At 35.8% G+C, this 50,758-nt stretch overlaps 6 protein-coding genes across 6 annotated transcripts; 3 read left to right on the top strand and 3 right to left on the bottom strand.

The window, feature by feature from the left end:
- Positions 1-17,939: 17,939 nt before the first annotated feature.
- LOC130732955 (NDR1/HIN1-like protein 2) lies at positions 17,940-19,189 on the top strand. Its single transcript, XM_057584978.1, has one exon. It carries the CDS (start codon positions 18,047-18,049, stop codon positions 18,758-18,760), a length of 714 nt encoding a protein of 237 aa, XP_057440961.1. The 5' UTR covers positions 17,940-18,046; the 3' UTR covers positions 18,761-19,189.
- Positions 19,190-23,211: 4,022 nt separating this feature from the next.
- On the top strand, positions 23,212-29,904 carry LOC130732752 (F-box protein SKIP23-like). The gene is made up of 2 exons (XM_057584744.1): positions 23,212-23,419; positions 28,716-29,904. Exons 1-2 carry the CDS (start codon positions 23,295-23,297, stop codon positions 29,902-29,904), a joined length of 1,314 nt encoding a protein of 437 aa, XP_057440727.1. The 5' UTR covers positions 23,212-23,294.
- Positions 29,905-32,578: 2,674 nt separating this feature from the next.
- LOC130732773 (F-box protein SKIP23-like) lies at positions 32,579-33,598 on the top strand. The gene has a single exon (XM_057584762.1). It carries the CDS (start codon positions 32,579-32,581, stop codon positions 33,596-33,598), a length of 1,020 nt encoding a protein of 339 aa, XP_057440745.1.
- A 1,951-nt stretch (positions 33,599-35,549) lies between these two features.
- Positions 35,550-36,662, bottom strand: LOC130732958 (putative F-box protein At4g05475). The gene is made up of 2 exons (XM_057584981.1): positions 36,197-36,662; positions 35,550-36,082 (listed from the first exon to the last, which is right to left on the bottom strand). The coding sequence occupies exons 1-2, from the start codon at positions 36,553-36,555 to the stop codon at positions 35,803-35,805; spliced, it is 639 nt and encodes a 212-aa protein (XP_057440964.1). The 5' UTR covers positions 36,556-36,662; the 3' UTR covers positions 35,550-35,802.
- A 1,215-nt stretch (positions 36,663-37,877) lies between these two features.
- LOC130732957 (fructose-bisphosphate aldolase, cytoplasmic isozyme 1) lies at positions 37,878-41,397 on the bottom strand. Its single transcript, XM_057584980.1, has 4 exons — positions 41,258-41,397; positions 40,272-40,592; positions 39,440-39,801; positions 37,878-38,365 (listed from the first exon to the last, which is right to left on the bottom strand). The coding sequence occupies exons 1-4, from the start codon at positions 41,283-41,285 to the stop codon at positions 38,003-38,005; spliced, it is 1,074 nt and encodes a 357-aa protein (XP_057440963.1). The 5' UTR covers positions 41,286-41,397; the 3' UTR covers positions 37,878-38,002.
- Positions 41,398-42,086: 689 nt separating this feature from the next.
- On the bottom strand, positions 42,087-48,554 carry LOC130732956 (uridine kinase-like protein 4). Its single transcript, XM_057584979.1, has 15 exons — positions 48,345-48,554; positions 47,763-47,900; positions 46,952-47,043; positions 46,204-46,273; positions 45,791-45,909; positions 45,080-45,176; positions 44,655-44,734; positions 44,174-44,368; positions 43,995-44,078; positions 43,841-43,901; positions 43,504-43,564; positions 43,046-43,139; positions 42,888-42,960; positions 42,712-42,794; positions 42,087-42,595 (listed from the first exon to the last, which is right to left on the bottom strand). The coding sequence occupies exons 2-15, from the start codon at positions 47,887-47,889 to the stop codon at positions 42,416-42,418; spliced, it is 1,416 nt and encodes a 471-aa protein (XP_057440962.1). The 5' UTR covers positions 47,890-47,900; positions 48,345-48,554; the 3' UTR covers positions 42,087-42,415.
- Between the last annotated feature and the right edge of the window lie 2,204 nt (positions 48,555-50,758).

Consider the following 50,758-nt stretch of genomic DNA (forward strand, 5'->3'; position numbering starts at 1 on the left):
AGCTACTTTAAATAAAACGAACACATGGCAAACAAGCCTTGTTCTATACATAAATGAATGAGATGACATATGAAAATATTCTTAGTCTGCCAACGCGTCAATGCCATTTCAAGATAAATTTGATTCACAGAATAAAAATTCACAAGCAATGCTCAATTTCAAGATTTATTTTCGTATACTTTTCTGATTGCTATGGTATAACTAATGCACATGAATAATCCAAGCCCTTTGGTCAATTTGACAGCTTCCACACATACGCACCATTTGAAAAGTCTAAACCACGGTACGTGCATAGCACGTGCATTGCACGGATAGTATGCAGAGACACTGGTTACTATCCTAGTTTAAGAAGAAGGAGAATAAATATATAGCACAGTACTTAAATTATTCATTTGATAATTTACAATTAACACTAATCATTTCTCTTAAATAGGAAGTAATTTCTTATCATCATAAAGTTAAGGAACAATTTTCAACATGTAATTTCAATAGTACCATATTGAAAACTATTATCTTGTAATTCATCTAAACAATAATTATAATAATAATACTATTAATCTATATTAGTTGTGATGGAGAATTAGTACTTCACAAGGACGGGAAAAAACAGTAGATGTATGATACCTTTTACAAATGTAAGAACATTGAGGACCTTTATTTGATTATCACCCCCGTTGGCCAGCTTCGACACCTTGATCACTGTTTTTTGCTACACCAGCAATATAAATTCAAGAAGAAGAAGATTTGTTAGTAAATTTTTTTGCTACACCAGCGACCTAGATATAAAAAAACCAAACCAAATATATGAACAATGCCTCCATATTTATAGTAAATCCTTAGAAATACACTTCAGAGGATGACACAGCTACGTTCTGGGTTGGCTTCCCCGTTTGCTTCTTTCACTATCTCTACCGTTAAGATGTTGGCATGGCCAAATGTCTTCCTCAACAACAGTGTGATGATAACGGGATCAACCTCCCCTATCACCACCACTTCATCTGAGAGGGGTAAGAACATTGCTTGTGAATTGTGATTCTGTGAATCAAATTTATCTTGAAATGGCATTGAGACGTTGGCAGACTAAGAATATTTTCGTATGTCATCTCATTCATTTATGTATAGAACAAGGCCCGTTTGCACTTTCTTCGTTTTATTTAAAGAAGCTACATTGATACGCAGTTTTATTCATCATCATTCACCACATTGAATCCACCAACTAGTAAAAAAAACAAGAGCAGGAAATTCTCTGATCAACTACAGAGAAAGCACAATCCATAAGCAACATTGTTCATCATCATGAAGGTAAGATTGATCATGAATGCTAATTGCATCAATCTACACATCTTCAAGGTTATTTAATTTGTGTCAAGTCTTGCTATCTAACAAATCTTCTTCGTCTTGAATTCCTATATTGGTGTAGCAAAAAACTGTGATCAAGGTGTCGAAGCTGGCCAATGGGGGTGATAATTAAGGAAAGGTCCTCATTGTTCTTATATCTGTAAAAGGTATTTATGTCCCTCATTTTGAATGAAAAGAACAATCTTGTGTTTTACGTTCCTTGCCATGTTTTCCCCTTGCTGTTTCTGTTTTTGTTTTTGTTTTTCTCTCTACCCTTGGTGATTCTGCCTTCGGTTGGAATCCCTTGTTTTGTCCTTTTGTATATGGATCATGTGCCTTTAGTTTCTCATGATTTCTTATTAATTCCAATAAAGTTGTTTTGGTTTCCAAAAAAGGGGAAAATGCAAATTATTTGTAACCTTTAACTTTTTGTAAGTGTGCAAAATTACTCTTTTGTTAACATTTCTATTAAATTTTAATTGAATTTATCACATGACATGAACATTACATTTTCTCTTCCCCAATTACCCCATGTTGATGAATCAGTGAAAAAACTTGCTAGAGAAAATTTCCAAATTTTTTTTCACCAATTTTATCATAGACATGTTCAATACCTTATTAGTTGCGTACTTCTTTTATTTTTCGGCATCCTTTTTTTAAATGGTTTTTCTGGTAGCTTGTAGTTAGAGAAATTTTTTTCATCATCATCATTAAGGTAAGATGATCGCGAATTAATATATGCTAGCTATTAATTAACTATATACACATCGATCTAATCAGATGGAAAAAAAAGTGGAAACTATATTCAACGCTGATGGTCAAACGTGCCTTCTATGAATTCCACTTACTTGTGATTCTGTGAATCAAATTGATCTTGAAATGGCATTACGCGTTGGTAGAAGAATATTTTCCTATGTCATCATCTCATCCAAATATGTATAGAACAAGGAGCGTTTGTTGTGTTCGTTTTATTTATATATATCTACTTTGATTCAACACCACATTGAATTAATCCACCAAAACAAAAGCAAAATATTCTATGATCAACTAAGCACTCAGAACTGAGAAAGCACAATCTAGAAGCAACATTGTTCATCATTATGAAGGTAAGATGATCACGAATTAGGAAGTTCCTTTGGGGCTTGTTGGGAAGCTTCCACCTTGTATTTCCCAGGTTTTCTTTATATTCCCTTGTATGGATCTACTAGCCATGAGTGACTAGTCTTCTCTTTGCTTTGGGTTTAAGAGATTCTATGAAACTCTAGTCTTAATTCCTATCTCTATGTCTTTGTTCTAGATTCTACCTTGAATTTCAATTCCATTTGCATGCTTAGCTTGAATGTACAACTTGCTATAGACTAAACTATAATCATATTGGAAGATTGTTGTGGTTTGGGGACATGAATTGAAATTGACTCTTCTATGCTTGCTACTAGGAATAGAGGAAGAATTGGGTTTTGTTAGCTTGAACATAAAGAACTTAGAGCCTCAAATGCATGATTAGGTATACAAAGAATTGGGCCTAACTTTCAGTATGAGGGAATTGATTGTATGAGGCATCAACAAGTAGTTAACTAGGCTAGAACAACAAGGAACGAATCTAGGTCTCAATTGCATTTGATAGGTTAGCTAGAGTGGATTAGATGATATATAACCCAAGGCACTTTTATCAATTGATTCTCTCAACTCTGAAACAATTACTTTCTTGAAAATTTGTCACAACATCAAAATCAAACAATTGAATCTTCCACTACTTTTGCAACCATAAACTTTGTGCTTAAACTCAACACTCTCACAATCCCTGTGGATTCGATATTAAAACCCGGAGATATTTGTACACTTGCAGATTGAACCAACACAAAGCTAGCCAACGAGGGTGATATTCCAAGAAAGGTCCTCAATGTTCTTACATCTGTAATAGGTATCATTTATCCACTTTTTTTTCCGTCCTTGTGAAGTACTAATTCTCTTGTCCCGCATTGCACGGATATTATGCACAGACACTGGTTACTATCCTAGTTTTAGAAGAAGGAGAATAAATATATAACACAGTACTTAAATTATTCATTTGATAATATACAATTAACACTAATCATTCCTCTTAAATAGGAAGTAATTTCTTATCATCATAAAGTTAAGGAACAATTTTCAACTTGTAATTTCAATAGTACCAGTTCTTGTAATCTATCTAAACAATAATTATGATAATAATACTATATTAGTTGTGACGAAGAATTAGTACTTCACAAGGACGGGAAGAAACAGTGGATGTATGATACCTTTTACAGATGTAAGAACATTGAGAACCTTTATTTGATTATCACCCCCGTTGGCCAGCTTCGACACCTTGATCACTATTTTTTGCTACGCCAGCAATATAAATTCAAGAAGAATAAAATTTGTTAGTAAATTTTTTTTGCTACACCAGCGACCTAGATATCAAAAAACGAAACCAATGATATGAACAATGCCTCCATAATTTATAGTAAATACTTAGAAATACACTTCAGAGGATGACACAGCTACCTTCTGGGTTGGCTTCTTCCCCGTTTGCTTCTTTCAGTATCTCCACTGTTAAGATGTTGGCATGGCCAAATGTCTTCCTCAGCAACAGTGTGATGATAACGGGATCAACCTCCCCTATAACCACCACTTCATCTGAGAGAGGTAAGAACATTGAGGGCCTTTCTTAGACTATCACCCCCATTGGCCAGCTTTGGCACCTAGATCACAGTTTTTTGCTACACCAAAAAAAATTCAAGAAAAAGAAGATTTGTTAGATAGCAAGACTAGACACAAATTAATTAACCTTGAAGATGTATAGTCGATGTAATTAGCATTCATGATCAATCTTACCTTCATGATGATGAACAATGTTGCTTCTGGATTGTGCTTTCTCTGTAGTTGATCAGAGAATTTCATGCTCTTGTTTTTTTAATAGTCGGTTGATTCAATGTGGTGAATGGTGATGAATAAAATTGCGTATCAATGTAGCTGCTTTAAATAAAACGAACACAGGGCAAACGAGCCTTGTTCTATACATAAATGAATGAGATGACATACGAAAATATTCTTAGTCTGCCAACGCGTCAATGCCATTTCAAGATAAATTTGATTCACAGAATCACAATTCACAAGCAATGCTCAATTTCAAGATTTATTTTCGTATACTTTTCTGATTGCTATGCTTTTTTTGTGCTTAAACATTCTGAGGGGCAGTTACATAGTTTGATAAAGTGAGACAACACTATGGTATAACTAATGCACATGAATAATCCAAGCCCTTTGATCAATTTGACAGCTTCCACACATACGCACCATTTGAAAAGTCTAAACCACGGTACGTGCATAGCACGTGCATTGCACGGATACTATGCACTGACACTGGTTACTATCCTAGTTTAAGAAGAAGGAGAATAAATATATAATACAGTACTTAAATTATTCATTTGATAATATACAATTAACACTAATCATTCTTCTTAAGTAGGAAGTAACTTCTTCTCATCATAAAGTTAAGGAACAATTTTCAACTTGTAATTTCCATAGTACCATATTGAAAACTATTATTTTGTAATCCATCTAAACAATAATTATAATAATAATACTATTAATTCTATATTAGTTGTGACAGAGAATTAGTACTTCACAAGGACGGGAAAAAACAGTGGATGCATGATACCTTTTACAGATGTAAGAACATTGAGGACCTTTATTATATTATCTCCCCTGTTGGCCAGCTTCGACACTTTGATCACTGTTTTTTGCTACACCAGCAATATAAATTCAAGAAGAAGAAAACTTGTTAGTAAATTTTTTTGCTACACCAGCGACCTAGACATCAAAAAACCAAACCAATTATATGAACAATGCCGCCATATTTTATAGTAAATCCTTAGAAATACACTTCAGAGGATGACACAGCTACCTTCTGGGTTGGCTTCTTCCCCGTTTGCTTCTTTCAGTATCTCCACTGTTAAGATGTTGGCATGGCCAAATGTCTTCCTCAGCAACAGTGTGATGATAACGGGATCAACCTCCCCTATCACCACCACTTCATCTGAGAAAGGTAAGAACATTTAGGACCTTTCTTGGAGTATCACCCCCATTGGCCAGCTTCGGCACCTGGATCACAGTTTTTTGCTACACAAAAAAAAATACAAGAAAAAGAAGATTTGTTAGATAGCAAGACTTGACACAAATTAATTAACCTTGAAGATGTATAGATCGATGTAATTAGCATTCATGATCAATCTTACCTTCATGATGATGAACAATGTTGCTTATGGATTGTGCTTTCTCTGTAGTTGATCAGAGAATTTCATGCTCTTGTTTTTTTCATAGTCGGTTGATTCAATGTGGTGAATGGTGATGAATAAAATTGCGTATCAATGTAGCTGCTTTAAATAAAACGAACACAGGGCAAACGAGCCTTGTTCTATACATAAATGAATGAGATGACATACGAAAATATTCTTAGTCTGCCAACGCGTCAATGCCATTTCAAGATAAATTTGATTCACAGAATCACAATTCACAAGCAATGCTCAATTTCAAGATTTATTTTCGTATACTTTTCTGATTGCTATGCTTTTTTTGTGCTTAAACATTCTGAGGGGCAGTTACATAGTTTGATAAAGTGAGACAACACTATGGTATAACTAATGCACATGAATAATCCAAGCCCTTTGATCAATTTGACAGCTTCCACACATACGCACCATTTGAAAAGTCTAAACCACGGTACGTGCATAGCACGTGCATTGCACGGATACTATGCACTGACACTGGTTACTATCCTAGTTTAAGAAGAAGGAGAATAAATATATAATACAGTACTTAAATTATTCATTTGATAATATACAATTAACACTAATCATTCTTCTTAAGTAGGAAGTAACTTCTTCTCATCATAAAGTTAAGGAACAATTTTCAACTTGTAATTTCCATAGTACCATATTGAAAACTATTATTTTGTAATCCATCTAAACAATAATTATAATAATAATACTATTAATTCTATATTAGTTGTGACAGAGAATTAGTACTTCACAAGGACGGGAAAAAACAGTGGATGCATGATACCTTTTACAAATGTAAGAGCATTGAGGACCTTTATTATATTATCTCCCCTGTTGGCCAGCTTCGACACTTTGATCACTGTTTTTTGCTACACCAGCAATATAAATTCAAGAAGAAGAAAACTTGTTAGTAAATTTTTTTGCTACACCAGCGACCTAGACATCAAAAAACCAAACCAATTATATGAACAATGCCGCCATATTTTATAGTAAATCCTTAGAAATACACTTCAGAGGATGACACAGCTACCTTCTGGGTTGGCTTCCCCGTTTGCTTCTTTCACTATCTCCACCGTTAAGATGTTGGCATGGCCAAATGTCTTCCTCAACAATAGTGTGATGATAACGGGATCAACCTCCCCTATCACCACCACTTCATCTGAGAAAGGTAAGAACATTTAGGACCTTTCTTGGAGTATCACCCCCATTGGCCAGCTTCGGCACCTGGATCACAGTTTTTTGCTACACAAAAAAAAATACAAGAAAAAGAAGATTTGTTAGATAGCAAGACTTGACACAAATTAATTAACCTTGAAGATGTATAGATCGATGTAATTAGCATTCATGATCAATCTTACCTTCATGATGATGAACAATGTTGCTTCTGGATTGTGCTTTCTCTGTAGTTGATCAGAGAATTTCATGCTCTTGTTTTTTTAATAGTCGGTTGATTCGATGTGGTGAATGGTGATGAATAAAATTGCGTATCAATGTAGTTGCTTTAAATAAAACGAACACAGGGCAAACGAGGCTTGTTCTATACATAAATGAATGAGATGAAAATACGAAAATATTCTTAGTCTGCCAACGCGTCAATGCCATTTCAAGATAAATTTGATTCACAGAATCACAATTCACAAGCAATGCTCAATTTCAAGATTTATTTTCGTATACTTTTCTGATTGCTATGCTTTTTTTGTCCTTAAACATTCTGAGGGGCAGTTACATAGTTTGATAAAGTGAGACAACACTATGGTATAACTAATGCACATGAATAATCCAAGCCCTTTGATCAATTTGACAGCTTCCACACATACGCACCATTTGAAAAGTCTAAACCACGGTACGTGCATAGCACGTGCATTGCACGGATACTATGCACTGACACTGGTTACTATCCTAGTTTAAGAAGAAGGAGAATAAATATATAATACAGTACTTAAATTATTCATTTGATAATATACAATTAACACTAATCATTCTTCTTAAGTAGGAAGTAACTTCTTCTCATCATAAAGTTAAGGAACAATTTTCAACATGTAATTTCCATAGTACCATATAGAAAACTATTATTTTGTAATCCATCTAAACAATAATTATAATAATAATACTATTAATTCTATATTAGTTGTGACAGAGAATTAGTACTTCACAAGGACGGGAAAAAACAGTGGATGCATGATACCTTTTACAGATGTAAGAACATTGAGGACCTTTATTATATTATCTCCCCTGTTGGCCAGCTTCGACACTTTGACCACTGTTTTTTGCTACACCAGCAATATAAATTCAAGAAGAAGAAAACTTGTTAGTAAATTTTTTTGCTACACCAGCGACCTAGACATCAAAAAACCAAACCAATTATATGAACAATGCCGCCATATTTTATAGTAAATCCTTAGAAATACACTTCAGAGGATGACACAGCTACCTTCTGGGTTGGCTTCCCCGTTTGCTTCTTTCACTATCTCCACCGTTAAGATGTTGGCATGGCCAAATGTCTTCCTCAACAATAGTGTGATGATAACGTGATCAACCTCCCCTATCTCCACCACTTCATCTGAGAAAGGTAAGAACATTTAGGACCTTTCTTGGAGTATCACCCCCATTGGCCAGCTTCGGCACCTGGATCACAGTTTTTTGCTACACAAAAAAAAATACAAGAAAAAGAAGATTTGTTAGATAGCAAGACTTGACACAAATTAATTAACCTTGAAGATGTATAGATCGATGTAATTAGCATTCATGATCAATCTTACCTTCATGATGATGAACAATGTTGCTTCTGGATTGTGCTTTCTCTGTAGTTGATCAGAGAATTTCATGCTCTTGTTTTTTTCATAGTCGGTTGATTCAATGTGGTGAATGGTGATGAATAAAATTGCGTATCAATGTAGCTGCTTTAAATAAAACGAACACAGGGCAAACGAGCCTTGTTCTATACATAAATGAATGAGATGACATACGAAAATATTCTTAGTCTGCCAACGCGTCAATGCCATTTCAAGATAAATTTGATTCACAGAATCACAAGTCACAAGCAATGCTCAATTTCAAGATTTATTTTCGTATACTTTTCTGATTGCTATGCTTTTTTTGTGCTTAAACATTCTGAGGGGCAGTTACATAGTTTGATAAAGTGAGACAACACTATGGTATAACTAATGCACATGAATAATCCAAGCCCTTTGATCAATTTGACAGCTTCCACACATACGCACCATTTGAAAAGTCTAAACCACGGTACGTGCATTGCACGTGCATTGCACGGATACTATGCACTGACACTGGTTACTATCCTTGTTTAAGAAGAAGGAGAATAAATATATAATACAGTACTTAAATTATTCATTTGATAATATACAATTAACACTAATCATTCTTCTTAAGTAGGAAGTAACTTCTTCTCATCATAAAGTTAAGGAACAATTTTCAACTTGTAATTTCCATAGTACCATATTGAAAACTATTATTTTGTAATCCATCTAAACAATAATTATAATAATAATACTATTAATTCTATACTAGTTAGGACAGAGAATTAGTACTTCACAAGGACGGGAAAAAACAGTGGATGCATGATACCTTTTACAGATGTAAGAGCATTGAGGACCTTTATTATATTATCTCCCTTGTTGGCCAGCTTCGACACTTTGATCACTGTTTTTTGCTACACCAGCAATATAAATTCAAGAAGAAGAAAACTTGTTAGTAAATTTTTTTGCTACACCAGCGACCTAGACATCAAAAAACCAAACCAATTATATGAACAATGCCGCCATATTTTATAGTAAATCCTTAGAAATACACTTCAGAGGATGACACAGCTACCTTCTGGGTTGGCTTCTTCCCCGTTTGCTTCTTTCAGTATCTCCACTGTTAAGATGTTGGCATGGCCAAATGTCTTCCTCAGCAACAGTGTGATGATAACGGGATCAACCTCCCCTATCACCACCACTTCATCTGAGAAAGGTAAGAACATTTAGGACCTTTCTTGGAGTATCACCCCCATTGGCCAGCTTCGGCACCTGGATCACAGTTTTTTGCTACACAAAAAAAAATACAAGAAAAAGAAGATTTGTTAGATAGCAAGACTTGACACAAATTAATTAACCTTGAAGATGTATAGATCGATGTAATTAGCATTCATGATCAATCTTACCTTCATGATGATGAACAATGTTGCTTCTGGATTGTGCTTTCTCTGTAGTTGATCAGAGAATTTCATGCTCTTGTTTTTTTCATAGTCGGTTGATTCAATGTGGTGAATGGTGATGAATAAAATTGCGTATCAATGTAGCTGCTTTAAATAAAACGAACACAGGGCAAACGAGCCTTGTTCTATACATAAATGAATGAGATGACATACGAAAATATTCTTAGTCTGCCAACGCGTCAATGCCATTTCAAGATAAATTTGATTCACAGAATCACAAGTCACAAGCAATGCTCAATTTCAAGATTTATTTTCGTATACTTTTCTGATTGCTATGCTTTTTTTGTGCTTAAACATTCTGAGGGGCAGTTACATAGTTTGATAAAGTGAGACAACACTATGGTATAACTAATGCACATGAATAATCCAAGCCCTTTGATCAATTTGACAGCTTCCACACATACGCACCATTTGAAAAGTCTAAACCACGGTACGTGCATTGCACGTGCATTGCACGGATACTATGCACTGACACTGGTTACTATCCTTGTTTAAGAAGAAGGAGAATAAATATATAATACAGTACTTAAATTATTCATTTGATAATATACAATTAACACTAATCATTCTTCTTAAGTAGGAAGTAACTTCTTCTCATCATAAAGTTAAGGAACAATTTTCAACTTGTAATTTCCATAGTACCATATTGAAAACTATTATTTTGTAATCCATCTAAACAATAATTATAATAATAATACTATTAATTCTATACTAGTTAGGACAGAGAATTAGTACTTCACAAGGACGGGAAAAAACAGTGGATGCATGATACCTTTTACAGATGTAAGAGCATTGAGGACCTTTATTATATTATCTCCCTTGTTGGCCAGCTTCGACACTTTGATCACTGTTTTTTGCTACACCAGCAATATAAATTCAAGAAGAAGAAAACTTGTTAGTAAATTTTTTTGCTACACCAGCGACCTAGACATCAAAAAACCAAACCAATTATATGAACAATGCCGCCATATTTTATAGTAAATCCTTAGAAATACACTTCAGAGGATGACACAGCTACCTTCTGGGTTGGCTTCTTCCCCGTTTGCTTCTTTCAGTATCTCCACTGTTAAGATGTTGGCATGGCCAAATGTCTTCCTCAGCAACAGTGTGATGATAACGGGATCAACCTCCCCTATCACCACCACTTCATCTGAGAAAGGTAAGAACATTTAGGACCTTTCTTGGAGTATCACCCCCATTGGCCAGCTTCGGCACCTGGATCACAGTTTTTTGCTACACAAAAAAAAATACAAGAAAAAGAAGATTTGTTAGATAGCAAGACTTGACACAAATTAATTAACCTTGAAGATGTATAGATCGATGTAATTAGCATTCATGATCAATCTTACCTTCATGATGATGAACAATGTTGCTTCTGGATTGTGCTTTCTCTGTAGTTGATCAGAGAATTTCATGCTCTTGTTTTTTTATTAGTCGGTTGATTCAATGTGGTGAATGGTGATGAATAAAATTGCGTATCAATGTAGTTGCTTTAAATAAAACGAACACAGGGCAAACGAGCCTTGTTCTATACATAAATGAATGAGATGAAAATACGAAAATATTCTTAGTCTGCCAACGCGTCAATGCCATTTCAAGATAAATTTGATTCACAGAATCACAATTCACAAGCAATGCTCAATTTCAAGATTTATTTTCGTATACTTTTCTGATTGCTATGCTTTTTTTGTGCTTAAACATTCTGAGGGGCAGTTACATAGTTTGATAAAGTGAGACAACACTATGGTATAACTAATGCACATGAATAATCCAAGCCCTTTGATCAATTTGACAGCTTCCACACATAAGTCTAAACCACGGTACGTGCATAGCACGTGCATTGCACGGATACTATGCACTGACACTGGTTACTATCCTAGTTTAAGAAGAAGGAGAATAAATATATAATACAGTACTTAAATTATTCATTTGATAATATACAATTAACACTAATCATTCTTCTTAAGTAGGAAGTAACTTCTTCTCATCATAAAGTTAAGGAACAATTTTCAACTTGTAATTTCCATAGTACCATATTGAAAACTATTATTTTGTAATCCATCTAAACAATAATTATAATAATAATACTTTTAATTCTATATTAGTTGTGACAGAGAATTAGTACTTCACAAGGACGGGGAAAAACAGTGGATGCATGATACCTTTTACAGATGTAAGAACATTGAGGACCTTTATTATATTATCTCCCCTGTTGGCCAGCTTCGACACTTTGATCACTGTTTTTTGCTACACCAGCAATATAAATTCAAGAAGAAGAAAACTTGTTAGTAAATTTTTTTGCTACACCAGCGACCTAGACATCAAAAAACCAAACCAATTATATGAACAATGCCACCATATTTTATAGTAAATCCTTAGAAATACACTTCAGAGGATGACACAGCTACCTTATGGGTTGGCTTCCCCGTTTGCTTCTTTCACTATCTCCACCGTTAAGATGTTGGCATGGCCAAATGTCTTCCTCAACAATAGTGTGATGATAACGGGATCAACCTCCCCTATCACCACCACTTCATCTGAGAAAGGTAAGAACATTTAGGACCTTTCTTGGAGTATCACGGCACCTGGATCACAGTTTTTTGCTACACAAAAAAATTCAAGAAAAAGAAGATTTGTTAGATAGCAAGACTTGACACAAATTAATTAACCTTGAAGATGTATAGATCGATGTAATTAGCATTCATGATCAATCTTACCTTCATGATGATGAACAACGTTGCTTCTGGATTGTGCTTTCTCTGTAGTTGATCAGAGAATTTCATGCTCTTGTTTTTTTAATAGTCGGTGGATTCAATGTGGTGAATGGTGATGAATAAAACTGCATATCAATGTAGCTGCTTTAAATAAAACGAACACAGGGAAAACGGGCCTTGTTCTACACATAAATGGATGAGATGACATACGAAAATATTCTTAGCCTGCCAACGCGTCAATGCCATTTCAAGATAAATTTGATTCACATAATCACAATTCACAAGCAATGCTCAATTTCAAGATTTATTTTCGTATACTAGTGTATGACTCGTGCAAGGCACGAGGAATTTGAAATTATATATAAGTTTCATTGTGTTCATAACGAAACTGTGATTTTTATTTTGTAATTGTTTTGTAAATTTTATATATTTATTATAGTTTTGTTTATTTCGTCTTCGTTGCAGTGAATGATTATAATATGCTAATTTAAATTCTTAAAAATATTCAGTTTTTTGTCCAAAAAATAGAGATCAATATTGGCGAAGTTGATGTTGCAAAATACGGCATTTTAGGTTCAATTTGTCGATGGTTTGATTTTTAGTTCTTTTGTAAATCATAGAATGTGTTATGTAGGTTCAATAAATGAAGCAAGATGAATTATAATAGACATTATTTTGAAGTAACGAATCCTTCAAAAAGTGTCATGTCATGCTAAATAATTTAAAATTCAAAGGTAGCTAGAAAATCGAAAAATAATTAGAGAAAATGTGCAAACGGTTTTTAAAATTTTTCCTTCAAAGTCTTTTTCAATGTGTAAGTGTTGTGGACATTGATAAACATCTTATAGCAAAGTGGCGTCAGAGATACTGAGGCGTTTGAGCTCCCAAAGCTAAGTTCAAAACCCTGCAATGTTCAAATCAAGGATAAATAATTGTAATGACATGATATATTTATAAACAAAATTAATATTGTTTAAATTAACTAAACAAATATGAATGTTAGGATTAAACATTACTTTGGTGCATTTAAACCCAATATTTAGCTGATATTCAGTTGGATATTTTTTTTTGGAGTCGGGTGTCATATACATAAAATATATTATATACAAAAGTCGCTTTAGTACGTAGAACAAAAAAATGTAAATGTACCTTGATTAATTGTTATTTTTGTCATGAATATGACAACAACAATATGTTTGATATCGCTTGCACTTTGAAATGCGTTCAAATCGCGATGAACTCATCGAACAAAACACATCAAAAAAATTTCCTATGAAAACAATAAATAACTTTACTGCATTTGTACTACTTAATCTTTCTTTTTTTATTTAAATTGAAAATTCGAATTTGTGTTTTCTCCTTGTAAAGATAAAAGAAAATACGTACTCATCAAATTCGATCTCAATTTCTTTGATTTTCGTAAGCACTCCATTTCACACGTGTATGAGTTTTATTTTCTGACATTCGTACGCGAACACATGTTATCTGAAGTCATGTTATTATCAATTGTTGGAATTGAAAATATAAGTGAAATAAAATGAATTAAGAAATTTACTTACCGATAAAAAATCTTTGATTGAACTCAAGGTTGAGCACTTCAAACATGTTATCAAACCCGATCACATGCCTAGGAACCACATAATTGTTGTATGGAAATACCTTTGTTAGGCTCTTCAAGTGTATCTTGTAACGATGCATATATGCACTGGAACCCTGAAAAATTGTGTCATACGAAAAAAATATTGAGAGCAACAGACTAAATCTTCAGTGGTTATATCTTCAAAACGATGCATATATGCCAATCACCCGTTTCAATTTTTTGACCCTATAAATCAAGTAGGTTCCAATAATTGACTGACTATGAAGTAAAATAAACTATACTGGATCAGTAATGATAATATCGGACTCTATGGATTCAAACATCTGAATCCATCAACAACAAATTATAGGACGATGGGTGAAACATTTCATCGTCATCTACTCATCTTGAGAATTCCAACCAATTCTCAAAACTAAGCTACGCTTGATTCAAGCAGAAGCAGATATTATGGAGGGACTCAAACGTAGTTTATACACTTTATTAATAAGAGGGGAAGAACTATGGAAACTCTACTGGTTCTTCTGAATATCTGACCTGTATATACAATAAAAGAAATATTAGAACTCTAAATTACTCCCTCCGGTCCTATTTATAAGCATGAAAGAGAAGAAAAATCTTGGTCCTTTTTATAAGAACCAAATGAAAGTTTGAGCTATATTAATTATTTTTTTCCAATGATGCCCTTATTAATTCTAACTTGTAAAATGTGTCTCATTAATTATTCTCTCTCTTTCTCACTTTCCAACACTAATAACAAAGGGTAATTTTGGAAGTTTATTTTGATTCAAGACAAATTTAATGCATTTTATCTAGTTTAACTACATTTCTTAAACTATGTGAATTTTTTTTTGTTGCTTATAAATAGGACCGGAGGGAGTACCTATAGAAGAACTATTAGCCCAAAAAAATATGCATTTGGGGTGCTAAAGGATTCTACAAATAAAAAAGGTAAAGCTTGAAAAACTGAGGATAGAAATTGATGCTCCAGATAGCTGAAAATTCATGTTCGATATTTGTAAGCTGAGAAAGGAAAGAAATTTAATGAGATACTTCAAAATAAGACAGTGACGTAAATGAATTAATGTTAAAATTTGAATTCAAATAATTCTTATCAGGCAATTAGGCAATTAATACAGAATTGAAGTTTGAAATTCAAATGCAAAACAAATACATTAATTTGAAGTTGGAATTGAGCAGAAAGGAAAGTTTTGATTATACCTGAAAGTGATAACGGAGAATATCATGGGATTCCATTAAATTTAATTGGGACAAGGAATCTAGGGTTCGTAGCTCGCCATGGACGCCGTCGCAAAATTGAAGAAAGGTGCCAGAGGAAGCCCTATCTTCAACAATCTCTGGCATGTACATCATCAAGCATTTGTCTGAATGAAAAAAACCTCCCATTGAAACAAAACTGAGTTTTCTACATGCTGAAACCAAACAAAAACGCAGGTGAAAATCGAAATAACCCAGCAACAAAGAAACAGAAGGAAACGATGATACTCTGAAGGAGGATAAGCTCCGCCGATGATGATTCTCGGTCAGGGACCTTGCTCCGTTACAGACTTCGCGAGGAGAGGCTGGGTCGTCGACGTCGCACCGTGGAGAGTAGGGAGGCAGCGAGATGGGTGGTAATGGAGGAGATGAAAGCGAGGGAGGGAGGGTTGCGAAAGTGAGACACTATCGATCCAAAGCGAGATAACGAAAGTGATTAGGGAAACAAAATTGAGGGCTGCGAATGAGATGGCTGGTAAATGGTAATGGAGGGAGGGGATGGTGATCTCAAGCGAGTGAGAAACAGATTGATGTTGAGAGAGAGAAAAAACGCAACATTGAAGACGTAAAGACGCGTTTTGATATCGATATATGGCTATGCTATTAAAGAGAGGTGAGTGTAGGATAACAAGAAATGTTTAGGATAAGAGGAATGAAGGAATGACTGCCAAGTAGGATTTCTTAAGAAATTAACCAATCAGGAGGTGTCATGCATGCAATGACTGGGCTGAGATCTTTTCCTGAATGTATATACTATGATGCTATTAAAGAGAGGTGAGTGTAGGATAAGAAGAAAGGTTTAGGATAAGAGGAATGAATGAATGACTGGCAAGTAGGATTTTTTAAGAAATTAACCAATTAGGAGGTGTCATGCATGCGATGACTAGACTGAGATCTTTTCCTGAATATATATACTATGGATATTTAACTACTGACAAATGAAAACCACTATTAGGTGGGGGAACAACCATTGCATAATTTCACTAAACAATTATCACAAATCATATCATGCATATATCGTCTAACACTAATTCATAGAAACAACCTAAAAATAATATTATCCGTATAATTAATGTTGAGAAGTCTAAGGAGATATGACTAAAATAGCCTCTTTATCTCTAAGTTATTTTTTAGGGTAGAGTTAGACTTTTCATATTCTAATATAATATAATAATATAGAGTTTATCCTAGATAATTTATTAGAGACTGCTTATATATGAGTCATCTACAGATATTCAGTCACACATATCTCACGCTTCAATGTCGAGTCATGGGCATGAGTGAGTGTATTGAGAAGTCTCACATCTCGGCGAGACTCGAAAGATGTGACCAAAATAGTTTTTATGTATGAGAAGACAATTATCTCCTTTAAACTAACTTTTAGGATAAAGTTATGCCTCTCAAGTCTCAAATTCTAATTCTAATTAAGATTTTTTAAGAGATATTATTTTTGTTAGATGGGGACAAAGCCCCAATTTACGAAGAGATTTTATATTCTTGCTCAATCACAATTATTTTCCATTTTCAGTTTAATTTCTTTTCTAAACACATTATTTATTTCATATCAATAACTTTCTCTATTCTTTTTCTCTTTTTCCTTCCTTTCAAACTCCTAAATTCATTGCAATTAGAGTTTCATAGCCACTTGATAAAACCAATCAACTCATATTTTTCACCAAAATTAAACGGAAGATATATTTTAAAACTTGATCAAACAACATAAATTTAGGAGATTACTAGACAATTCAAATTATTTTTTTCTGGGGTTGTCTAAATGACTAGTAGAAAGTTTGGGTTAAATAATTCATCATCCAATCACATTAGAGATAAGTGGGTTGGAATTTCTCTATTTTATTTATTAATTTATTTCCAACTCACTTATCTCCAATGTGATTGGATGATGAATTATTTAATCCAAATTTTCTTATGGGTCATTTAGACAACCTCTTGATTATTGATTCCTCGGTTATTGATTCCTATCCAACTTGATTATTGATTCCTCGGTTATTGATTCCTATCCAACTTGATTATTGATTCCTCGGTTACTTTTCAAGGAAACATGGACCTTGGAGAGCCCACTTTTCTGGTTGCTATGCTTTCTTTGTGCTTAAACATCCTGAGGGGCAGTTACATAGTTTGATATCATGGGACAACACTATGGTATAACTAATGCACATGCACAATCCAAGCCCTTGATCAATTTGACAGCTTCCACATATCCGCCCCATTTGACAAAGTCTAAACTCTAAACCATGTATAAACTCAAGCCTTAATGAAGAAGCAATGAAAAAAGTTAAGAGAGTTCTGTGGAGCTCACCCTCTAGGACTATCTCAAAAGCATGAACATTCAATGATTCAAAATTGAAATATCAATGTGCCCCAACTTTAACTCACCTAAACCACCTTTTGGAAATGCCCATAAAAAAACACATTGTCCCCACCACTCCACAATTACTTAATTGAAAAAGCTCGTTTTCCTTTTCACTTTCTCTAGTCCATGCCATCACCACATTTAGGACAATAAATAAACATGTCACCTCTATCTCTCCCTCATCACCTTGCTTGATCAGAGTGGCCTTTTTAGTATTGTACCATTTCAAACATGCTATCCAACTCACCCCCACTCTCAGAGGAAACTAGTCCTCTTTCTCTTGAACATATTGGCAAATCAGATGAACCAAGGAATCAACAATATTCCCATACCAACAGTACAAGCAAGTTACCAGCACTTTGGCAACCTAGACATCAGAAAACCAAACCAGTTATATGGTTTGCTGCAGTTCTGTGCTTGATATTCAGCCTTGTACTTATCTTCTTTGGAATTGCAACATTAATCATCTACCTTTCCTTCAAGCCAAGAAACCCCATATTTGACATTCCCAATGCAAGCCTCAATGTTGTTTATTTTGACTCAACAAGTTACCTCAATGGTGAATTCGCCTTCCTTGCAAATTTCACTAACCCCAACAGTAGAATTCATGTGAGGTTTGAGTCCTTGAAGATTGAGCTTTTCTTCTCAGACAGGCTCATCTCATCACAATCAATCAAGCCTTTTACTCAGAGGCCAAGGGAAACCAGGTTGCAATCGGTGAAGCTCATGTCCAACTTGATGTTCTTGCCTCAAGATGTTGGTGTGAAGCTTCAAGGGCAGGTGCAGAGCAACAGGGTCAACTACTATGCAAGGGGAACCTATAAGGTGAGGTTCAACATGGGTCATATCCATTTATCTCACTGGTTGCATAGCGTATGCCATATAGAGATGAATGGTCCTCCAAATGGTGTCCTACTAGCTAGAGAATGCACAACATGGCGATAATTGAAAAAACATGTTATCCAAAATCAATTCTTGGGAAAAGCTTTTGCGAGTACGTAACTTATGAGTGCTAGAATTGATTTTGAAGAAAAATAAGCTGATCCAGAAGTGCTAGAAGAGGCAGGGTAAATTCTTTGTGCTTATTATGCTTTCTAGTTTCTATTCTATTTTGATTTATAGAATTATAGCTAATGGTAAATAGCAGTTTGCACGGGAGTGATATCTTTCATATTGAGTGATGAAAAAGAGAAAGAATATTATCAGAAGATACCATTTTGATTTATTTATTTTTTAAAATTTAATTTGTTGATAGAAACTTTCTAGGTAGAAACTTAAGAGGAGGGGTTTGGTTGAAGCCCTTCAATATCAGGAACATGTAGTGGTGGATTTTATTTTCATCTAATAGTATTTACAGCGGGTTCACTAAAGCAAGCATTGAATTAACCTTTTGTCACCGTTTTCTTTAGTTTCCTTAGCTGTGTTGTGTTACGATTTGGATAACTTTTTGACTGTATAAAACAGACAAAGCCAAAATGTGAAAAGGACTCGGCAAAGATTGATCATTGACGTGGAATCAACTAGGCTTTCAAAGTAAAAATAATTGATCATTGACATGGAATCAACTTGCCTGACATCCCAAAATCATTTCTTAATCCAGATTATCAAAATTAAATCATGTGATTCCCTTCTTTTGCAATGACAAAAGTGAAAACAATAATCATGCACAACTTTCTTAATCTATTTCATCTATCAAATTTAAATCATGTGATTTCCCTTCTTTAAGAATCATGTATTCATATTTGATATTTCCATTTTATAGAGGTCTTCTTTCTGTTTTAAACAAAAGTGACTATTATAGTAGACAACCTGTCTCAGTCCATTCTGATATGCAGAATCATTATTAAAGGCAAACTCTTGAAATCATACACAACCTTCTTAATGAACTCTGCCTGCTTTTGGCTAACTTCTTCATAGAAGAGATAAAGAAGCTTAGACTTTGTAGCTCATCATATCTTCACTGTGTTAATTTGTTGTTTAGATGCTGATCTTCTGTAATCGTCTGCTACTATGTTTCTCACTTGTGACAACTAATTAAAAATAAAATAAAAATGCAAATGAAATAATTATTTACTATACATGTCAGGTGTCTTGCTTTTAAACGGAGGAGCATATACTAAGTGAAGTACTGATTTTTTTTTTTCTTTTCTATATGGCTCCATTTAACTAAGCAAATTTTCAATACTACATTAGACTCCTGACTCCAGAGTACATGACAATGTAAAATTATTATCTTAGAAGTTGCAATATATTCAACTGAGGGGCACAATATTGGCATTAGAATAAGCTCTGTAATATAATTATTGTTATAAAGTGATATTTATATATGAAATATGTACGCAAAATAAAGCATGGTAATGAGAAGCAGAAGCTCGTGCTTAAATGTAGCAATTTCATAATATAATTTTAGAAATCAAAAGAAAAATGTCTAAATCAACAAAAATCCCTTTCTCTCAATGTTGCAATGTCTAAATCAAAAGGAACTTGGAGGGAGGGAAGTAGGTGGGAAGGATTTTGGCTGGAAACGGCATGTTGATATGTTTGGATCAGCATGGAAAACAAGTGGAAAATGCAAAAGTGACGTGGGTCCCACGAAAAATGTTTTCTCGCCTAAGTTGCGAAGAAAACTGACAATTCACGTGTCTTTCCTATTTTGTCCTATATTCTATGTGACTATCACAGTAAGTTTAAGTTGGTCACAAACTCATTTTAATTATTTTTTTACATAATCAATGCAACCTTTATAATTTGCACTGATCTATGTTTTACGCACATTATATCCCTTTAATATATTAATATAATATAAATAGTTTTTAATATTTTAAAAATACGTTGTTTTTAAAATGTTATATGCTTTTCTTAAAAGATTTATATAAGAAGGGTAATATAGTAATCATGCAAACATCACAATCATTTTTCCTTTCATTCTCCATTTTTTTTCTCTCATTCCAAACAACTTAAAAATTCTTTCATTTTTCTCTTATATTCCTTCTTCTTATATTCTTTCCATTCATATTCCTTCCTTTCATTTTCACCCCTACCTCCAAACCGAGCAAGCGTAATCTAACACAAAAGTAATCATGAATAAATCCCAATTATCAAACTCATCATATTAGGTGTAAGCACCAATTTTCAGAAATTCAATATGGCTTAAGAAAATTAAAGTTTTATAATGAAGGTAATCGTTGGAAGGCCTCAATGTTGGAGGTTCAACCCGAGTTTTGCTGGTGCCGAAGAGGGCCTCTTTGAGAGTTTGTTGAAACAAGGGAGAAAAAGCCTTGGTAGCAACGCGTCACAGACTCACCTTGACGTGCCATGTTACATTTTAACATATTTTTTATAAATTACAATCTAATCTTAATATTTATAACAATGTATTGAATGGTATTGAATCTCTCTCTATTTAGGGTACCAGAGCAATGTCCTTCTAATATTACCATTGTGTTAAGCGAAACTAGAAATATAATAATATTATCATCCTATCAGATTGCATGTTAAAAATTTAGATCAACTATTTAGATCTAACGATATAAGGAAGGTTGTTCACCTATTAAAAACTTAAATTATATCCCACCCTAAACGACACCAACGAACACGAGAAAATGAAAGTAAGTAATTAAACCAAAATAAGAATGTTCTAGGGTGTGTGAAAAAATGTGCCTTTTGTAATTTTGTTTAACAAAAGGGTATTTGTATAATTAAAAATAATAGTGGATGTGTAAATAACACTTATACGTGTCCTAGGTTTTTTTTTGCCTGAAAGTCTGGTCTGACCTAATAATCTATATATAGATATATTTCATAATAATATTTTAACATATGCTAATATGCTTATTTGTAAAAGACTAATAACATTTATGTAGGATTTATAGGGTGTGGGAGATTATTTAAAATCATATTTCATAGTAAGATATTTAAATAAGCAATAAATCTAGTTTAAATACTAATATCGTTGAAACATTTTACAAGCCAACTTGTTTATATATTTGAAAATGTAAAAAAGTATATAATATAATGAAACAATAATAACAATGATAATATATATATATATATATATATATATTTATATATATATAGTCATTCACAATTCTAAGAATCAGTGGAGGAAGGAAACCAAACTCTATTATCCAAGAGTCACTGCTCCTGATCTCCTATTACAAGAAAAAGATTCTTCAAATTTCAAAAGCTTTAGCGCCAACAATGTCTATGAATGGAATATTGATGGTGAAAATGAGTATGGCATCACCAAAATCCTCCAAAATATGACCATGGTTGCCACTGCTTATGAAACCTCCAACAATTGTCCTGAATCTCTTATTGTCGAAATCTTGGTTGCGGGTTTCTGTGGCCAACTCAAAGGTTGGTGGGATAATTATCTCACTGAAGAGGAGAAGAATCAAATCAGTAAGGGAAAGGGTGGTTTTCCCAGATTTCTCATAATTAGTTCGCAAGAAATAAGATTTGATAGAGTTCATTACTTTGTATTGAACCCTATAGATTAAAGAGATAGGGACAGATCTGCTTGACCACGTTGGTATGAATATCAGACCAAGGTGGAGGATCCTTCTTGAGTCTATCATGAAGGGGTTTGATTATGGTACTGAGTTGAGGACAGAAGTCAGCAACATAATTGAGACATCCCAAGAACCTTTGTAATTAGGTTTTGTCTATGATTTGATCAGGAAATTTGTCAGTGAATTCAATAGCTCTATTGATGGGGATGATTGTTCCTTGATGAATACTGTGACCAAGGAATCTGATCTTGGTTTGAAACAAACTGACTTTTGTTTTAGACACTGCCAGACCATTCTTCTTGATTATGGAAATGAATGTATTGAGGTGCTTGAAATGTTGATCTATGGTTTGATAAAAGATCAGAACATCATCAATATAAACAATTGTGAACTTAGAATAGGGATTGAAAATTTCGTTCATGATTCTCTGAAATTCAGAAGGGACATTTTTTAAACCAAAAGGCATAACGTTCCACTCATATTGTTCGAAGGGGACAGTAAAAGCGGTTTTATATCTATCCTTCTCCTGTAATTGGATTTGCCAGAATCCAGACTTCATGTCAAATTTACTCTTGAAGATAGGCCTCCCAAAAGTCTCATTACTACCAATAAATTCAATCTCAGAGATACTTTCAAGCGTCTTGAAAAATCTACTATCAAACCTGTCACTATTCAATTCACTAGACAATGTCACTATTCATGTCAAATTTTGAAAAAAAAAATATATATATATATATATATATATATATATATTTCAAAAAAGACTAGCATGGTAAGCTTATAAGGCTTTTTAAATGCATATCAGCCCTTTTAATTAAATAAGCTTTTAGAAAAATACCTAGGTCTTGTTTATTTATCAATTTTGTATGACATGGCCCGAAGCTGATGTAAGATAGGTCATAAAACCCTATGAACAACTTAGCTTATTTCGACCCCTAGACTGATTTTTGTCCCGCGGAAAATCGATGGTGGCAGACTGGTCTCAACTGCCGAAGGAGCTCCTTCATCATATATCGGAACGCCTTGACAACCTACTCTACCACCTCCGCTTCCGATCTGTCTGTTCGTGGTGGCGCTCATCCTCCTCCCCGCTCATCCCCCTCCACTAATTTCCCTCCACTTTCCCAACCGTCCCCGATGCCAAAGCGTCCATGTTTTTCCTCTCCAAATGCAGCCTCTTCTTCATCACCCCGCCCCCAAACCAACCAATCTGAACCCCCATCTTGGTCAATTTGCAAGTGGTACTCTCCATGCAGAAATCAAATGTTGACAATAAATCCTGTCAAACGACAACCTTCCTTTGGGTCGGTGGGTCGTTCACATGGAAACTTTATAATTATCACGCATCATTTCCGCATATGTATATGTTGTTTGGCCAATCAATGACCTTCCTTTAGGCCGATCACAGATCACATAAACAAGAAACACACACATCCTTCTATCTGAATATAAAGCAACCTATGCAAAAGAGGTTATTTTGGCAACATTTTGTAGCAATTAATTTATTTTAAAATAGAGGACATTAGAATTAAGAAATTCTATTTTCCATAAATGGTTTAAATTAAACACCAAACATAATTATTACTATGATAATAAAATATGGTATCTTTAACGTAATGATTATTCCATATATACTATAATATACATTCCATATATATATTACTGTAAAGAACCGTACTCATAAATTCATTTTTTTTTTTGAAAAATGAAGAAAATTTGAGCTTGGAACCCGATGGCGATAATTTCTTCTTCTGAACCCTCGAAGAAGAAGGCATGGCCCTTCTGGCTCTGGTGAGAATCTTGTCCTCAGTTGGCTGTGCCGTTGAAATCCCTTCACTTACCCGACCCAGATCAATATAGATACTGGAAATGTTGATTTCTGACCCATTTTGAGCACCCAGGTTTGGCAGCCCATTTAATAAGCCCAAATTAACTGCACCCGGTTTCATTGCTGTGTGTTCTTAGACCATGTACAATGGCATGTTGAATGCCATGTTGAAACATGTTGAGAGTTGTTGAAACCATGCAATGGTTGGTTGAAAGCTGTTGAAAGTGGGAAAATGTTGAACCGGTTCAACAAAGTTGAGAGGAGCATCCGGAGCCACGTGGCAGCTCCGGATTGGAGAGAGCAAGGCGCGTGCACGACACGCGCCGACAAGGCGCGTGGCGTGTCAGTGGGAGAGGAGAGAGAAGACCGAGTGGGTGAGGATGGGACGCGTGGCAGCGTCCCATTGGCCAGCCGGATTTTTTTTTTAAAAAAACTTTAAACTGAATTATCTTGTTGAAAATGTTTTTTTTTTTTTTTTTTTTTTACCAAAATTCATAACTTTTTTTTCTCTATAAATAGAGACTTGGTTTGATAGATTTGGACACAGGAAAAAAAACCAAGTTTTTCCCCATCTTTATTATCTCTCTCACCATCTTATTATCCTTCTATTAGCATTTGTTTTGAAATGGATCCCAACAATCACCATTACAACACCCAGAATTCTTCAAGCTACCCAATTTCCAACCAAAATCCCAACAACTATGAAGATCCAAATCAATTTTCTTACCCACGTCCTCAAAATCCCACCAATTATCAAGTCCCACATCAATTCTCCAACCAACGTCCTCAAAATCCAAACTATTTTCAAGTCCCACATCAATTCTCCAACCAACATCCTCAAAATCCAAACTATTATCCAGATCCAAATCAGTATTCGAACCAGTCATCATTTGTTCCAAACTTTCATCCATCTTATGGATCTGTGAGATATCCATCTCAAACACCCCAGTCTAGTGGTTATATGCCAATGGTTCGTGCAAATTTTCCTAGTGTTGATGGACCGGAATTTCCGGAATTTTCAACACAAGTCAATCTTGGTGACGGGTCAGCTGATAATGAAGTCAATGAAGTCACTCCTAAGAGCAAAAAAACGCATGCACCCGCATGGAACACTGCACAAAATATGGTGCTAATTAGTGGGTGGATTAACTGTGGAACAAGCAGTGTTGTGGGGAAAAACCAGAAAGGAGAAACATTTTGGAGAGATATTGCTGAGTATTGTAATGAGCATTGCTCATTCGATCCTCCGCGTGATGGAATTGCATGTCGAAACCGTTGGAATTATATGAACAAAATACTGGGTAAATGGATTGGCGCTTATGATGCCGCTAAGCGTCAACAAGGAAGCGGTTGGTCGGATAATGATGTTTTGGCAAAAGCGCAGGAATTATTCGCATGTGGGAAGAATGTTCAATTTACTTTGATGGAAGAATGGATCGCTCTCCGTGATCTACCACGTTTTTGTAGTCAAGTAGGAGGAAATGGTGGCTCAGCAAGTAGTGGATCTAAGAGATCTCACGACAGTGATGCATGTGGCTCAACCACTATAGGATCAATTCCTCGTCCAATGGGTAGGGAGGCAGCTAAAAGAAAGAATAAAAAGAAAAGTAAAGAACCTGTCGTTGAGGAGAAGGGGAAAGTTTGGGTTGAATACAAAGATTTGAAGGCTCAAGAGATTGCACGAATTGATAAGCTAACAATGGTGCAAGAACAAACTAACCAATTGATGAAAACCAATTTGTATCTCAAGCTAAGTTCTGAAGAGGATCTCGATGACCGTAAGAAAGAGCTGTTGAGTAAGTTGGCCCAAGACCTATTTGGTAATTAATTTCAATCGAGTATTTGTCTGTATTCGGTCAAACCCGCCAGTGGTGTCAAGTCTGTGGTGTTTGCTTTAACCATTTGTCAGTGTTGTCGTCAAGTATGTTGTGTTTGCTTTAATAATTTGTCAGTGATGGCAAGTCTGTAATGTTCGGCTTTAATGTATGAGTTATTGTGTTTGAATATGTTCCACTCAATTCAAATCTACTCCTTTTCCGATTATTAACTCTAGTGGGTAACTTGTTTCGAATCTGTCAGTGGTGTCAAGTCGGTGGGGTTTGCTTTAATAATTTGCCAGTGGTGTCAAGTCTGCAGTGTTCGGCTTTAGTGTATGGGTTATTGGGTTTGAATATGCTCCACTCAATTCGAATATACTCCTTTTCCGATTATTAACTCTAGTGGGTAACTTGTTTCGAATCTGTCAGTGGTGTCAAGTCGGTGGGGTTTGCTTTAATAATTTGCCAGTGGTGTCAAGTCGGTGGGGTTTGCTTTAATAATTTGCCAGTGGTGTCAAGTCTGCAGTGTTCGGCTTTAGTGTATGGGTTATTGGGTTTGAATATGTTCCACTCAATTCGAATCTAGTCCTTTTCCGATTATTAACTCTAGTGGGTAACTTGTTTTGAATCCGTCAGTGTCCACCATTCAATTTACTTATATATATGGATTCATAGATCAATTTATGTACCAATATCCAAAACCTCTTACTTTCTACTTCGAATTTCACAACAAATGGATCCTTTTGATCCTTTTGAGAATCCTTGTGAAAATCCTTTTGATATTGCAACATACCTTCAAAATTCTCAACTTGAAGAAGCTTTTATACTCAACCAATTAGGGTTGGGTCCAAACCAAAATTTGGAAGATAGTGCACCTCGTAGAAAGTATGTCCGTAGAGATCATGCAGCAGCAAACCGAAGGCTAATTGACGACTACTTTGCCAATGAGCCTACATATGACGATTCAATGTTTCGTCGTCGGTACCGGATGCAAAAACACGTTTTCCTTCGAATCGTTGGGGACCTTTCAAGTAGTGATAACTACTTCACCCAGCGAGTTGATGCAGCCAAGAAAGAAGGTATATCACCCTTAGCAAAATGTACCACAGCAATGCGAATGTTAGCATATGGTGTGGCAGCAGATGCAGTCGATGAGTACATCAAAATAGGAGGTACTACAGCACTGGAGTGTTTACGTAGATTCTGTAATGGAATCATACGATTGTATGAGCACGAGTACTTGAGAGCACCAACTCAAGAGGACCTGCAAAGAATACTACAGGTTAGTGAACAAAGGGGGTTCCCAGGCATGATCGGGAGTATTGACTGCATGCACTGGGAGTGGAAAAATTGTCCTAAAGCATGGGAAGGTCAATTTACTAGAGGGGATAAGGGAACCACTACAGTTATTCTTGAAGCAGTTGCATCTCATGATCTATGGATCTGGCATGCCTTTTTTGGATGTCCGGGAACGTTGAACGACATAAACGTTCTAGATCGATCACCAGTGTTTGATGATGTGGAACAGGGAAAGGCTCCAACTGTGAGTTTCATTGTGAATCAACGTCCCTATAATATGGCATACTATCTAGCTGATGGTATCTACCCTTCTTATCCAACTTTCGTCAAATCGATCAGACTTCCTCAAAGTGAACCGGATAAGTTGTTTGCACAAGTTCAGGAGAGATGTCGGAAGGACATCGAACGTGCATTTGGAGTTCTTCAAGCTCGTTTTAAAATCATCCGTGAACCAGCTCGTTTGTGGGACATAGCTGATTTGGGTATCATTATGAGGTCATGCATCATATTACATAATATGATTGTTGAGGATGAACGAGATACATTTGCTCAACGTTGGACCGATTTTGAGCAATCTGGGGAAGGTGGATCTAGTACACCGCAACCATACTCGACCGAGGTGTTACCCGCTTTTGCAAATCATGTGCGTGCTAGATCCGAGTTGCGTGATTCGAACGTTCATCACGAACTGCAAGCAGATCTAGTGAAGCACATATGGACAAAGTTTGCAAATGCTTCGTGATGGAAGATGATTTGTATCGTACTAATTACGTTATTTGTGTGTTGTGTGCTTAGTTTGTTGTCTTGCATTTTAAGTTAAGAAAATAAAATAAATTATTGTGTGCTTCGTTTATCGTCTTCCATTTTTTAGTTAAGGAAATAAAATAAATTATTATCTATATTAAAAAAAATTAATTCGTTAAGTGTTTATTATTTAATTTAATTTAAAATAATAATTGTAATTTTATGTAAATAAAAAAAACAAAAACATAAAATTAAATAAAAATATGAAATAAAAAGTGGTGGGGTAGGGTGAGTGGTGGGGTAGGGTGTTGAGAGAGAAAACCATTGGAGTGGGTATTTGTTGAAAGTGTGTTGAATTGGAGAGAGAAGATGATGTGGAGTGTTGGGAAGATAAAAAGTGGTGTTGAATGGGAATTTTTTGTTTAAACCATTGTACATGGTCTTATAAATAAGAATTGAATCAATAAAAGATGATAATTTCTCTTTTGAACTTTAGAATAATCTTGCCAAAATCAACCCAGAAAAATGGGAATCACCGAATAGTATATATATATATATTCCAAATCCAAGACAAAACAAATTAAATCTGATTTAATATATCAAACATTTTAGAAGATCCATATATATTATTTCCGTGGGTGCAAACAAAACCTTTAAAAACAAACCCTATGAACAACTTAGCTTATTTCGACCCCTAGATTGTCCCCGCGGAAAATCATGGTGGCAGACTGGTCTAAACTGCCGAAGGAGCTCCTCCATCAGATATCAGAACGCCTTGGTAGCCCACTCTACCGCCTCCGCTTCCGATCTGTCTGTTCGTGGTGGCGCTCTTCCGCCTCCCCGCTCATTTCCTTCCACGAGTTTCCCTCCACTTTCCCAACCGTCCCGGATGCTGAAGGCGAAGCGTACACCTTTTTCCTCTCCAAATGCAGCCTCCTCCTCATCACCCCACCCCCACACCAACCAATCCGAACCCCCATCTTGGTCCAAGCCGGCCAAGACCTACATGGCCGAACCCTCCTCTATAACCCCCTCTCTTGCTGCCGAAGTTTCCCCCTCTACTTCTCAAGCATGCTCGACCTCTACCACCTCCCCATCATTGATCTCGGAAACGCGTTCGTCCTCCACAACTTCCCTCCTGCTCCTCCTTCCCGTCACCACGACTCAATCTATGGGCATAAGGTAGTAGTGGCGCCCAGTGGCCTGTATCAGGGAAAGCAAGAGCCTTCTATCTTGCTCACCATTCACAGTACCATGAAGAGGCCGGCCCACCTCCGGTGCAGCTCTGAGTACTGGATACGCTCAAGCATGCCCCCACCCTACGATGATGTCTGTGTCTACAACGGCCAGCCCTGCGCTGTGGACTGTAACGGTTGGACCGTCGTGACCACTGCAGTCAGGCTAGGGACGTACAAAATGGAGCTGGTCGCCAAGCCGGGGGTGTTCGGCGGGGACAGGAAGATTTTGGTTGAGAGCGAGGGAAGCCTGTTGCTGGTGGACATGCACCTGTCCAATGAGGATTATCGTTGGGAAAGATTCAATGTGTTTAGACTTGATAAGAAGGAGAAAAAGTGGGTTGAGGTGACGAGTTTGGGGGATCGGGTTGTGTTCTTGGGGGATGCATGCGCCTTCTCTGCTTCAGCTTCTGATTTGTGCGTTGGCAAGGGGAACTGTGTGATATTTAAAGATTCTACCCTGAAAGGTAGAGCAGGTGTTTTTCCTTTGGATGTAGGTCGGATTTCGCCTCTTTCTGATCATCCCGAGTATTCCAGGTTGTTTGATTATAACAGGTTGTTCAATTGTAACAAGTATATTGGACATGTTTTGAATTTTGTCCAAAACTTCAAGATGCCATCATGCACGTCTTATGATATTCCTGGTCTTTAGATAGAATTTCATACTGATATATTCATGCGCTTTCACTGCTGTCTGGATGTTGTGTATGTTATCCACTCTTGGAACTGGTAATTGTTTTTGCCATTGTTCATTTTGGTCTGGTCATATATGGGTACAACTACAAGTACATGACATTTTATACCAATGTTGCTGTTTTCTTTTTCTCGATTTTGGAGGTCCTAGTGATAGATTGTACACCGAAATATGTTGTTTTGGGACTTATTTGGGATGTGGTACTATACTATTTAAGAAATTTCCATGGGTTGGGCCGTTGGGGTAACTTCTCTGAGTTATTGTATAATGTATCCAGGATAATTTAGGGTTAGAGTACAACACTGTGGCCTATATGTAGCTAATTAATGCTAGAATATATAGGGCAACATGCATGGGTGTTTTAGTGTAATGTCAATAAAAGCAATGAGGCATGGTAGTGGTTGAAAAACCAACTACCATGTTTCAATCAGTGAAGTTCATGTCCAGCTTTGTGTTTTTGCCTCAAGATGTTGGTGTGCTGCTTCAAAGGCAGCGGGTGCAGAGCAACAGGGTCAATTACTATGCAAGTGGAACATTTAAGGTGTGGTTCAATATGAGTCTTATCCATTTATCATACTGGTTATATAGCATATGCTAGATAGAGATGACTAGTCCTCCAATTGGTGACAATGCACAACATTGTGATATCAAATAAAATGTTTGGAAATCCCTCTACGACTAATTCTAATTAAAAGTCAAAATTAATTACGGAGAGAAGCTTATATGAGTCCATAGCTTCTAGGTGCAAGAATGGATTTGGAGGAAAAATTGATCCAGACATACTAGAAGAGCAAGTGTAGAAGTCTTTGTACGTGCTTGTTTATGCTTTCTAGTTTCTACTCTATTTTGAATTATAGCTAATGGTAAATTCCAGTGTGCAAAAGACTGATAACACTGATATCATTCATATGAGTAATGAAAAGAAGAAATCATAAGAAGATACCAATTTGATTTTCTTTCAATTTGTTGATAGAAACTTTCTAGTTAGAAACTTAAGAGGATCGGAGGGTGTTGAAGCCCTTCAATATCAGGAACATGTAGTGGTGATTTTATTTTCATCTACTAGTATTTACAAAAGGGTCACTGTTACTGTTTTCTTTTGTTTCTTTAGTTGTGTCAGCTGCACTAATTGGACAACTTTTTTACTGCAATAGACAAAGCTAGCCTTTCCTTTACGTGGTGGTATCAACTAGCTAGCCTTTCCTTTATTTTCGGTTATCTTGAAGTACTAGTAAGTCTGAGTAAATCGTCTGGACTACGTTTCTCACCTGTGAGAGTTAAATTAGAAAAATGAAAACGAAATAATTTACCATACATGTCAAGTGTGTAGAGCATGTTTATCAAAAGCAAAACCTCATGCAATATAGCATTTTCTAAATATTTAATATATTTTTAGAAATAAAAAGACAAACGCATGGTTTCTGTTAGAAAATAGAAAATAGATTGGATTGTGAACTTAGCAGTGTGGCTTTCATACATTATATAGATCAAGTACACATGGTGGTGGAGATGAATTAGTGATTCTCCACACACTCAATTGCAATGCTTTGATCCCATATATATAGGCAGTGTTCTATCGACTTGGACATGTCGGTTTACATTTTTTTATTTTTGGTTGTTTCTAGTTGTTTAAACAACATTCTAGACTAGGTAGCAAATCTAGATTTCTCTAGAAAATTGCAGCACTTTCTAACAGTTTCTAACAGTGTTGCACTACGCTTAAATTTCTCTAAAATGCAAATATACTCTATCGCAAAAGTAATATATGGATGATCTCATTTATCAATCCTAAAAGACTAGGGTTAAGCATCAATTTCAGAAATTTTTATTGTTTAACCAAATAAAAGTTTTATAGTAAAGATAATTATTGGAGGGCCTCTGTGTTGGCGGTTCAATCCGAGTTTTTCTAGTAATAGACAACGTCTCTTTTAAAGTTCGTCGAAATGAGGGGGACAAAGTACCCTGTTCTATTCCAGTGGCGGTGGTGTGATGATGTGAGTCCATCTGAGCCTTGGGGCGTGGTATCTAAAATGAGTTGGTTCAATAATAAAGACTCATGTATCGATTAAAATTTTGATTTTGTTATATTATAGTAATGTAGTATTCAATTCTTAGGGACATGAGATATGCGAGTTGTGTTTTCTGAGCTTTGTTCATCCATTAACCATGATCATTTTACGCGCATCTCCAACATCATCATTCGTTTTCACCACTCGTCCATTTTTCATTAAAAAATGAATTTCATGAGATAAAGTCAACTGACAAGTGAAGTAAAATCTAAAAATATAGTATTTACCTTAAATAAAATGATAATAATATATTAAATTACCTAATTTGGGTACCACACCCAAAAAAAAATTCGGGGTACCACATAATATACCAAAACATTATTTAACCCTTGAATAATGTTATCTCAACAATCCATTTCCACCTCCACCTCATGTAAAAAAGAAGAAAAGAGAGAGGAATGAGTGATATGATTTGTGATGTGACAGAAATGCAGAGAGAAATAGGAAGAAAAATGTGTGGAAATGAGATGGAAGAGAAAGTGAGGTGTGTATATATCATTACTCTTTAACCCTTCCTTGCTCTCTTTTATATTCACTGTGTTGTCTCCTTCCCCGCCGAAAAAATGCAGCAGCCAAAGGCAGACTGGTCTCAACTGCCGAAGGAGCTCCTCCATCAGATATCGGAACGCCTCGACAGCCCACTCTACCTCCTCCGCTTCCGTTCTGTTTGTTCCTGGTGGCGCTCCTCCTCCACCCCGCTCTTCCCCCTCCACAAAGCTTCCTCCTACTTCCTCTCCAAATGCACCATCTTCCTCATCATGCCACCCCCACACCATCCAATCCAAACCCCCATCTTAGTCCAAATCGGCCAAGACCGTCGTGGCCGACTCCTCCTCTCTAACCCCCTTTCTTGTTCCCCAAGCTTCCCCATCTACTGCTCCCGCGTCCTCGACCTCTACAACCTCCCCGTCATTGATCTCGGAAACGTCTTCGTCCTCCACCGCTCTCCTCCTGCTCATCGTCCCTGCCACCGCTACTCAATTGTTATGACAAAGGTGGCAGCGGCGATCACTGTCTCGTGTCAGGGAAAGCAAGAGGTTTCTATCTTGCTCATGGTTCACCAATCCCAGAATAAGCTCACCTACTTCCGGTTCAGCGAGGGGTGCTGGACAATCACCCCGGAAGAGTTCCCGCCCTACGACGACGTATGTGTCTTCAACGGCCGGCCCTGCGCTGTGCACTTCGCCGGTCGGACCGTCGCAGTTGGGTCAGGGCCGGACCTGGACCTGGTCGCCAAGCCGGTGTTAGGCAAGAACAGGAAGTTCTTGGTTGAGAGCGAGGGAAGCCTGTTGCTGGTGCACAAGCGGAGGATATTCACATACCAAGTGTTTAGGCTTGACGAGAAGGAGAGGAGTTGGGTGGAGGTGAAGAGTTTAGGGGACCGAGTTTTGTTCTTGGGGGATTTGTGCACATTCTCTGCTTCCGCTTCGGATTTGCGCGTTGACAGGGGGAACTGTGTGGTCTTTGAAGATTCTAACATGAAAGGTGGAGTTGGTGTTTTTCCTTTGGATGTAGGTCAGGCTTCGCCTTTGTCTGATCATCCTGATTATTCCAGGTTGTTTGATTATAACAGGTTGTTCTAATATTCTATTCAGTGATATTGGTAATGTTATGTATTTTCTCCAAATTTGGAAGAATAACTTCTATATGCCATAATGCATGTTTTCTGATTCTTCTGGTAATATTAGATAGAATTTCATACTGATATATTCACGTGCTTTCTGGATGTTGTGTTTGAGTATGTTACCCACTCTTGGAACTAGTAATTGTTTTTGCCATTGTTCATTATGGTCTGGTCATATGGGTACAATACAACTACAGGTAGGTACAGGATATTTTATATATCAGTGTTGCTGTTTTCTTTTTATCCATTTTGCACCTAGTGAATGATTGTAAACTAAAAGATGTTGTTTTGGGACTTACATGGGTTGGGGTGGGGTGACTTCTCTAAGTTTCTGTACGATGTATCATCCTGATTATTCCAGGTTGTTTGATTATAACAAGTTGTTCAATTATAACAGGTTGTTCTAATATTCTATTCAGTGATATTGGACATGTTTTTAGTTTTCTCCAAATTTGGAAGAGTAACTTCTATATGCCATAATGTTTTCTGATTCTGCTGGTAAATTTAGATAGAAATACACACTCATATTCATATATTCATGGGCTTTCCGGATGCTGTGTATGTTATCCACTCTTGGAACTGGTAATTGTTTTTGCTATTGTTCATTATGGTCTGGTCATATATATGGATACAACTACAGGTAGGTAGGTACATGACATTTTATATCAATGTTGCTGTTTTCTTTTCCTTCATTTTGCACCTAGTGAAAGATTGTAAACCAAAATATGCTGTTTTGGGACTTATTTGGGATGTGGTACTATACTCTTTAAGAAATTGCCATAGGTTGGGGTGACTTGTCTAAATTGCTGTATTAATGCATCCAGGATAATTTAGGGTTAGAGTACAACAATATTGCTAATGGCTTATGATACTAATGCTGGATTAGTTAGAAGCATAAATGTTTACGAATAGTATGGCATCAGTAACCTAAAACCAGAGAGAGAAGCATGCATGAGTGCTTTAGTGTAAGGTCAATAAAAGCTAAGAGGCATGGTAGTGGTTGAAAGAACAATTTCCCTCACTTATCTAGCTAATGCACATTTTATAGAGACTCGATTCCGGAGTGAGTAGATGAGTTTGGCTTGAGGTACAGAATAAGCCCCAAATGAAACGGCCACAATTCAAGCTTTAAATAAGCACCGCATTTCATAGACATTGAGCTTTTCTTCTCAGATAGGCTTATCTCATCAAAGTCCATCAAGCCTTTCTCTCAGAGGCTAGGGGAAACCAGGTTGCAATCAGTGCAGTTCATGTCCAGCTTGGTGTTTTTGCCTCAAGATGTTGGTGTGAAGCTTCAAAGGCAGGTGCAGAGCAACAGGATCAACTACAATGCAAGGGGAACATTTAAGGAGAGGTTCTACATGGATCTTGTCCATTTATCTTACTGGTTGCATAGCATATGCTATTTAGTAATTTAGAGATGACTGGTCCTCAAATTGTGTTCTGTTAGCTAGACAATGTACAACATGGCGATGAGGAGTCTTTGTTGATCAATGTTGTCATAATTGATTTTGAGTAGAATTAATTTTGGTAAATTTGATTGTGGTAAAAATGAGTTTAAAGGGAAAGTAGCTTATGTTTGGATGCATTTATAGGAAAAGTGAAATCCAGCTATATAGGTAATGTTGTGAAATCCAACTATATAGGTCAGGTTGTGAAATCCAACTATATATGAAATCTATAATTGATTTTGTCCGCCGCAGAAACTGTTCTCTAGTTTCTCTGAACAATTGAGTCGGGTATAAAATTAGTTCACTAAGTCGACTGTCAAACATCTATATAAGCACAGATAAGTGATTCTAGTCAATGAGAATTTATTCTAACTCAATCGCTAAGAAACTCAATTACTTTAGCAAACAATAGAATTTACAAAATCAAGGAATTAAGTTGATCCATTTTGTATATATTGAAAAAATTCTGAAAATGCGCAGGACACACTCTTTATACGTTTCACCTTCAAAGACAGATGGAGTGGTAGAGTTTTCTAATTCTACCAGATGAACACTAGCGGTGCTCAATTGAAGATAAACTAGGACAGAAACCTAGAATAATATTCAACTTTCATGTCAATCTTAAAATGATTTTTAACTTCATGTTTTTAATTCCTAAAGTTTAGGGAATTCATAGCTGTAACAATTTTTATCAAAGATACATTGATAATCATTAGCATACATAATCATTCAGGTATAGGGGTCTCCTTCTGTTCCTCTTGGGCCTCAAGTGTGACGGTAAAATGTTTGACTCAGAAATGGAGCTATCTTGGTGCTGCAAATATTTTATCTGCTTAAGGCACCTTTTAGCCAAACTTCCTCTCAGACGAACACCGAAACAACCACGGAGGTCAAGATATTCCAGAAGAGGGAAACCATCAAGAATGGCAAGCAATCCTTTATTTGAAATACTCCAGCAGTTTGCAAGTTGTATGCTACGTACATGGCTTGTGCTTTAAAATTTAAAGAAAAACTGATAAGACAATCATATATAAACTAGTAATTCATGGCAACTAAATTTAGAAATGCTCATAACAAGCAAATATATATAGAAAATAAAATTCTACCTTTCGCCAATGTATTTGAGGAGATTATCGGTGGCAAAACACTCAATTCGAATGTCTTCTAGATGACCGCTACTTCGTTGAACAACACAACGACAAACCTTATCCAAATCGTAGCGTCTAATATTGCGAGTGCAGAGATTAGTCATGTCAATGGTACGCCACATGAGAGGATCTTTGCAGATGTTCCTCCACAAAGAGCACACATGAGATGCACTCATCACAACTTCAACAGCATCGAGCCTTTGGAATATCCTTGCTATGATGTCTCTTGGAAGCTCAAGCCAGTTTGGCCCCTCTCCCTTCACTTTCTTCCTCGATCTCAAATATACCATCCTGCAATTGCAAACAAAACCAACCATAAGAACTTGGTTTGAGGTGTACTAATATATTTATAGGTAAGTTTCAAACGGCTACCTATGCACAAGTTTGAAAATTTTAAGTTTCTCAAGGTAGTTTAATTTCCTTTGGATTGATGGGTAAATAATTATACTGAGATGTGTTTTAACCTTAAATTAGTTTACAAGTATAGCATTTATAAGTCAACAACATATCCCAAGGAAATATAGGTAGCCGTAGAATTTAAAATTCTCTTCCTTTCCAATACTATAATTTTACCATATCAATCATTAGAACTCTTTTTTCTCAATGTAGTGGGGCCAAATAATTTAGTGGACCTAATATCAATTTCAAATAATTCAGAAATAGTATTGATTATTGAAAAGAAAGTGTTAAAGTGATAACATTTACTATTTGTTATTTCAAAAAAAAAAAACATTTACTATTTATTCTAAATTTTGAAATACGATTGAAATGATAAATTCCCATTTGAGCATCTCCTTTTTTTTCCTTAATTTGTTTCAACTGTCCTTTCTTGTGTGTGTCCTGTTTTTGAAAGTCTTTTGTTCTAGCTGCTGGTACAAAATGTGTATACGTGTGGGGAAAGTTTGGGAGTTGTAGTGTTCATGGTAGATGTATAATATAAAACAATTTGTGTGTTTTCATGGAAAAGGCTAAACTTTTGAAATAGTTACTTCACTTCATGACTCGTTGTTATAAGAGGTTTGGTCTAATCTCTAACATTAGTTCAATCCGTTTTGTGCTTTACTAACCATTTTTCTTTTGCAATGACAAAGTGAAAATAGCAATCATATATTCATATTTCAATCTTATGGAGGTCTTTTTCTTTTTTAAAAGAGCAAATATTAAAGAAGACAATCTGCATCAGTCTAATATGATATGACGAATCCTTAACGAAGGCAAACTAATTGATATCTTGCACAACCTTCTTAAAGAACTCCACCTGCTTTTGATTACACAAAAGAGATAAAGAGAAGCTGACTTTGGAACTCATCATATCTTGACTATGTTAATTTGTTGTTTAGAGTCTTGTCTTTCCTTCAAATTATCATGACACTGCTTGTCTGCTTTGACATATGAAATTGCATAGCGAATTTTCAGTAGTCCTGTAACAATTATTCTATTTTTTTTTTCAATTTTAAAAGATAGAAATAATTTATCATAAATGTCTATTGTCTTACTTTAAAATGGAGGATTATCTATCACGGGTGTACTAAAAATTTGTCTTCATGGCTCCATTTAAATGAGCAAATTTTCACAATGTAACAGTTATTCTCTATAGGGGCACCATCATCATTTGACATTAGAATTAGCTCCTATAGTATAAGGTTATAAAGTGGTATTTTATAAGAATATGTACCCAAAATAAAGCATGTTAATCAGAAGAAAAAGCTTATGCTGCACCATACATAGGACTAAAATGCACCCACCCCAGCTTCATTTAGAAGCCTAATACTTGTAGTCCTTGACATACAAATTCTCAGAAGCCAAACCACTCCCACTTCCACCACCATACTTCCCAAGAGTAGCCTCAGAATTGGCCTTGCACCTTGCCAGAAATACCTCTTGAGCTTTGGTCACACTCTCTTTCTTCCCAGCCCATGTCTTGAGTGTGCTTTGCTGCAGTGCTCGCCCAAATGAGAATGAGAGGGCCCATGGCTTCAACACCTCCAGCTTGTTCATTGCATTGAGATTGAGAGTGGCTTGTTCTTCACTCTGTCCACCAGACAGAAACACAATCCCTGGCACTGCAGCTGGGACAGTTCTGCGGAGTGCAGTGACTGTGTGTTCAGCAATCACCTCAGGAGTTACCTGCACAAAAGTTCATTTTTATTTTCTTTTACAAGTTAATGACATGACACTATACCTTCATCAACTTTTACTGCAGCTGAGTGAGTGCAATGGGAATGGATCTACATTCCAATCCATAAAGCTATGTTTGGATATTTGTTGGATTCTGAGCAAACAGACATTGGCACACATTTCAAGACAGAAAGTGAACAAAACTCTTCTTGTGGTTATAGATTGAGATGGAAATTCATTCATATTGTATTCAATCGGTATTCAAACACACAGTAAATGCATGTATGGAAACTTTTATGGTTACAATTGATTAAGAAGTCTGAATCAGTTCTTGGAAGAAGCTTCTATGGGTAGCTTTTGGGTTTCATAATTGATTCTGATGAAAGAGTAGTTGATCCCAACATGATATTACAACATTCTATGTTGTCTTGATAGAACTCACAAAATCAGCAGTAGTTTATTGATAGAAGAACCCTAATTCCCAATTGGGGATTAGGGGAAAGATACAAGGAAGGATACCAAACGCCTTCCCTAACCCAAGAGAGAACCACTTCTCTCTCAAGAACCCAATTCCCAAAATGAATAACCAGATGACTAATGTTCTCTAACCCTTTCTTATACATAGGCTTCCCTTTAAGACTAACAACCCACGTGACTAACTCACTAACAACCCAAGTGATATGCAATCCTATCAGTGGGCTAACGTCCATTTACACCAGAGCCAATAGATATCTAAACATAGTTTGATATGGACACACTCACTTTCTTTTCCATCATATTTTCACCCACTTATACTTTTTATCTCTATATTTTTTCTATCACATCTCTCACCTATGTCTCGTCTATTCCTATTCTCTCTAAGGTGGTGGAAGCGGAATTTGAGTGTGAATAATTTTTTTTCCCATACTCCATCCCTCTTATTAGTCCTATTTTATCTGCCATCAATAAGAATCTCAGGTTGAGGAACTTTATTCAATAACTGAATGCAAACATGTGGATGTGTGTGTAACATGGAACCAATGGAAGTATTGCTAAGTATGCTTCAGGTCCATTTTTTTGCTGCAATCATTTTTAAACTATTACCTTTGGGCTATCAGAGCCAGGGGTAACCATGTTGGGCTTGAGAAGGGTTCCTTCAAGAAGAACATGCTGCTCATTCAGGGCCTTGTAAACAGCTGCAAGCACAGTTTCAGTAACAGCAGCACATTTGGCAATGTCATGATCCCCATCAGTTAAAATCTCAGGCTCAACAATGGGCACAAGCCCATTCTCCTGGCAAATGATGGCATAGCGGGCCAAGCCCTGAGCATTCTGCTGGATGGACAGCTCAGAGGGCTCAGTGGGCCCAATCTTGAGCACCGCGCGCCACTTGGCAAACCTTGCACCAGCCTTGTAATACTGCTGGCACCTTGCTCCAAGAGAGTCAAAGCCTTGTGTGGTGGTCTCTGTTAGAAAAAATATGATCAGATTGATGGAATAATGGTTGTGAACGGTCCTTAAAAGCAAAAATTTCCACAACCAATAGTGCAACTTGATATGTCTTTTCTTCGAAGTTAACACAGCCACTCCTACTCAAAGATCAGGAGTTTCTGAACTCATGCACTCAAAAATAGGAGTTTGAAACCTTACAAAATAGTTGGCCAAAAAATGAATGGAATGAAGTAGGAATAGAAAACGACCAAGATCAAGATGAAGAAGTATGAAATGAAGTAATATAATTCTATATTTCTATCCCTATTGTTGCAAAAAAAACTCTCTTATTCGTAAGTATACACAACACACTTTAAGATAAGATAAAAGTGAACGTAATTCTTCTTATGAATTGTGAATGAGTATCAATCAATTTGTAATGACTATAAATGGAAAAATAATGAATATCAATAAAACTTGAATGCCATTATTTCAAGAGTCTCACCGCCATTTGTTCCAGCCAATTCAACAACACCCTTGTCCACTTTGATGCCTGGGATGACATTGTTCTCCTGGAGAAACTCAACAAAAGGCTTTCCCTCAGAGCTGTTCTGGTAGAGAGTTTCCTCAAAGAGGATGACACCAGAGAGGTACTGCAGGGCACCAGGGGAAGTGAAGAGAAGCTCACGCAGTGCTTGGCGATTGGCCTCAATGTTCTCCACATTGATGCTGGCTAGACGCTTGCCAATGGTGCCTGTGCTCTCATCTGCTGCCAAGATTCCCTTGCCAGGGGTGGCTATGTACTTGGCATTCTTTATAAGCTCATCTGGATAAAATATTATAACACCCCGTTTGTGAACCAAAGTGTAAGAGTTATTATGATTGCATAAGTCATATACTTGATGAAGATTGAAGTTGATGGAGCTTCTTAGACATGAAAACCTTTATGGTTTGGCACTTATGAGTAACAAATGAGTTTATGATGCATTCTAGGCTGCTAGTTTCTTGTATAACACCCCATTCAGAAACCTAAGTGTCAGAGTTATTATTATTGCCTTAAGTCATAAACTTGATGAAGATTGAAGTTGAGCGTGCTTCTTAGACATGAAAACCTTCAAGAGATGACACTTATGAATAACAAATGAGTTTATGCTACATTCCTAAGCTACTCTTTTGTTGTTAAACAAAGCTTTATTGTGGAAAATTTGACAAGGCTTGTAGTTCAATAACTCATTGTTTTTCAAAGTAACGATACTTAAAACATCTAAACAGACTGACACTTCACACACACCATGTCTTTCTCTCTATCTATTATTTTATCATATCAAATCATATATCACGTCTATTACTTCTTTTTATTCTTATACTTTCTCATTCTAGTTGTGCGATGTGTATGCATGCAGAATGAGGATGTCTACAAATCATTTTTCTTATATTGTATACATGTATGTATGTAGTGTGGGTGAGAAAGTAGAGGGGAGAAAAGGTTACCTGCATACTTTCCAACAAAGGCAGACATGGTTCAAAAGGTATTGGATGGCGGGAAGCAGATAACAGACGACAGCACGAAAACTGAGTTTAGCCAGGACCAAAGCTATATAGATAAATCTCTCAATGGAATATACCAAGACGTTCTACCCAGCCCATGCAAATAGAAACACACGTGTCCTGGGATTAGCCTAACGAAGGTTATCCCTCTTGGATAGAGCAATGAGTGATCCTTCTCTTCTCCTTGCCAAGTGGCAATTCAGCCATTTCAAATAATATATTCCAGTCACCTAATTACAGATAAAAATGAAATTTTGTGGAAGCTCACACCCATCATCCTCTTGGACTTGGTTCACTCTTAATATCAATATCTAAATCAATTTCTCTTTCTTCAAAATCAATTTTAACATTTAAAAATTACTCATAGAAACTTCTTCTCATAATTGGTTATATCGTCAAAATCAATTGTAAAAGAATTTCTAAATATGCAGTAAAGACTTCAAAAGCCTAAAAAAAAATTCATGTCACATTACTTAATATATTTTTTGCTTTTCTTTTTATGTCTTACCTTTCGTTGTATGCAGCCGATGGATTGTCTACTGATATTTTCATCAAGATATCTACTATGTGGATTGTTTGCAGAACTCTGCCTCAGCCACATTATTTAATTATTGTCATTTTGTCTATTTTCAGAATTAAGTCCAATCCTCAAGCTACGTCACGTGCATTTCATCCTTGAAACCTTCATAGACTGTAAGGCAAGACAGAAGAGAAACTTGTACACACAGAAACTTACAGAAATTTAGTTATCAAAGAAATTGTGTACTCATCATAAAATAAATTCAAGAGCTTTTGTATATTCATTTCTATATATAAAGTCAAAATCTCGGGGCTCAGTGAACATGTATTATGATAAGCCCGTTTCAGCAAAGAATGAATTCAAACAAAAATTCTGGTATAATAATAAAAGATAAAATTTGCATTGGAGCATTTCCATTATGCTTCCGTTTGTAAAACAAAACATGGGTTATGATCAAAATTGAATTAAAACTATAACTCAAGACCCAGCAGAGTCTTAATTCAGCAATGTTCAACTTTTCTTTCCAGTCCAAATCACGTTTACAATGATCAGCCAAAAATATGTTGGATCCTGCTCAAGTTTCACTGCTGAGAAGGAGCCACCACCAGCTGGTCATCATCATCTGTTCCAAAGTACCTATCCCCAAACTCACCCATCCCAGGTACGACGCGGAAATCTTCATTCAAACCGGTGTCAATCTCAGATGTCACAATTTTTATCCTCGGAAAGCTTTTGCAGACCATATGCAAACCTTGAGGTGCCTGGCAAGATGCGACCACATATAGAACATCATCAGCATCGGATACAGATAAAGAAGCAACAGAAAATAATGAAAATGGCAAGATATACAGAGGTAATAATTATATCAGTAACTTACAGATATGAGATTGAGAAATATAATGTTGGACTCAGGTACACCCTTCTGTAGAAGTAAAGAAATTGCTTGAACAGCCGAATTACCTAAAGATGAAGATAGTCTAAGGTTAATCTAAACTAAAACCAAAAAATCAAATATCAAGTTCTCAGTTCACTCTTAATGTAAAATATATAAACCTGTTCCTAAGATGGGATCCAACAGTAACACATGCCTATCTGAGATGTCATTAGGCAACTTCTCATATATTAGCTGCTCAATAATCAAAGGATAAGTTAGATATTGATAAATGAAACAAACACAGATATATACTCAAGCATACATGCAGATGACAAACCTGCTGACCATTGTCACCTTCTCTATGAATAAGAATTTTCCCAATCTTGATACCTTTGCAGCAGGCTCGTAAAGCATTTTCCATGCTTTCCCCACTGAAATTAGATAATGTATCAAATTTAAGGACAGAGTATTCTTTCCAATGCATTGCATTTATTTAAAAAAAATGCAGTGATCATAGGTTCACATCAAACCGGCTATAGTAAGGAAAAAAGAACTAGTCTCTTAAAGTATGATGGGGGATGGATTTAGATAATAGTTTATAGGAAAACAATTACCACTATATGAAATCTAAAAATTTTGACGATTCTAAACCTTAACCCGTAATAGATCTTTCTCTTTAGTTATGGAATTGTTTAATGAGGTTTCAGAGAAAATCTTTTAGTTGCTAGTTTGAAGCAAAGATGCCAATGTTTAATCATTTGCTCCAGTGACTTCTGCTTTTGAATAGACCAATACCTCCTGATGATGGAGACACCACACAATCTCTTACAAAAATCCACACCACTGTATACAGACCCTGCATTGAAGGACAAGAATCAGCTGTTACCATAAAAAGGATCAGGCATGAAACAACTAATTCTATTGTGTAAATATCTGAACAAGAATATCAGCAACACAAAGGAAGAAAGAAATGGAGAAGTTGTTAGTATCACAATTACAGCAATTAACACCATGAACAACAAAACATTGAACATGTCTTTCAAGTACAATAATATGCCAGAGAATGATGCACCCTTAGAGATACAAATAATACAAACCAGGATAATTATCATTTTAGAAGAGAACAGCTTACCAGTAGGGGTGATTACTTGTTTTTCTGTAAATGGAAGATGCCCGAGCCCATGTTCTACAACCTGGTCAAGTGAGGAAATTGTTGTGAAAACTACTAAGAAAGTGTCATACCACCACTAAAATCAAAAAGCAACAAAGGAACCTTATTCACATACCAAACGAATCAAACGGTCAGCATAAAATACAAAGTCATGCTTCGTTGTCTGAGAATCACGTATCAGGGTATGCATACCCCGTATCTGTATAGCAGCAATTACAGTTACTATTCAACTTTCAGTAGCAAACATATTTTTTAGCTTTAGATGAAAGGAGATAACCAGCAATAAAGGGGTACCTGAAAAGTAGACTGAATGACATATAAATTAGGATATATTTTACACAGGTCATGCTGACCAAGCTTTGTACGAATGTGTTGTACAATCAAATCAATAGCCACATGATTATCTCCTCCACGGGGTATAATGATATCTGCATACTTCTTTGTTGGAAGGATAAAGTCATCAAAAGCTGGCTTCACAAATTTAGAATACTGCAACCAATATGTAACAGAAAAATCAGCTACTAAAATGTAGTAAAAAAACAAACATAGAATACATTAGTTTAATCAGTACTATCATAAGCACATACATGACACATAAATCCCTGAAGATTTAATTCTATAAAAACTGAATAATGACAGGTTTCCTAATCAAGGTACTTGCATAATAAATGATCAGCAGCATGAACTAAAATGACATTTCCAAGCCTTGAAATGCAGTGAATGTAGGAAATATGAGGGGAAAGACGGTGAAAGTAGTGCGGTTGAAAGTTGCTACCTGATCAAGGACCGCTCCAATATCGCGAGAATTCACAGCTGTATCACGCTTAATCCTTCTTGCCAGACGAACATCAGCATCTGCACTGGACATTTTACAATGTAAAGTGACAGCCTAACTTAGTTGAGCAACAAAGACAAAAAATGTACAAGCTTATGAAATAACTAGAAGGCAAGATATAGGGAACTGCTAATATAAAGGAGCCAATAAATGTGGGGGGAAACAATGAACATATAGCATCACTAGCACCTGAAGAAGAACATTTATTTTCCTCTATCACAATGTGAATTATGAAGAAATAAAAGACCATGAGATCAAAAGGAAAATGAAAAAGACAACAGATCCAATATGAATAAGAAATACCACAGAAAGCATACAACATAATAAGATATACAAGTTAAATGGGAACAAAAATAACAAGCGACCTGTGTCAACAAATATCTTCATATTCATCAATGCTCGGACACGAGGATCATGGAAAACCAGGATGCCTTCCAAAATTATTACATCCGCAGGGTTTAACTGAAAAAAAATTGAACAAATTAAACCAACATAAAGTGGAAGCATGACTAAAATCTAATTCCAGATATATTTGCCTTCTGGTGGAGAGAATAGCCAGAAGAATCATGAATTGCATGATTTGGTAATCATTAGTGCACCAAATCATTCAAATCCGAATTTGAAAACCATTATCATGTAAATATATTTTAGACTTTCTCTTTGCAATAAAAAACTACTCCCTCCGTCCCCATTTATAAGTCACTTTTACCTAATTCTCTAGGATTAAGAAAAGATGTTGTTAGCATTAAATTTGTAAAAAGTTTTATTGAGTTTCCTAGATTACCCATCAGCTTCTCTCTCCAAATTAATTTCTTTTCAAAACTACATTACCTCTTTCATATTAAATATGAGGGTAAGTTTGGAAAAAATGTATTAAATGCTTCATTGGTATTATAAAGTGACTTATATATTGGGACTAAAAAAACTCTAAAAAAGTGACTTATATATGGGGACGGAGGGAGTAATGTTTAGCATAATAATAAAAAACTCGAAAAAAGAAGGCCATTTCAATCTTGGCCTTTATGCATCTTGAGAAAAAGGAATAAAATTATGAATAGAATGAAAATTCAAGATACCCTTCTTGCTGGAAACACATCATTCTTATAACCCTTGAAGTCATACTTCGGTATATCTACTGCTTGGCCACGCTTCAACTTGTCCAGGACGCATAGCAATTGTTGAGTATCAAAAGCTTCTGAGGATATCAGCAACATTTATTAGAGTTAGCGCAAGGAGCTACACAGTACAAGAACCACCATTTGTGTTTGCATTAGGAAAATCCAATTGTCAAATTTTCCAGATTAAAGCCTTATCACATTTCAGGTGTATTATATACTACTGTGTGGCTTGAGCTACTCATTTTCCTAGCTAGGTAATTGAGTCACATCATTGAAACGGAACACAAATTCAACCTTTAAAAAAATTCTCACGATATCAATACAAAGTCAGTCACTAATAATGAGAGACCAATGAGTACACTTGAACTGACCAGGATGATCAAAGTTGTAATCTTGTACTCTTGTAAGTTCCTCCTCAGTCAAACTATGGTAAAAAGAATCCTGTTGTAAATAAACGAAACCCTTCATTATGCTAAACATATCATCGTCATGAGTACATAAAGAAACATCAATCAGAATTTATAAAATGGAGAGTAAGAAATGTGACAAACTTCGATCAAAGAAGACAAAAGTCGAAATAGAAAAAGCAAAATGTGACAAACAACTTATTAAATGGAGAGTAAGAAATCTTTTTCTATATCACCAAAACAACGGTGCATCATATCTTCAAAATGTAGACCTCTTTTGATAGAGAAAGTTATTGGCAATTTGGTATTTTGAAAATTGAGAGAAACACGTATACGTTCATGATAACAGAGGAGGTCAGAACGCCAGAATACTAAATCTAATTGAGTAAATAAACAGAAAAGTGTAGGAATTTTGGTGTTATAAATGGTAGCTAACAAAGTGTCAATGTTACCATGAAAATACCAAAGAAAGCTGATAGGATAGGATCATTCCAATAGATTCTTCAGATATAAGGAAATAAAACCATACAAAACCAAGGGGATTAAGATTAAGGTGGGAACTGAATGCTTATAAGGCTTGGAGCACTAACTATTAGTTCTGTTTTCTGTAAAACTAAATGTTCTTCACTTATCCTCAATGTCTTCCTGAGTCTAAATTGCTATACATGCTCACAATTTCACCATCAATAAATTTATAGAAAGAATTCATCACCTGATTAACAAGTACAACTCTTTGATCATGAAGCTGTTGAATAATCATATCACAAACTGCTGTCTTGCCAGACGCTGCTCCCCCAGCAACACCTGCAATATGCACAAACGAAAAAAATAATTAAAAATTACATCAAATGAGAAGTATTTACATTTCATGGAAATTTTTCTAAGTTTACACAAGAAGATGACCGTGACTTCTTCTCACAGAACGTATGAATTCTGAGCAGGTTATTTCTAGTGGAGCTAAGCTCTAGTTTAAAGAAATTCCATTGCTCCAACCAATACAAAATTGCGTTAAATTCAGATAGTCTTCAATGGTAAGTTTGTTCGTGTACGCTGAAACAAAAAAGCTAATGGCTCATTTGAACCGCATCCAAGAGTGAGGAGTGAAGAAAAAAAAAACAAGGCTACTGACATTTTCTCTGCCACAGCAGAACAGTGAAATCCACAAACATCCAAACCAGTAAGACAAGCATATTTAGCAACTTTCATATATTGACAGAGACACACACTTCCATCTCATTTCTACTGAATTTTTCTCCGTATCTCCCTCTTCTTTTCCTATCATATCCCTCATTATATTTGTCACTCATGCATCTTATATTCATAATCTCTCTCCTTAGAGGTGGAGGTGGAATGAGTATGGATAAATATCTTTCCTATATTTAGTGTCCTTTTAATATACATGAGAGCATACCCGAGACAAAGTAAATGCACCACCATTGAGTTCCAGAACATAAACAGACAGAAAGGTAATCTTCATGACAACTACATTGGCAGCTTGTGATGCAGAGAAAATAAACACTCACCTATGACAAAAGGCTGTTTATACATGTCAGTTGCCGAAGTAGTCGGTTGCTCGGCGCCACCCTTTCTTCTCTCCAATCCATCATCAATGTGAAATCCAGAAAAATGAACCTCAGAAGCAGACCCCATCAAATCCACAACTGATGTTCAAAATTCACAAACAGACCAATCAATCATCAATAACAACAAACAAACAAACAAACAAACAAACACATAGCATTGCAATTGTGTCTGATTCATTGGCTCATGTTCAAGCAAATCATTCCAACTCTTTTTAATTACTTCTAGTAACAAAATGCTGAACACAGATCAAGTAAAGCATAAAAAATTCATTTTTTTCCAATTTTCCAATTTTATTTTCCCTGTTATGTATGATTTGATCTTGTTTCTTCACCATTGTTAGAATAACAACAACAAATGGCGGTGAAGAAGAAGAAGGAGAGATTTTGACAGTTGAATGTTAATAATAATAGCCGTTGAGTTCAATCGAAATAAAGACAAATTTTTTATAGGAAAATTCCAGATCCAAATCAAATGGTGATGGTGTGAGGAATGAAAAAGAGAATGGTGATTGGAAAACGTACCTGGTGAATGAACAGGGAGAGAGAGGAAGAAGAAGAAGGAAGAAAAGGGGGCAATGTATGTATGTATATGTAGCAGAGTGGTGTGAGAGAGGGTTCTTATTGGTGCAGTAATCAAATCAATCAATTTGATCAATCCCTAATTTTTTTTTACAGTGATGATCTTTCTTTGCCATTTATATTCTCTGACATGGATTTCATTGAGAAATAGAAATTATGCCTTGATTTTCGGCTGAAATTAGGAGACACAGTGTTGATTTTTTTTGCAATTCTACAAATGTGTAAGCTCAGGATTTTGAGGAACAAAAGATGGATAAATTTTATTTACTTCCTGAATGATTAGTGGAATGATTTATGTTAGTAGATTTGAATTGAAAATGTGAAAAAGTGATTTCATATATCTTGAATAAATTGAGAGATTATTTTTTTTATAGGGAAATGTTAGCTGTTAGTAAATTAGTTCTTCATTCGGGTTCGAACTCGAAACCCTTCACCCTTCAATCCACTCAACTCTTATGTCTCTAACTCTTACCACTTGAGAAATTATAATTTATCACGACGTGAAGTAAGATTTTGACATATTAATTTTAATATTAACTTTACATTGAGTTCAACGGAAATCCAAACTTACCCGTACGTGTGTGTTGGAACTTGAAAGTGGGTTAGTTGGGTTGTATGTATGGAAGGAAGGTTAAGGTGTCTGTGTAAGTTGGGTGGAGTGATGTGATGAGATGAGGATTGGAAAATAAGATGTCACCACCGCGCTGTCTCCTGTTTTCCGGGCCCAGAGACCGATGTTGGTTTCATTCTGAGTATCCAACTTGGCGCTGAATCATATGTAGGACCCACTGTCCTTTCTTTATCCATCTTTCTAGAATTTTATAAAATAATAAATTACTTAATTAAACATTGGTTAAAAAATTTATAAAAATAGCACTCATACAATATAGAGGACTGCACATGATAAACAGAATAATAGGTTATGAGCAAATTTGAATCTGATGATGGAATAGGCAGCAAGTGGCTAGTACCATTGCACTTTATCTCAAATTAGGTCGAAGTCGATCTTGATCTATATATTTTGTCCTCTCATGGAATGTGAATTTTGTGTTATTTGTATTGCAAACTTAATGTTATACTAATAAATTGAGACTGGTGAAGTGTGTGATTGTTGTAATAAAAAAAATTCATTGAATTTCACATGTTGCTACTGCAAGAGTCCTGTTTTATGCTTTAGACGGAGATCTGGAATTGTCTTTTGTTTTCTGGACTTCTACTGATCACTGATGAACCATAGAGCACATCAAAATCAGTTATGATCTTCTTGTGTCCGGACAAAAAGCTCAATCTGAATCACTGAAAACTTTGAGCTAAAAATCTGAAGCCAATCTAAAATCACTGAAAACTTGATCAGTTGTGATCTTCTTAAGGTTGCCTCATAATGATCCTACATAGCATAGGATTGACTAGAAACTGGCTTAGTGTTGTGACAGCAAAACACAACTCAGGTCTAGTGTTAGTAAGATAGAGAAGCCTACCCACAAGTCTTATGTAGGCCTTAGGATCAACAAAGATTCCTCTTCATCTTGTTTAAATTTTGATTCGGGTTGCATTGGTGTGGTAGCAGGCTTACAAGCCAAAAATAATACTATAAAGAAGTTCAGTATTTTGGGTTACTCTAAAACAAGAATAATGATTCTATAGACATAGGAATAGTAGAAACACCCCAAACAGCCATTTTTCCTGCGGATTTGGCTAAATAATACACTGAACTAACCACCTAAATACACATGACTAACCATAAAGCACATAACCGTGTAAACTCAGTTGAAATTCCTAAATTAGGGATTTGGCCAAATAATACACTGAACTAACCACCTAAATACACATGACTAACCATAAAGCACAGAACCGTGTAAAATTGAATTTAGGAATTTCAACTGAGTTTACACGGTTATGTGCTTTATGGTTAGTCATGTGTATTTAGGTGGTTAGTTCAGTGTATTATTTGGCCAAATCCGCAAGAAAAAGGGGTGTTTGGGGTGTTTCTACTATTCCTATGTCTATGAATCATTATTCCTAAAACAATGCGGGTTGACAGCTTTACGTACTCAAAGTGGTGCAGAATTATAAATTAATTGGAAAAATGGCTAAAAAGAAAATAATATTACATTTAATATATTTTGTGCAATCAATGACAACTAATCCGCAGTAGCACTTTGGAAAACCCGCCATTAGTATAATCTAAATTGTCCGGGTTCGAATCCCGGCTGCGGAATCTTTTTAAATGATATCCATTAAATTTTGGTTTAATACATACAAAGGCCCCTGAAATTGTTCCCGACATTAAAATAGGTCCCTGAAATTTTTTTTTCTGATTCCCGGTCCCTATGAAAATTTTTTTGGTCCAAATAAGT

The sequence above is a fragment of the Lotus japonicus genome, chromosome 1 (assembly GCF_012489685.1).
Source record: "Lotus japonicus ecotype B-129 chromosome 1, LjGifu_v1.2".
Taxonomy (NCBI): domain Eukaryota; kingdom Viridiplantae; phylum Streptophyta; class Magnoliopsida; order Fabales; family Fabaceae; genus Lotus; species Lotus japonicus.

Coding starts and splice junctions, on each gene's coding strand:
- LOC130732958 (XM_057584981.1), bottom strand. CDS start 36,555: ATGGTTGGTTTTGTTTGCAATTGCAGGATGGTATATTTGAGATCGAGG. Junction 36,083..36,196: donor CTCAAATACATTGGCGAAAG/GTAGAATTTTAT, acceptor TAAATTTTAAAG/CACAAGCCATGTACGTAGCA.
- LOC130732956 (XM_057584979.1), bottom strand. CDS start 47,889: ATGGGGTCTGCTTCTGAGGTTCATTTTTCTGGATTTCACATTGATGAT. Junction 44,735..45,079: donor GAAGATATTTGTTGACACAG/GTCGCTTGTTAT, acceptor TGTCCAGTGCAG/ATGCTGATGTTCGTCTGGCA. Junction 44,079..44,173: donor TCATTCAGTCTACTTTTCAG/GTACCCCTTTAT, acceptor GCTGCTATACAG/ATACGGGGTATGCATACCCT.
- LOC130732955 (XM_057584978.1), top strand. CDS start 18,047: ATGCTATCCAACTCACCCCCACTCTCAGAGGAAACTAGTCCTCTTTCT.
- LOC130732752 (XM_057584744.1), top strand. CDS start 23,295: ATGGTGGCAGACTGGTCTCAACTGCCGAAGGAGCTCCTTCATCATATA. Junction 23,420..28,715: donor TGGCGCTCATCCTCCTCCCC/GCTCATCCCCCT, acceptor TTCGACCCCTAG/ATTGTCCCCGCGGAAAATCA.
- LOC130732773 (XM_057584762.1), top strand. CDS start 32,579: ATGCAGCAGCCAAAGGCAGACTGGTCTCAACTGCCGAAGGAGCTCCTC.
- LOC130732957 (XM_057584980.1), bottom strand. CDS start 41,285: ATGTCTGCCTTTGTTGGAAAGTATGCAG. Junction 40,593..41,257: donor CTTTGTTGGAAAGTATGCAG/GTAACCTTTTCT, acceptor TATTTTATCCAG/ATGAGCTTATAAAGAATGCC. Junction 39,802..40,271: donor ATTGGCTGGAACAAATGGCG/GTGAGACTCTTG, acceptor TTTTTCTAACAG/AGACCACCACACAAGGCTTT.